At 37.0% G+C, this 70,400-nt stretch overlaps 3 protein-coding genes across 3 annotated transcripts; all 3 read left to right on the plus strand.

The window, feature by feature from the left end:
• Positions 8,046-11,108, plus strand: LOC109228917. Its single transcript, XM_019394178.1, has 2 exons — positions 8,046-8,276; positions 10,059-11,108. The coding sequence occupies exons 1-2, from the start codon at positions 8,183-8,185 to the stop codon at positions 10,802-10,804; spliced, it is 840 nt and encodes a 279-aa protein (XP_019249723.1). The 5' UTR covers positions 8,046-8,182; the 3' UTR covers positions 10,805-11,108.
• On the plus strand, positions 16,989-18,798 carry LOC109229949. Its single transcript, XM_019395492.1, has 6 exons — positions 16,989-17,075; positions 17,184-17,388; positions 17,479-17,605; positions 17,660-17,843; positions 18,068-18,178; positions 18,262-18,798. The coding sequence occupies exons 1-6, from the start codon at positions 16,989-16,991 to the stop codon at positions 18,796-18,798; spliced, it is 1,251 nt and encodes a 416-aa protein (XP_019251037.1).
• On the plus strand, positions 27,876-35,394 carry LOC109228918 (uncharacterized protein C119.09c-like). Its single transcript, XM_019394179.1, has 3 exons — positions 27,876-28,317; positions 31,956-32,104; positions 34,922-35,394. The coding sequence occupies exons 1-3, from the start codon at positions 28,132-28,134 to the stop codon at positions 35,058-35,060; spliced, it is 474 nt and encodes a 157-aa protein (XP_019249724.1). The 5' UTR covers positions 27,876-28,131; the 3' UTR covers positions 35,061-35,394.

The following is a 70,400-nucleotide window of genomic DNA, read 5'->3' on the forward strand; positions in this document are numbered from 1 at the left end:
TGCCTTTTGCTTTAATCATTTAAAAAAATCTCTTTAAATGTCCAAGCACTTTTTTTTCTCTCCCAAATTGTCGCCCCATTTCATCCCTTTGTCTGATTATTTGTATCAATTATTTGACTCCCATTCTTCTGCACTCGTATATTCTTTAAATAAATTATGAAATTGCCTAGTCCCAAATTTCAGCTCGTTTATTTAACTTTTATACTTCCCTACTTGCAATCGTATGTGAGAATTGTCTCGTATGTTTATTTGTTGTTCACATTTAAAGTCATAATTGTAGCATGGCCGGGAACCACGCTAGTGGATCTTGGGGGGTGCCTAACACCTTCCCCCCGAGATAATTTCAAGCCCTTACCCATTCTCTGGTTCTTCTTCTCTTCATTTCTTTCTTAGTGTCCTAATGCACTTAATCATTAGGTGGCGACTCTTCTAAATCTCAAAACCCAAATTCCCAAAAGGAATAGAGTTGTCCGCCCAAATGTCATAAACCCGATTTCGCCTTTAGAAAAAGGGGGCATCGACAAGGACAACATAGTCTGAAAACAAATGCTAATACAAAGCTGAATAACATAGGAAGGAGAAGCACTGGGCTGCAAACGCCAAGCAGCTACCTAGTCAACTCCGGAGACCCGTTGGAAGGCTAATCAGCATTCGCTATCGCGACTCGAGACTCCTGGATCTGTACACAAGGTGCAGGGAGTAATGTGAGTACGCCAACTCAGTAAGTAATAAAAGTAAAGGCAGCTGAGCAGTAAGAAAACACGTAAACCACGTCATAACGTTACAGCAAAACAGTATAAGTCCAGAACAATACAGTAAAGCAATAAAACTCATAAAAATAACTCAGTTCAGTAAAACCTTTTAAAACATCTTTCAATAGTTCCAAACGAGTGATGAAATCAGTGAGTAAAAGGATAGGAACGTAAACAGCCCCTTGGGCAAAAACAAGTACCATAAACCGTCCCTTGGGCAAAATATCAGCAGATCCAGCCCTTCGGGCTACCTCACAATCACTCGTAGTCAGCCCCTCGGGCAACAACATGAAACAGCAACAGCCCCTCGGGCAATATCACATCACACACACTGGGTACTCGCGCTCACTGGGGGTGTACAGACTCCGGAGGGGCTCCTACAGCCCAAGCGCTAACATAAGCCATCTCGTGGCATAACAAATCAGGCCCTCGACCTCTCATATATAACAAATCAGGCCCTCGGCCTCTCATATATCACAAATCAGTACAACCTGTTGCGGCGCGCAGCCCGATCCCATGATATCCTCACAACACAGGCCCTCAGCCTCACTTAGTCATAACTCACTCAAGCCCCTCAGGCTAACAGTAAAATAGGTACTCAGCTCAAAATATCATTTATAAAATCAAAGGAGTAAATAAAATCTGAATATGAAATCAGTGAAAGCATAGCATGACTGAGTGTAAATATTATCAAAACAGTGAGGAAACAATAGTAAAAAGCCCTTAAGGGTCCAAATAGTCGGCACAAGGCCCAAACACGGTATTCAGCCCCAAACATAGTAATATTTTCCAAAACACAATAATATTAAACAGTGTTGAATCAAATACGCGACTTAACAGTCGTACGGAACGGACCAAGTCACAATCCTCAACGGTTCACGACCCCACGCTCGTCATCCAGCGTGTGCGTCACCTCAAAATAGCACAACAATGTAAAATCCGGGGTTTCTTACCCTCAGGACAACATTTACAATCATTACTTACCTTGATCCGGTCCAAACTCTAGCCCGCGATGCCTTTGCCTCTCAAATCGGCCTCAACTCGCCCCGAATCTATCCAAAATCAGAATCATAACATCAAAATAGGCTAAAGGAACAAAGCCCACGCAAAAATAACCAAATTTACTCAAAAATCCCGAAATTGGCCAAACCCGACCCCCGGGCCCACATCTCGGATTCCGATAAAAATCACAAAACTAGAATATTTACACTCTCACGAGTTCATACATATCAAATGCATCAAAATCCGACCACGAATGACCCCTCAACTCCTTAATTCAAAGTCTCTAATTTTAAAGCCTTAATCCCCTAATTTTAACCACTAATTTTCATAAATTCCATGTCTAATCAGTAAAATATCACCATAGAAACGAGGTTTAGTTCCAAGAGTCTACGAAGTTCCCTTGAATTCCCCTCTTCAAAATCTCCCAAAAAGCTTCAATCCCGGATAAAAATGGTGGAAAACAACCCAAATTTTGCGAAGGGGAACTTATATACTTTCTGGCCCAGGGATTCCGCACATGCGGCCCTTTTTCCGCCTCTGCGGTACCGCTTCTACGGTCTAACCAACCGCATATGCGGTTTCCACTTAAAGTCCTGGGGCTGCACCTGCGCCTCACTTACCGCACCTGCGGGGCCGCAGGTGCGTTCAACCTTCTGCACCTGCGACTTCTGGTCCTCTAGCTCATGGCCACATCTGCGGCTGCTCTAACACTTCGGCGTTCTCGCACCTGCGGTCTCCAATCCGCAAGTGCGGATATGACAGGACTCAGCAGCTTCAGCTGCAAATTCTAACTTCCAACTTTCCGATAACCATCCAAAATCACCCCGAGGCCCCCAGGACCTCAACCAAAAGTACGAACAAGTCATATACCACTATTCAAACTTATACCAATCTTCGAAACACTTAAAAAAATATCAAATCATCAAAACACTCTCGGATTCAAGCCTAAGGTTTACAAAACTTCCGAATTCCGCGTTTGGTCAAAAAGTCTATCAAACCTCGTCCGAATGACCTAAAATTTTGCACACACGTCCCAAATGACACAACGGACATACTCCAATTTCTGAAATTCCATTCCGACCCTTATATCAAAATCTCCACTACCAACCGGAAAACGCAAAAATTTCAATTTCGCCAATTCAAGCCTAAATCTACCACTAACCTCCAAAATACATTCCGATCACTCTCCTAAGTCCCAAATCAACCTCACGAAGCTATCTGAATCATAAAAACCAAATTCTGAGATCGTTTTCACACAAGTCAACTTCCGATTGACTTTTCCAACTAAAAGGCCAACTTAAGAGACTAAGTGTCTCATAACACTTCAAAACTACTCCAAACCCGAACCTACCGACATGATACGATGAAATGAAGCTGAACAACACATAAAGAAGCAGAAATGTGAGAAAACGGAGCGGTAACTCATGAAACGACCGGATGGGTCGTTACAGTGTTAAATTTAGTTTTGAGGGGTAAAAAAGGCGAATGACATTTCGCTAAAGGCTTTCGTGCTTTTAATATAGGATAGATTAAAAGCACGAAGGTCCTTAGTGAAATGTCGTTCGCCTTTTTTATCCTTCAAAAATAGAGTTCACACTAGATAAAATAGTCATTTATTTATTCTTTTAATATTTAAATTTAACTAAAATTTGAGTTTTTAAAATTTTCCTTATTAGAAATTGGTAATATACCAGATTTGTAAAAGGAAAAAAGTAACATGTTGGTTTTCCTTATTAGAGTAAATCACATTACTTTACCTGTTAGGAAACTTTGGAGCACTTTGAGCTCCTTTTAGGTTTAGGAGTTTTTTGTTTGTTATTAAATTTTAATCAATTAATTATTTATAAATATTTTAGTTAAAACTTTCAACCACCTTTAACTCAAATTATCATTTTTGGTTTAGAATTCTAATTAATGTAACAATGTCGTTGGATAAAAAAAAAGTAGAAAATTAAGATTTTATAGGTTTAGGATTCGAAAATTAATGTAGTACTTTAAAACTAAAATAATTTAGAATTAGGAGTTGAATACTTCTATTTAAGAGCGAGCATTTATTATTCTTATCATAAACTTTTAATAATGTCATTATTTGTGGAGGTGAACTTGCTTGTGATTTGAGGTAAATTTTCTAACCTTTAATTTTTTTCTTGAAGTTATATAATAACATACATATGTTCTTGATAGGCAATTGTGAATTAAAAAGTTGTCAATTGTGGTTTTTGTTTATCATATCTCATATACTATTGTCAGTTTAAAGGTTGGGGTATTTATAAATTTTACATAGATTGTTAGAGTAATTGTATTATGTAATAGAAAATTGATTAGGCCTTCTAACTCTCAATTAAAAATCTTATTAATAATTGTGTTAATTAAAGAATAGAGATTGGCGATTGACGTCCTTGCATCTAGCCAGATTTTTGACAATTCCATCCGTTTAGGCAAATAATTTTCATTATCTCATGAAAAATGATTATTCCCGTTTGGACTATTTCCCATTCATCATCATAAGTATTTCACGAAATATTAATTTTAAGGTATGGTGCAAGATTTTTCTCTCACTTTTAATATAAATTTGTTAATTATTATAATTACCTTGCGCACGAAAATATTTTACAATATTGTGTTTAGAAAGTTATATCCAATTTATTGAATTTTGATAAACTACTCATAAAAAATTTTGTGTATACCGTGCCGTTAGGAAATAAATTTTCTAATATGCTCAATCCATATTTTTAGTTCAGGTTTTTCTTTTGAATCTAAATTTGATATTAATATGTAAATATGAAAATAAACTTTTGTTTGGTATTACAAAAAAATTGTAAATAAACTGCACTTAAATATTGGGTAATCTTTGAAAAATAATGGGTTATGTTGTACAATTCATATGAACTAATTACAGTATATTGAAATGTTGATGCATAAACTAATAAATTTTCCTAAATGTTCAATCCTTATTATGAGGTGAAAAAAATAACTTATTATGAGTTCAAGTCTATATTAAAAATTTGTTTTTTTTTTAATTTCTATGCACTTTTATTGATAGACCCAAAATTCACGTGCAACGCACGTATACTAAAACTAGTAAAATAAAATGAGAAGATGACACATACAAGGCCGGCTCAAGTATAAGCGGCGCCTAAAGCAAAAGTTCAATATGAGGCCTAAATTTTTTTTAAAAAAGTTATAAGATATATTTTTATTTGAAGTTTATTCTTCTAGCTTTTTGAGATACAAAGTTGTTAGTAATCTTTTTTATAATCGATTTTCTCTAATAATTCCTTTTCAATTGAAAATATAGCCAACTTATTTAATATTTTTTGAGATATTGTTGATCTTAGATAAAAAAAAAAATTAGAAATATAAAATTATTGGAAGCTTAAAAGTATTGTTGAACGCTTGAAATCTTGGAGAAAGAAGGTGAGTAAAGAAATCTTGAACAAAGAAGGTGAATAAGAATATTAAAGAGGAAGATAGAAAATCTATAGGGGTTTCTAAAATATGAAGAGTTTGGAGAAAAGAAAGATTGACTTGGACAAATTAAGAAAGGAAGAGTAAAATTTTATACGTTTATCTAATTAAGGAGTAAGAAGTGAAAAAATGAAACGTTGGAAAATTATTCATTTACCCATTTTTAAGTAAGACAAATTATTACTTTATTTATATATTTTAAAAGCTTTTTTTTTTAATATTAAAAACTCTACTTTTGTATTAAATGTATTAAATATTATTTTTAAATACCTATAACAACTTGTTTGGATAGTTGTTACCCATTGTATCGTATTGTTACGTTAAATACAATGTTTGTTTTGATTGTTACTTAAATTTTATTGTATCGTATCGTTAAATCCATCGTTACGTAACGACGAAATGTGCCACTTTATGTAACAACCGATATGGTGTGGTCGCGTCGTTACCTTGTCTTTTTCTCTCAATCTCACCCTTCATTATTATTAAATAATTTTATTTTATCATTTACCCTACCTTTTTATATAATAATCTTACCCTGTATCATAATTTTTCTTTATAATATTGCAAGCTTATTCTTCATATTTGCTGGTGTGTGATATCATGAAACGATGGCGAACGACACAATCTATCCAAGTATTGTATTTATAACGATAAAATACAATACAATACGATACATTATGAAACGATACGTAACAACCATCCGAACAAGTTGTAAATTTATTATTTGGAAAAGGGTTCAAAATGCGCCTAAACTATTGAAAAAGGTTTAAAAATACCCTTCATTCACTTATTGGGCTAAAAATACCCCTCCATCCACTTTTTTGGTTCACTTATGCCATTTGACCGTTAGGTCAATGCTAAATTAAAAATAATTTTTTTTTTGTAAAGCTTAAAAAAAATTATTTTGCAAAATATTTCTGTTTTTTTAAACTAATGCACCAATATTCACTAATTTAGTAAAGTCTTCTTATTTTTTTTTTCAGTTTTTACAAAAAAAATTCAGTTTTAACAAAAAAAATATTTTTTTCCAGTTAATTTAAAGCATTTTTTTTTGTAAAAACTTAAAATAAAATTGTAAAAGCAGAAAAAAAAATTTCATAAAATAATTTCGCTTTTTAAAAACTGAAAAAAATTATTTTCAACAAAATATTTTTGTTTTTGAAAAATATTTTTCTTTTCAGTTTTTTCAAAACATTGTGTTTTATTTTCGTTTTTCAGTTTTTTTTAAAAGAAAAAATATTTTCAATTTTTCAAAAAAAATGAAAAGAAATGTTTTTCAAAAATGAAAACATTTTGTTGAAAATATTTTNACTTATTTTTTTCCTTGTTTTTAAACTAAAAAAATTTCTAAGTTTTTAAGAAAAAAATGTAACTTTAAAAAAACTAGAAAAAATAGAAAAAAAATTATTTTTTTGTAAAAACTGAATTGTTTTTTGTAAAAACTGAAAAAAAAAAGAAGAAGAAGACTTTACTAAATTAGTGGACTACTGGTGCATTAGTTTAAAAAAACGAAAATATTTTGTGAATTTTTTTTTTAAGTTTTACAAAAAGAATAATAATTATTTTAAATTCAACATTGACCTAACGGTCAAAGGGCATAAGTGAACCAAAAAGGTGGATGGAGGGGTATTTTTAGCCCAATAGGTGGATGAAGGGTATTTTTAAACCTTTTTCAATAATTTAGGGGCATTTTGAACCCTTTTTCGTTTATTATTTTTAAAAAATAAAGCCCCCAAATTTGGGGCCCAAAGGCACAAGCCTTACTACTCATAGCAGTAGAGCCGGCCTTGGACACATATATCACAAACTGAACTCATAAGTGAGGTTCACATATAGAAAATCAATGCTCCTGCCGCGTAGCGTCGTCGCATTACAACCTATATCTCAAAAGAAAACTGTGATCAAGAGTTCATATCATAGGCATATCAACAATATATATGTATATTTATAATACGATTAACTTCACTTCATAGATATTGTGGCGCATTCAAATAGCAACTCAAGCTAAAATGCAAGCAAATCCAGCTAGATTCTAGGGATGAGCATTGGTCGGTTCGGTTCGGTTGTGAATGTTATTGGTTTGGCATATAGATTATCTGTTTATAAATATGCTAAATCGATAACCGAACCGATAAGATATCGAATATCGGTTATCGACTAACCGATAATCGATCATTATCGGTTCGGTTATTGGTTTACCCGATAAGATAACTCAATATAGATTCTAGAGGGAAGACGTAATGAAGGATAATGTGTATCGTATAAAGAATATGATAAACTTTCTCTAATGTTGTAATCCTCTCAAAAAATATGATAAACCTTACAACATTGTTTCTCTATGTGTTGAATGACAAATTTGGGAGGTTACAACCTTAGATAGAGAATCGGGAGAACTGGAAATTTTATATACCTTAGGGTAAAATTGTATTTTATAAAGTTTATAGGGTTATCGGTTAAACCGTTAATATAATTGGACAAACCGAGACCCGAACTGATAACCCAAGGGTAAAATAACATCAAATCATTACCGAACAGTTAATCCAATAACCCGATACCGATAACTCAATAAACTTTTTCCGGTTCGGACTATCAATTTTAGCCGATATACACGCCCAGCCCTACTTGATCCCCCAAGCCATCTTGACTCTTTGCCAAAGCATAAGTATGAGTATTACGTTGCTGTGATCAATCATTAAAAAGTAGTACTACTAAATAATTGTAAGTAAAATAGAAAATATGTAAAGAACATCATATTTCTCACTATATAGGGAACTAAATGTTACCCCTTTGTTCCACCATGGTGCATAAATAAATGTTTCATTTTTCATCTAAAAATAACCCGTTCTTTTATATTTGAAAATAATATGATTTTAAATTATCAGTTAATCCTTAAACCTTGTGCTCACTGTCACTCTCATTTTAAACCTAGATTGGGAAAAGCTGAAAGGAGAAGGAAATAGATGGGTCTGCTGTCTCACAGAGTAGAAAGGAGTGAGATAGCAGCAGGTGATCATATCTACACTTGGAGAACTGTCTTCACATACTCTCATCACGGTCAGTCTGTAACCCTATTTCACTAATTTTCCAAATCCTAATGTAATATGTTAGGAGTAACTTTTTTCTTCATTTCATGATACTGGAAATGGCCAAAAACTGCAGTTATAGCTAAAATTACTACCGCATATGAACAATCTTGCGTTGTATACAGTAGCATTTGGGCTTTAGATTAGAGAAATGATTGCGCAAACAGCACCAGCTTTCTTTGTCAATTTTGGATAAATTTGGCTGATTGCACAGAATTGAAACCTACGGTTTTTATTTTAGGTGTTTTATTCCTCTTTGTTGCCTTCCACTTCGTGGGTCGTCTTGGTTATCTCGTATAGGTGAAAAAATTGCAACTTTTCCATAAATAATATAGTAGTTCTTATAATATGGGTCTCCTGTCTGTAGCCAGCAATTTTATTTTTTTGTGTCCGTGGAGTGCAAATTAGTATAGGGAATTTTAAAAAGAAAGTGACTGGCTGTTGGCATTTTTATCTTAAGTAATATTTTAAAAGAAAAGGGAAAAAATTAAGTATTGAGATGTTACAGACCTTCACAAATCTAGAGGTCCACAAATTTGTTTTTTGGGGTGGAGGATGTGCATAAATATAAAACTCAACTTGTATTACAGGATGGATGTTTCTTCATTTGGTAATTTTTTTTCTTGGATTTGTGAAAATGATGTATGTTAATCTCTGATTTTTACTCCAGCTTTTACCTAGCACTGACATTACAATGCCTTTGAATTGTTACTTGATTCCAGACAATCTTCATGTGTTAGACTATCCATTTACATTCATTTTCTACCCAGCCAACACTTATGGAACTTGCGAAAGTGTACTACTTTCATCTAGACAAACATATGATTGTCCTATTAGGTGTATGGATAGTATCAGTTACATTACATATGGATCTCCAAATTTGCTGAAAATATGGTTGATGGGCCAAAAGGATAGTGACTTAGAGAGTGTTTGGTGTTGTATGATCTCAGTGGGCTTTAGCTTTTGCTAAATCGTAGTGGATTAAGCATAAGAAAAGGATACAAGCGATGACACAATTCTCTTTAGAAGCATGTCCATTTCAGGTGCTGCTTTTGCAAAATGCTAATGAGTTAATTCTGATAAGATGGTAATTTAGTAGTAGGACTATACCTCTATGTAGTATGTACACTGGAAACCTTGGACAGAAGGATTAGTAGGTTATCGAGGGGAAAAGGGAACATATTGCCCATGTAAAGTTTAGATATCTTAGACATTTCTACTCTTGGTGTAGGAGGAACTATGTTAATAACAAAGAAAACATCCTGGAGCTCATGGACTCTCTTCTATGCATATTTAGTACCTCCTTGGTACATTTATATCAACAATAGAATTATCTGTTAATAAAAGTAGCAGGAAATATCGGATATATGTCATGTTAACATGCATGTCTCCTGAATTTTGGATAACTGATCACCTTTGATATTGATGTGACCAGAAGGTCACGGGTTCGAGCTGTGGAAACAGTCTCTTGCAAAAATGCAGGGTAAGACTGTGTACAATAGACCCTTGTGGTCCGGCCCTTCCCCGGACCCGAGCATAGCGGGAGCTTAGTGCACCGAGCTGCCCTTACCATTATAACACTTTCTATTAATTAGTTAATTAGGCACAACATGCTTCATCTCCTATATTTAATTTCTTGTCACAGTGCCAGTTATTTATACTCCAGTATCGGTTGCGACTGAAAATGAGCTTAATGATATTCTAGTATTGGTTGCTGGTGTCATATTTTCAAATGTGTGAAATTCATGAGCAGGAATCTATGTTGGTGGAAGCAAAGTTGTCCATTTTACGCGTGAGCAAAATATTGTTTCAGGAGACACAATTCTCTTCTCTGTTCCCCCAAAACTCTCGTCAGTTTCGAGTACAAATGTGTCTTCGACCTGTACAAATATTCTTGACTGCGGATTTCAGCACAAGGAAAGTGGGGTGGTTCTATCTTGCTTGGATTGTTTCCTGGGTGATGGACTATTGTACCGCTTTGACTATGGAGCCAGCCCTTCAGTTTTTCTTACTAAACTCCGAGGTGGCACATGCACAACTGCACAATCTGATCCTCCAGAGGCAGTGATCCATAGAGCCATGTACTTGCTTCAAAATGGTTTCGGAAACTATGATGTCTTCAAGAATAACTGTGAAGATTTTGCCTTGTACTGTAAAACTGGTCTTCTTGTTCTTGACCAAGGAGCTCTTGGAAGGAGCGGTCAAGCTGCCTCTGTTATAAATGCTCCTTTGGCAGCTATTGCTTCTTCGCCCCTTAAGTTATTCATGTCAAGTCCGGCTGGCTTAGTCTTAGCAACTGCTGGTATGTATTGTTTGACGAGGTATGTAAGTGACATTGGTGTGAGGAGTGATGTTACTAAGGTGAAAGTAGAGGAACTGACTTCGTTCCATAATTGCAAAAGCTTGAAGAAACCCATCAATGAGGACCATTGTGATACAAGAGAGGTGACTCTTAATCAAACAGATACACCAGCTAAAAAGCGGCGAAGATGTGATTGAAACAAAATTAGCAGTGTGCCGGACTACTCATTTTCCATGTTTTGAGTCAGGGGTCAAGGCTCCAACAGGACCTGAAGCCCGAATAAATCTTCCAATGAGGAATTTGAAGGGCTTGGTTTTTTACTTTTTTGTCTTCACTTTGTTCTCCCTAGCAAGCTGAAAACCTTTTTTGCAGAATATGGATTGGGGGTCTGTAGAAGGTTTGGATTAGTCTTTGTAAATAGCTGGACTAGTCTTTTATTTTTCTCCAGCAAAATGGTATGTGCTGTTTAGTCGGTGATATCTTCAATGATTTTTGTTCTTATTCTTGCTTACAACTAAGCAGGTAACGTTAATTCTGATCAACATAAATAAGTTCCTTTTTTTCTTTCAAATACGTCAAAGAATATATGATTGTCCATTAGTTTTGGTTCCTGTTGATTGAATTTGCTAAACTATGGAAAAATGATCTTGCTATTCTTTTCCTTTGCCTTCATTTGAAGCTGCCCGTGTAAACGAGGGTAAACTGGCAACAAAGTTTGATTGTAGTCATTTTGCTACTCTGAGAATAAGGCAGACATTTTCGCTGAAGAAATAATTTGTAGAGCAAGACTTTCTGATATACACCATCACTCTACATATTGCCATTCATTATCCGAACTATAAAGAAAAAAAAAAAAAAAAAAGGAAGAAGAGATCAATCCGTTGTCATATAGGTGCAGCACGATTAGCAGCATCTTAATTGCTCTCCTCTCAAGTGTAGGCCTTGCCGTCGAGTTGAACCAAGTCGAGCTGAACTCATCAAGCCTAATCCACTATCAAGCTTGGACCGGCTCATCCCATTTTGTTTCCGCACACTAAGTAATACCTTTATGTTTCGGGTTGGAGCCATGGAAGCGGTCACTAATTAGGGTAGATTGTCTACATCACACCTCTTGGGGTGCGACCCTTCTTCGGATCCAGTGTTAATGCGGAATGTTTTGTGCATCCAGTTGCCCTTTATACTAAGTAACACCTTTTGGAGGGTCTCAATTCATAATCTATACTATATTAAAAGCACGAAGGCCCTTAGCGAAATATCGTTCGTCTTTTTTACCCTCTAAAAATAAATTTCACGTTGGACACTATTGTAATTTAAGTTACTTTCCTAATATTTAGAAAATTAAAATCACCTAAAATTTTGGTTATTAAATATTTCCTTATTGAACTAAGAAAGAAAGTCTTAAATTTTAGCTTTCACCGTAACATGTTAATTAAATAAGAAAACGTGTTCATGGGTTACCTTTGTTGAAAATTCTACAACTTACTTTTGTTGATTTAATAGTTATTTAATTATTATTTTAATATTTAAGAGCTTAAAATTAATTAAAATTTTGCGTATCAATTTATTTTCTTATTCGAACCATGTAGAAAGTTATAATATACAAAGATTATTAAAATATCACTTCGTATAGGTCTTGCAAGTAAATTAGATGTAAATAATTTTTAAAAATAGATAAAAGAAGAATAAAAAGATTTGAGAAAGAAGAAGTACAGGTTTTTGGACAATAACGTAGATAGTTTCACTTTATAAATATACAAGACTAATGCACCAATAATTTTATTCAATATTATACTTTAAACTTTCAAAAGTTTTAAATGCACAAATTAACAAGATTTCTTAATTATTAATCCATGATATATTTAGCTAAATATGAGCCGGTTTATTAGCTAGCTTTCAATTGTAGATTCTCTTGCTAGCTTGTTTTTTTTAATGTCTTTTTTTTTTATTATTGCACTTTGATTTTGTGTTATTTAAAGTTCGTAAATTATTAGTTCTCTACTTATATGTTATAAGTTGTATCCTTCAAGATTATTTACATTTCCAAGGTTCTTGGCTGTGAAACTGGAATTATGAAATTACAAACTTGGAACAAATCTTAAGTTGAATTATTGATGATTGAGGACTTCTGAGATAGTTTCTTTAATTATTGAGTTAGTTATATACAACCAATATTCATGATCATTTTTAGGAACTTACACTTTTATTTTATCCAATTTTTTTTTTTTAATTTATACTCATTAAGACAGGATTCACGCGCATCGCGCGTACCCTAAGACTAGTATTTTAAATTAACAAGTAATAATTAAATTAGAAGAAAATCAAATTTGAGTTGTCTCAGTTGGTTGATTACCTAAACTTTCACCTCGTTGGTAAGGGTTTCCCTCCCCATTTTCCCTTCTTCTATCCAGATTTTCTTTTTTAAAATGAAAAAAAAAAACTATAACAAAACGGTGTTAATAGATGTTAAGTCAATGAAAACAGTAATCACATTTTCTTGATTAAATTATGAAAAAGAATATTAAACAATGGTACTTCTGAAAGAAAAATACTAGAAATCAATGAATTAATCGGATGCAGGGTTAAAAATAAAATTAACTACACAATTAGGTAGAAACGACACGAGATAGCTATTTTAGAGGGCTGCTATTTAGAAATTAGTCAGTGTATCTTGAATTTTAATTTTCTAGTTAAGTGTTTCAGGACACAGTGTCCTGAAGTTAAGATTTTTAGTTTAAATTTTCAGGACAAAATAAGTACTGGTTAATCCCCAAATAGTAGTAGTTCAATTGCCGAAACTTAGTGAAGAGTTCGAGGATCGAGCAGCTAAATCAGGCGCTTGCAGAGAAGCTCGAGATTATCAGCAATTGAGATCAAAAGAAGAAGACGAAGAGAGTATAAATAGAGAGAATTGTAATAGCTTTTCTAATATCTTTGTAATGTGTACAATGAGATCATTTATAGAATTGGATTATATTGAATTGTGTAGCCTACTCTAACTGACTCTACTGACTTCCATTTAATCAAATATCGTAATCTTGATGCGTTCTTAATAGATCGATTTCAAAGGAATATAGGCGTTAATCTATTTTGGATAGGCGAGTAGTGCTTCGGAAGAAGGCTATGAGAGCAATTGTTCGATAAATTGGCAACCATGAGTGAATTGTATGAAAGGGAGAGTTAACTAGGACATAATAGGATTGGTGAATCGATCACAACCCTGAAATATTTGTCTCTACTGAATACACAACAATCATTTTACTGCTTGATAATTTAGTTGTAACTTAGAATTATAGTTTAGTATAATCAATTCTTGAACTCGAATTGGCTCGACTGAATAACAATCTTGGTGAACTTAGTGGGTATTTGATATAAGTTTCTGTGGGTTCGACACTCGACTTATCATTTTATTACTTGTACGACCACGTATACTTGCGTGTGCGTTAGGGAACAACAAGTTTTTGGCGTCGTTATCAGGGAATAGGATATTGACTACTTTCTAGTTTTTGCTTTCGTTGTTTATTTCGTCAAGTCTAACATTACTTGATTATTACTCTGATCTCAGGAACTTTGATTGAATGCGCAGGGTCAGAAGTCAGGACAGACATCAAGGTTTTGACCCCGAACCTGAGAGAACATTTTATAGGAGGTTGAGGGAAGCAAGGGACACAAATAATCTTCAGGCACTTGTTCAATTTCCTGTGAATATGGCAGAGGAGCAACATATGGCTGTTTAGGAGGTGGCGATGCTCAGCATTGCTAATGTCGCCTCGAGCATTGTGAAGCCCAGAATCATTGGGCACTTTGAGCTGAAACAAAGCATGATCCAGCTACTACATGCGAATGGGCAGTTTATGGGTCTTCCACACGAGGATCCACAACAACATATCCTGAATTTCTTGGAGATTAGTGATACTTATATAACTAACGGAGTCACTCCAGACTATGTGAGGCTCACACTTTTCCCCTTTTCTTTGTTGGGCGAAGCAAAGCGATGGCTGAAGGCAGAACCAGCTAATTCTATTATATCATAGAATGATCTGGCAAGGAAATATTGGCAAGGTTCTTCCCTTCAGGCAAAACTGCAAAGATCAGAAGTAAAATAGTTGCCTTCAAACAGAAAGCGGGGGAGTCTTTATACTCAGATTGGGAGAGGTTCAAGGGGTTGCCCAGAGACTGTCCTCATCACAATCAGACAAACGAAGTGTTAGCTCACACTTTCATAGAAGGGCTACATCCTGAGATAAAGATTGTGGTAGATGCTGCAGCTGGAGGTCAAGTGTTGGAGAAAAGCTTTGATGAGATATATGCGTTATTGAACAAATTCTCCAAAAGCAATCCTGATTGGCAATGAGAGATGGGCAGCCACACAGTGCAAAAATCTACAGGGGTTCTTGAGTTAGATGTCGTCTCGGCATTATCAGCGCAGATTTCCAAGTTGACCAACCAAGTCAATCAGATGACCTTGGTTATTAACAAGCAACAAGCCCAGCCAGTGCAATAGGTTCAATTGTTTTATGAATTATGTGGAGAGGGTCATACGAGCGACTTATGTCCAACTAATCCAGAGTCTGTCTATTTTGTGGGTAATGCAAATAGGGGCCAGACAAACGTGTATGGGAACTTACAATCCCAACTGGAGGAACCACCCAAACTTCTCTTGGGGTGGAAACCAAGGTGCTCAAAATCAATACAGGCCACAAGCACCTCAACAACAATTTAGGCCACCTCAGGCTGAACAATAAGCAAACTCAACAAGTCACCTTGAGGAGATGATGAATAAATTAATGGATGATCAGTAGGCCCAAGCCGCAACAATGAGAAATTTGGAGCGACAATTGGGACAACTTGCCAGTGCCCAAAATACTCGACAAGTTGGAGCTCTTCCAAGAGACACTAAGGCTAATCCTAAGGCATCTATTAATGCTGTGTCATTGAGGAATGGGAGACAGTTAGAAGAAGTCCAGTCAAAAAAGAGAAAATAGGTGACATTTAATGAGAAGCCGGCCAGTATAGAGTCAGAATTAGAAAAATCAAAGGAGTAAGAGAAGCCAACTGAAGAGGCGGTGGCTAAGCAATCCCCCATCATTAGTTGCGAGTCCACCACCCCCATTCCCTCAAAGATTGCAAAAAGTGAAGGATAATGTCGCGTATAAAAAGTTTCTTGATATTTTGAAACAGGTGCAGATTAATATTCCACCGGTAGACATCCTGCAAGAAGTGCCCAAATATGCAAAATACATCAAGGACATAGTAGCAAATAAAAGGAGGTTGACCAAATTCGAGACTGTGGCACTCACTGAGGAGTGTAGCTCAAGAATCCAAAGCAAGCTACCTCAGAATTTGAAGGATAGAGGTAGTTTCACTATCCAAATCTCGATTGGTAAGCATGCAGTCGGGCGAGCTTTGTGTGATCTTGGAGCGAGCATCAATTTGATGCCGCTATCTATTTTCAGACAATTGGGTTTGGGTGAGCCGCGCCCGACGACGGCAATCTTACAGTAGGTTGATCGCTCCCTTGCTCACCCTGAAGGAGTGATTGAAGATGTGTTAGTTCAAGTGGGTTCTTTCATATTCCCTACTGATTTCATTATCTTGGACTATGAGCCTGACCAGGAAGTCCCATTTATTTTGGGGTGTCCATTCTTAGCCACAGGCTGAGCTGTTATTAATGTATGCGAAGGAAAGATGACGATGAAAGTAGGCGATAGAGTGGGTATTCAATGTTCATAAAGCACTCAGATTGCCAGCCAACTATGAAGAGCTATCCATGATTTATGTGGTGGAAAGTGATGCTACGTCATTGGTGCCTTATATGAGGCCCATAGATCCTCTTGAACGAGTTTTGATTGGGGATGAAGAAAATAATGAAGATGAGATGATGGGAGAAATTAAGCAATTACTTGACATATCTTGCAGTTATGTCCATGGGTTTGGGAGATTTGAGGAGTTGGACAGGCTTGTCACTCTGACCCCTCTTAAGCCATCTATTGAAGAAGTTCCAAAGCTAGAACTAAAGCCCCTTTCCAGCGCACATGCGCTATGCTTATTTGGGGAACTCTGAGACATTGCTAGTGATTATCTCATCCATCTTGACTATGCACCAGAAGACAAATTGCTCAGAGTACTTCGCGAGCATAAAAAGGCTATCGGGCGGACAATTACTGACATCAAGGGAATTAGTCCATCATTTTGCATGCATAAAATCTTTCTGGAAGATGGACACTGCCCCAGTGTTGAGCAGTAAAGGAGATTAAATCCCATTATGAAAGAGGTTGTGAAGAAGGAGGTAATTAAGTGGCTCGATGCAAGTATTATCTTTCCTATTTCTAACAGCAACTAGGTAAGCCCAATGCAATGTGTGCCCAAAAAGGGGGGATGACTATGGTAGAGAATGAGAGAAATGAGCTAATTCCTACTCGCACTCTGATGGGGTGGAGAGTTTCCATTGATTATAGAAGGCTCAACAAAGTAACCCGCAAAGACCACTTTCCACTTCCATTCATTGACTAAATGTTGGACAGGTTGGCGGGGCATGAATATTATTGCTTTCTTGATGGTTATTCGGGGTACAACCAGATTGTCATATATCTAGAGGATCAGGAGAAGACCACTTTTACTTGTCCTTATGTCACTTTCGCTTTCAAGCGTATGCCATTTTGTCTTTTTAATGCACTAGCCACTTTCCAGAGATGCATGATGGCTATTTTCACCGATATGGTGGGAAAATTTGTGGAAGTAGTTATGGATGATTTTTCAGTCTTTGGGTCTTCTTATGATGATTGTTTGAAGAATTTGAGCAAGGTGTTATCCCGTCGTGAAGAAACAAATCTAGGGTTGAATTGAGAAAAGTGCCATTTTGTGGTGCATGAAGGCATCATGTTGGGTCACAGAGTGTCTAGAAGCGGCATTGAAGTTGATAAGGCGAAGGTGGAGGCAGTTGAAAAATTACCTCCACCCATTTCTGTGAAGGGTGTTCGGAGTTTCTTGGGACACGCGGGGTTCTATCGGCACTTTATAAAGGATTTTTCAAAAATTTCTACTCCTTTGTGCAGGTTGCTTGAAAAAGATGTAACTTTCAATTTTGATGACGCCTGCCTGAAGGCATTTGAAGAGCTCAAAAAGAAGTTGGTGGCTGCTCCCATTATTGTGGCACCAGATTGGTCCCTACCATTTGAACTTATGTGTGATGGAAGTGACCATGCTATCGGGGCACTGTTAGGCCAGAGGAAGGACAAGGTGTTTTATTCCATCTACTATGTGAGTAAGACTCTTGATATGCACAGCTGAACTAAACCACCACTGAAAAGGAGTTGTTAGCCGTTGTGTGGGCCTTTGAGAAATTTTGGGCATACTTGGTGAGAACAAAAGTTATAGTCCATACTGATCCTGCAGCAATCAGGTATCCATGTATAAAAAAAGAATCTAAGGCTAGATTGATGCGCTGGGTTTTGTTGTTGCAGGAATTTGATGTAAAAATACGAGATCGAAAGGGCACAAAGAACCAAGTAGCTGACCATCTATCAAGGCTGGAAAATCATGACCACGTGGAGGAGGGTGGAGATATTAAAGAGGTATTCCTGATGTGCAACTTTTTGGTATCACCCAAGACCTGCCCCCATGGTACACAAACTATGTGAAATATCTTGTGAGTGAGCTACTTCCTCCTGAAATTGAATCTGAAGCTAAAAAGAGGTTTCTACATGATGTGAACTTCTACTACTGGGATGAGCCATACTTGTTCAAGCGGTGTGCTGATAAGTTGATGAGGAGATACATTCCAAAAAAGGAGGTGGAATTAGTGTTGTATGATTGTCATGCATTACCTTATGGGGGCCATCATGGAAGCGATAGAACAGCTGCAAAGATATTACAATCCGGTTTCTTTTGGCCAACATTATTCAAGGATGCCCATGCACTTGTTAAAAAGTGTGACCAGTGTCACAGAACAGGAACAATCACAAAGAGGCATTTGAATAACATCCTGGAGGTCGAGATTTTTTATGCGTGGGGGATAGATTTTATGGGACCATTCCCATTGTCCAGAGAAAACAAATACATCTTGCTAGCAGTTGACTACGTGTTAAAATGGGTAGAGGCGATCACATTGCCAACAAATGATGCCATGGTGGTAGCTTCTTTTGTGAAAAAGAACATATTTCTCGAGGTTTGGGACTCCACATGCCTTGATTAGTGATGAAGGGGCACATTTTTGCAATCGGTTGTTGAATAACCTTCTAGCTGAAATAGAGTCCGCCGTAGAGTTACTACGGCATATCATCCTCAAATAAGTGGACAAGCTGAGGTGTCTAACAAAGAAATAAAGCAAATCTTAGAGAAGACAGTGAGTGTGAATAGGAAGGATTGGGCTGCAAAGTTAGATGATGCCTTGTGGGCATATAGAACTACATATAAAATGCCAATTGGGGCGTGGCCGTATAAGCTTGTTTATAGGATGGCATGTCACTTGCCTGTTGAAATTAAACACAAAACGTACTGGCTATTGAAAAGTTGAATATTGACCTTGATGTCGCAGGTGAGAAGAGACTCTTGCAGTTGAATGAGTTAGATGAGTTCAGACTGCACTCTTATTAAAATGCTAAGCTTTACAAGGAGAAAATGAAAAGATGGCATGACAAGCGTATCAAGACACATCACTTCGAGCCAGGCCAACAGGTATTATTGTTCAATTCTAGGCTCAAGATGTTTCCTGGAAAGTTAAAATCGAGATGGTCAGGCCCGTTTGAGGTGGTGAGAGTCACTCCTTATGGTGCAATTGAACCGCGTGCTTTAAATGGTGAAAGGAAATTTTTGGTGAATGGACAAAGAGTCAAGCACTATTAGGGAGGAATAATTGATCGTGAGAAGACCAATGTTGCACTCGTTGATGAGTGAGCGAGGCCCTGCATCGTGCCGTGACGTTAAATCGGGCGCTTGTTGGGAGGCAACCCAGCTTTACTACTTTCTTTTATTTTTATTTTTATTATATTATGTTGTAGTGTTTGTTTTGATTTTTTTAGGACGATAAGCATAGGAAACAAAGCCATTGGAAGAGTACAAAAGCGAGCTTGATGGTGAGAAGTAAGTGTGGGGTGCCCTTAAAAAGGACCATACCTGGGAGAAGTCTGAGTATCCCGTGAGCTGCGAATTCTTAGGACTTTGGCCTACCAGGGAGTCTCTTTTACCCTCTTGTTATTTATAGTGTGCATTAAGGACATTGCACAATTTTAAGTGTGGGATGAGGATATTGACTGGGTGATTTTCTGTGCTATCTTAGCTTAGTTGTAGTACTCGTTCTTAGTATAGTTGTTTTTGTTTAAAAAAAAAGTAGAAAAATTGGACTTTTCCCTACGATGGATCTCATTCGACAGTTTTCTTGAGGGATTTAAGTCAAAAGAAAAAGGACAAAAAGATTTTCTTTTGTTAGGTAGTGTAATAATTTCCCCTTGTTTTTTCTTTGTACCGCGGTTCTTTCGAAGGATTTTTTTTGAACTAGGTGTAGTTATTTTTTTTAGGAGTAGGAATCACTGTGCCGTGAATTAAATTGAAGCAAATCTCTTAGCTTTGTTAAGCCTTGAGAATAGTGAGTACTTTGGTTGTGACGCTTAGACTCAGTTTTTGACTCTTATATAAGTACCTTAAATTGTATGATCTTAACTTTTAACTGCTTTGACTAGAGTGTCTTGATGAGTCCAATCCTGAGTGAGTTATGTGCCAAGTGTGTGTGAGGTTTGTTTGTTATTCTATGTATTGCATTTGATGTCTAGAACTTGCCCCGTGTGTTTACAAAGCGAAATAGTAGTTTTGTTCAGTCTTGGAAGTGATAGAGGCGTTTCTTTGTTGAACCAGTTAAATATTTTACCCGCCTAATTGTTATGTATTGTAGTTAACCCCTTTGAGCCTGTAATCCTGTTTCTTTGGCAACCATATTACAAGCCTTACCTATTTGTTTGAATTAACTATCTATTTGAACCTTTTCACCTATCATGAGCACTTGAATTATAATGAACTTTGTAAAAGTTAAAGTGTGGGGTGGTTGGTTTGGCTTTTGAGTGGAACTAATGAAATAAGGAGAAAGGTGCACTATTTTGAAAAAGTAAGAGCCACTTGAATTGAAAAAGAAAGGAGATAATAGTTGTATTGTTGTGAAAAATAGTCCTTGATAGTGGTGACTCTTGATGTAATTGTGCTTAAAGTAGTATGGAGTTAATGTATATGAATATGAAGGTGGAGATATGGTTTGACATAAGTATGGGGTTTTAAAAGGTAAAGTGTATGTATTAAAGTGCTTAGGGAGGAGTAATCACTCTTATATCGAAATGTATCCTACCCGTACCGCAGCCTACATTACAACCAATTAAAGTCCTACTTGATCCTAGACTGAATGAGCTCGATTAGTAGAGTAGTACACTACGAGAAAGCCTATGGTGCATTTTGTGTGGCATATGAATGTTATTTCTAAGAGTGAGTGAATTCTTTCTATCTTGAGTTCCTAATTATTCTTAAATTTTATTATGTGTGGAACTACTCTCTTTTGTCGTGTGAAGGCACTTGATTCATGAAGGAAAGGTAATGTCATTGACCTCTATGTTAGAGTAAGTGAGTGAGTTTTGAATAATGCGTGGTACTTGTGATTCAAATTTTGAGGTGAAGATGTTACACTCTTGTGCTTAGTCTATTTTAAATGGTCTTAGCGTGATGAGTTAGGAGAATTGTTTAGAAAGGTCGTGTCTATATAAAGTGTAGTTTGATTGGTCGAGGACGAGCAATGGTTTAAGTGTGGGGTGTTGATAGTAGGCTATAATTATATATTTTAGTCGATTATTACACTCTTATTTACTGCACTTTAATTGAGTTTGAGCTTTAATCGCTAGTATTTTTCACTAAATGTGTGTTTTATGCCTTGTAGGAGTGATTCCGATCTATGTAGATGTTATGGAATGAATTCAGGCTATTCTGTAACTTTGAAGTTTGAGTAAAATCCCAAGGATTAAGTTGGGATCGTGTTCGGGGATCAACGGATGATAGTGTACTTTAGGAACGAAACAAAGAATCGAGCAGGCATAATGTACATTGTCTAGTAAAATTCACATAATTTTTTGCTCAGAAATCCGTTTAGGCTCCACAATATATCGCTGGAAAGATATTTAAAGGGGCTACGACTTTCATGTTTTATATTTTCCCAAATTCCCACAACTGCAGAGCGTGGCGCGCCATGACTGCCTATTTCGCTCCTGCCTCGAAATTGCAAGGTTCCTGATAAAGTCCACTATCATCCCGCGTGGCGCGTTGCCCCATGCGGCGCGCCTGTGCAATTTTTACAGAGTAACAATCCTATTTCGTGTAGGAGAAGGTGGTTTCAGTTGGAACCGACCCTACATGGTATAAATACATGTAAAACGTTATTTTGAGGGACTTTTGACATACTTTTGACCTAGCAAGGGAGCATTCAGGAGCAAGGCTATCTCAGATTTCTTCATCGGTTCTTAGTATTTTCAATTATGCAACACTTATGACTTTGTTTGACACTATCATGAGTGGCTAAAACCCATAGTTCTGGAGTTTTGATTTAGCCATGAATATTGTTGTTTAACATTGACTTAACCTTGATTATAATTCACTAATATATGGTTGTTTCTTCAATTCTGTGATTAATTGCTTAATTGTCTTGCCAACCGTTAGGTTCTATTTACTATCTATGCTATGCTTAGGAAAGCCATGTTTGGATTATAGAAGAATTGAAGAGAGCACGATCTTAACTCTGAAGGGGGACAGATTTGTGATTAGGGTAGGAATATACCTAGTCACCGTGCTTAATTAAATATCGTAATCTTAATGCTTTCTTAATAGGTTGATTTCATAGGAATATAGGCGTTAATATATTTTTTATAGGCGAATAGTCTTCGGGAGAAGGCTATGAGAGCAATTATTCGATAAATTAGCAACCATGAGTGAATTGTATGAAAGGGAGAGTTAACTAGGACACAATAGGGCTGGTGAATCGATCACAACCCTGGAATATTTGCCTCTACTGAATACACAACAATCATTTTACTGATTGATAATTTAGTTGTAACTTAGAATTATAGTTTAGTATAATCAACTTTTGAACTCGAATTGGCTCGACTGAATAAAAATCTTGGTGAACTTAGTGGGTAGTTGATACAAGTCTCTCTGGGTTCGACATTCGACTTATCATTTTATTACTTGTACGACCACGTATACTTGCGTGTGCGTTAGGGAGCAACACTATTCAGAACTTCAGTCTGGCCATCACTTTGTGGGTGGTAAGCTGAAGAGGTGTTCAATTTTACTCCTTGGATATAAAACAACTCCTGCCAAAAGAACTCAGAAAAACTGCATCACTGTCACTAACTATTGAGTCTGGAGGTCCATATAGTCTGAGAACCACATCCATAAATATCTTAGCTACAAACTGAGCAGTATAGAGATGTTTTAGAGGGATGAAGTGGCCATACTTACTGTGCCTATCCACAATAACGAAGATTACTTCATGACCATTGGATTTGGGAAGAACATCTATGATTCCATATTAGTTTGAGACCCACCATCTCAGGTATGTGTAGAGGTTGTAAGAGTTCCGGATAAGCTGCTAAGTCAGCTTTATTTCTCTAGCAGATGTCACACCCTTGTATAAAAACCTTCACATCTTTCCTTATATCCTTCCAATAAAACAGTGTTGTTACCCTTTTAAGTGTTGCTTCAATACCCTAATGGCCACATTGAGGTGTGGAATGCCATAAAGCAATAATATCCTTCCTTAGCTGTTGGACCTTACCCACTACTAGTTTTTTCTTTCTCCTCAATTAATTATGGTACCAAGTGAATCGAGGGTGAGTAGCTGGATTTGCTTGAAGCTGCTCAATGAGAACTTTTAGTTCCAGGTCTGTATCCCAACTATGAGCTATAGCCTGCATTAGCTAAGAGTTGGTAGTAGAAATGACTAAAGAAAATACCTCATCCATAGATACTGTTGAAAGTGCATCAATCACGTTATTTTCAGCTCCTCTATTGTATTCAATAACATTGTCAAAAGGCATTAGTTTAGTCAGCCACATTAGTTGAGAGTTTGTATGCAACTTCTATTCCATCAGAAACTTTAAAGCTCTCTGATATGTCCTGATGATGAATCTTTTGACCAAGTAAGTATTGAGACCACTTAGTCACTGCATAAACAATAGCCAAGAGTTCCCTATCATACATTGAGAAGTGTAGCATGTCTGGGAGATAATGCTCTACTAATAAAGGCAACCTTGCTGCATTAAGACATCACCTATCTCCTACCCACTTGCATCAGTTTCCATAATGAAGGTCTTATTAGGATCAGATAGTGCCAATACTGGGGCCTGAGTCAGCACAATCTTCAATTGTTCAAAAGCCTTAGATGCAGTAAGAGACCATTTGAAGCTATCCTTTTTGAGGAGGTCAGTTAAAGGCTTGCTGATAACTCCAATGCCTCTGATGAATTTTCTATAGTATCCAGCAAGACCAAGGACTCCTCTCAGTTGTTTAATTGTGTTTGGCCAATTCTTCACAGCTTCCACCTTTTAAGGGTCTTTTGACACACCTTCTGTAGTAATAAAGTGACCCAAATACTTTATCCTTGGCACCCCAAATAAGAATTTATATTGCTTTGTAAACATCTGGAGTTTCCTCATTTCTAAAAAGACAGATTTGAGGTACAACAAATGTGCCTTTATATCCCTACTGTAAACTAGTATGTCATCAAAGAACACCAAGACATACTTCCTAAGAAAGGTTTGAAATACCGAATTCATTAATTTTTGGAATGTGGCTGGGGCATTTAAAAACCTAAAAGGTATCACCGGGTATTCATAGTGACATGCATGAGTTCTAAAAGTAGTTTTTGGCACATCTTCCACTTTCATTCTCAGTTGATGATAACCATACTTGAAGTCTATTTTTGAAAAAACCTTAGCCCCTCTCAACTTATCCAATAAGTCCTCTACAATTGGAATTGAAAACTTATCTTCATAGTGTTCTTATTCAAATCTCTATAGTCAACACATAGCCTCCATGACCCATCTTGTTTCCCAAATAGCACTACAGGAGCAACAAAAGAGTTGCTGTTTGGTTGGATAATCCCCTGGTCTAGCATTTGTTTGACTAGTGACTTATTGGAATCCTTTTTGACAGATGCATACCTATAAGGTCTTTTTATTTATAGGTTCAGTTCTAGCTTGCAAGATAATTTTATGATCAAATATCCCCCTGGATGGTGGTAGATGTGTGGGTTCAACAAACAAATTTTTAAATTCTTCTAACAATTTCACCAACCTAGGGTGTGTGTTAACTTTTTCTTTAGACTCTAACGAATACCATTGAAGTTCATTACACATTACAGGTAAAACTTGAATCATGCAAAGTTGTAATTGCTCACCTGACATTCTGGCCAATTTCCCTGCTCCAGAAGTTAGGATTTGTGTCCCAGCTCCCCTCAAGACATGCTTTCTTCCTTGATAATAAAACACCATAGTGAGTGTCCTGAAGTTCACTTTGATGACCCCTAGTGTCAATCCACTGGACTCCTAGAACTACACCATCGGACCCCAGAGCAAACAACTCAGAATCCTGCACACCTTGTCAACCCTCATCATATTTCCATTGGTTGTTGCTACTAGCTGAGGTGTAGTCGACATAACTGGATAATTTAATTTTTCACCAATTCTGGATCTATAAAACTATTAGAACTCCTTGTATCTACCAATATGTGCAGTGGTTTCTTTGAATGGTACCCAATTACCTTTAATGTTCTATACCCCAATGAGGCATTTAGAGCATGAATGGAGATTTCAATCTGTTCCATTGGTTAAGTTAATTCTAGTCCTTGCTCTTCTAGTTCAATATGTTCCTCCTCTTTCACACACTGTTGTTCTACCATTTCTTCCAATTCAAGCAAATATAACTGCTTCAAATTTCTACACTTGTGTCCCACCACATATTTCTCATTATGGAAGTAACATAAATCATTGGCCCTTCTTTCATTCATTTCATCCAAACTGAGTGTCCTTCTATTGAATCCTTTAGGAGCTACATAATTTCCATAATTGGGAGTTGGTAGTAGAGGTTTGCCACCAGTTCTTTGCTCCATGTACCTCTTGGAAGGCACTTGTTGAGAAGTAGTTGCAGAAGTTTGTCTAATGGCAGCAATATAGGACTTTTTGCATTCTAGCTGTCCTATAGACTTGGGACAATGTAGAAGGATTGGTTAACTTCACAATCATATTCAGTTCATGCTTCAACCCTCCAATGAAACAACTAATAGCATTCTCCTGTGACAGATTTACCTTGTTCAAGTTCTTCTTAAATGTAGCTTGGTAGTCCTTCACACTACCTGTTTGCTTGATCTTTTGATTCTTCCATAACATCTTCGAAGTCAACCCCAAATCTCTCTACCAGTGCTATGACATACTCAGTCTAGGTTGCAGGTTGTAGATACCGCCTGTATCTCATGAATGATAGATGCCACTGAATGGCTTCCCCTTCTCACAGGGACAGATTTGTGTGGTTGAGGGTGGGGTACATGCACCCATGCTCTCCTCCCTAGACCATGTATTAACTTTTTCAATTAGTTCATAAATATATTTGTGGTCACCCATGCTCAAGAGATTGGTTTGGTGTACTGCGATTAAGTTCCCCTTTTGTCTCCTTTTTGTCCACCAGGTTAGGGGTTCGATCCCCATACAATTCTTTTAATTAATTCTTTCTATAATTAATAAATAAATTTTCAATTACCAATGCGCTTTTTATTTAACAATAGCTCCTACGCCCTTTCCTTCTTCTCGATTAATAAACAAACACATTTTTTTTACTTTAAAAAAAAAAAATCCCCTTTGCCTACATCTTTTTTATTTTTCTTCTTTTAATAATTCTTTTGGGTACAAATATGTTGAAATCCCTAAAAATAAAGTAATCGTGACTCGCCTCTGTCGGCTCTAAGGCTCACTGTGGGTTCAAAGCAGCAAAACCTGCTCAATATTAAGTGCCACTTTTAAAAATTTTTTTGAATGATTGTTTAGTTTGTTGTATATAGAGCGTTAGGTATTTAAAACTGTAAGCAATGATGCTATTATTGATCGTTTCGAAAGTATGAAAACTCATCAAAGACAATTGTAAAATGAATGATGCTTTTTGCGAATATAGTATTAGTGTAGTTTGCTCTTCAACTTGTTGTCACTATAAAATTTTATATAATGGAACCAAACTTCTATCTTAAAGATTGTGCACCCATATTCTTAAAATCCTGGATATGCCTCTGCCTTCTATACTGCATAGCGGCGACCTCCACCATCTCATTTGCATGAATGTTCTCCATGGAAAAAACGACTCAATTTTGAATATCCAAGATCGTAAGTCATCACCTGCAAATCTAAGAAACTCCATTCTTGACCACCATGAGAAGTTGGAGTTGTTGTTGCTATAACTATTGGGGCTCCTTTCCCTATTTGATCTTTCTTCTATTGGTTCCACTTCATCTTCATGATTCACTTGATATTTGCCTTTTTCGATTTTTCCCAGAATCCCCAATTATTCTTTAACTCCATCACAGGTTGATCTAATTATTTCAATCTTGAGACTTCTCCAGTCAAAGCCCCAATATCAACATCATCTCACGTAGCTCTCCCACTTCATTTGCGGGACTGTCATTTGATCGAACACCTTTTGTCATAGTTCCAAGGACGCGGATGCTCTGATACCACTAATAGTTCAATTGCAGGAACTCAGTGAAGAGTTCGAGGATCGAGCAGCTAAGTCAGGAGCTTGTCGAGAAGCTCGAGATTATAAGCAATGGAGATCGAAAAGAAGAAGACGAAGAGAGTAGAAACAGAGAGAAATGTAATAGCTTTTCTAATATCTTTGTAATGTGTACAATGACATCATTTATAGAATTAGGTTAATTGAATTGTGCAGCCTATTCTAACTGACTGAACAGACTTCCATTTCAACTAATTAACTAACTTTTAACTGCTTCCGCCGACGTGGCTTCACTATTTAACTAACTCGCATCTCCAGCTCCATTTTGCATATCAAATATAGTAGCTCTAAAAAATGTTACTTGTGTACTTCCCCCCACAATTAGTTGGACCTAGTTTATTGCTATTTGCTGAAATAAAAAAGAATAACCAAAAAAAAGGAAAAAGAAGTTAAAGGACTAAAAATATCTATCTATCATTTTTTGAGAAAAAAAAAAAGGGGAAAGAATTTCTTTCATCTGTTTAAAAGAAGCAGAGATGAAGGCCCCTTAGCGGTCCCACCACCCCCTACCAATCGCAGCCAGCCTCCTTTCCTTGAACAGTTGTACCCATTCCCATTCCCTTATACTTGACTTTGTGCGAGAATTATCGCCATTTCCATCTGACTTTGGCGATTGCTTATATAAAAAGGTTTCTTCTTCAAATTCATATTTGTCTTTGCTTATTCATATATACACACTAACGTTTAACTACAGACGGTGGGGATAGAAAGTATTTTTCGATCCATTTGGATGGCGAATTATTATGTGCGGGCTGCTCCTACGACGGATCTGAATCGGAACACTGAGTGGTTCACCTACCCTGGGGTCTGGACCATTTACATATTCATTCTTTTCTTCTCGTGGATGGCTGTGCTTTCTGTCTTTGGCGTCTCACCCGGCATAGCTTGGACCATCGTCAATCTCTCTCATTTCCTTGTACGACCTTTTATCTATGCCTGTTTTTTCCTAATATGTGGATGCTTTTATGATTCCAATTCGCTAATATTTGTGATCTGATTTAGGACTATCCGTTCATGATTATGTTATTAAGTATCATTTTGGAAATCTGGAATTTTGGGAGGGACTCGTTCTTAGATGGGCTTTCTGTTGGAAGAGCTGTGTGATAACCCACCTATGCCTACTTAAATCCCGGCTTCTAGTTTGATTGAATTTGCAGGTCATTCAGGTCCATACCTACGGTCCTTGTGATTCTCAAATGTCACCGGTCCGTGGCATAAGGAGTATATAGTGAATCAGTACCTTTATTCTGTTGGAATGTTTTCAGAGATTATAATATTAAGAAGAACATTTAATCAACAAACAAGACAATGGTTAAAAATAGAAGAATAGATAGAGTTTTGGACTTGAAGATCGATTCAAGTCATGCTATGGAATGCGTTGTCTTCAGAGTAGGTGCAAATAGCAAAGTGACGTCTTACTCCCAAATATACAGCAAAATCACTCCGGAATCTTCTAATGTGCACTCAAAAAAGAAGTTTCAACTGTTAATTCTCTCAACTGTTTTTGTAGGAGTTGATAAATACACTTTGGATGATCACATATCCGAATATGTATAATATTTCACTTAAAGGGGTAGGAAGAGTTTAATGAGACCATCACATTTAGGGTAGGGGACAGGAGGAGGATTAGTTTTTGGGAGCATAGGTGGTGCAGGAACAATGCTTTGAGAATCACATATTCGAATATGTACAATAGTTCAAGTCAAAAGAAGATGTCTGTCTAAAGGACGTGGAGTCTACAAGGGGAAGAAGTGCAATGGAGTGTGAGGTTTAGAAGGAATTTGCATATCTGTGAGGTAGAAGAATTTCAAAACTTGCTTGGACTCCTTCAGAATCAACAAGTTTCGCAAGATAGACAATGTTGCGCGGAGATGGAGTGCCGGGGAAAATGACGTTTTCTTTGAGTCATATTATGAGAAGCTTCTACGTGGGATTACACCGTGTTTGTTGTTGTTATTATGAGAAGCTTCTAACTAGGGAGGAGCCGGTCTTTCCACATAATACAGTATGGAATCCCAGGTTATAAAGAAAGGTGTATTTTTTACTTGACTAGCTACAAGACGGGTAATTTTGACGGTGAAGAATTTTAGGAAGAGGAAGACTACTCGTGTTAGTTGGTGCTTCATGGGGAATAAAATATGAATCACCTCCTTTTACATTGTCGGACAGCTTCTTTTTTTTGGGGGGGAGGGGGAGGGGGGATTTTTAGTTGGTTTGGTATCGATTGGGTGATGTCGGGCATGGTGAAAGAAGCTATATTGGGTCTTCAAAAGACAGAAGAGAAGATGTAGAGCTTGGGGTATTGCTCCTCTAGCACTCATGTGGGTTGTTTGGAGTGAGGAATATGAGAGCTTTTGATGGAGTAGAGAAAGATCTTGTACACTTGAGGAATAGCCTCTTTTCCCTTATCTATTTTTGGTACACCCATGAGGTTCCTATTTGTATAGATGATTGAGTGTTATCCGTAGAAAACCATGTCTTTTTATAAGGTTTTTTACTTTTCGGTATACTCCTTGTATACAAGCATGTACTTGCCCTTCTTTTATAAAATTTATTACCTTGTCAAAAAAGGAAAATCAAGTTTAGATTTTTCGGTGCGGTAGGTATTTCTAGAGATTCAACATGGTAACGAACATACCTTTGCAAGAACAGATGTACCCTTTAAGATTGGATGACACCTTTTCATAAAAAATAACTTTACTTTAAAGAATGGGTAACATCTTTGCACAAAACATTGTCTCTTGTTCAGAAGTATATTTTAATTTTGAATGACTTCTAAACAAATACCACCATATTCTAGGGAACCTTTTCCCAGAAGAGAATTGTTTTGGCTAACTTAAAAGTTAAAACCTTGAGTCTTATCCCTTCGATCCTATATGATCCCATTTCTTTTTTACCCATAAAGAAAAGCTAAAACCGTGAGTCTATGAAATTTATCATCATCCATTATGGTGTTAGTACCTTCCCTTATAGTGGCTAAAGCTTTTCTTACTACCATTTTGTGGAAATATATTTGACTTGTGTGCTCTGTTATATTCCATGAAAAATATTAAGATACTTCATACCTAAGAAATTTAGTAGGTGTGGTAACGTCCAAATCCACTCCTCAAAGAGTAAGTATACACGGTCGCATGCAATATAATTTTCCCAACTATGAGTCAGTGTCGAATACCACAGGGAACAATCTGTAGGCGATTAGGCAAGTAAGAGAGTTATTGCTGTGGCTTTATGCTAAGCCAAACACTAATAAGGGTTTAGGGAAAATATTATGACTAATGCGGAAATGTAAACTAACCTAGAAAGCAAGTAAAATGATCAATGGCTACAAGCATTGATACAAGGGGAATCACACTCAAAGCTCACGTAACGATCCAATATATTTCACGATTTTATAAATACGAGCGAGTTTAAGTTAATTAGCCTCGGATTATAATTCTACATTAGCTTCTTCCGAAAACTAACAAGACATGAATTATCTCTAAAATAATTAAGAGAATTAAGTACATCCGAATGTGGTTACAAGTAGTTCAATCCTATCCCTAGGTAGAATCTATAAAATAAGGGTTAACACCTCAAGTTCTTGTTAATTAATCTTTCCCAACCCCGAATTTGCCTTTTTCAAGATTTAAACCAAAGTTAATGGGCAAGTCGTAGGGTTAGCTAATCACTTTGGAAACAATAAAAAAAAATAATTAAAGAAATAATCAACTCACTTCAGAATTAATAAAAATCATTCAATTCATAAGCATAATAAGAGCTTTAATCCAAACTTGAATAATGAGTATTTCCATAAACAAGAATCAAATAATGGAATGAAATACTAACACTTAGATATTCAATACAAAGCAAGAAATTAAAGAAATGGGCTAAAGATTAAGAATTTATCATCGAAGGACTTTAAATCTGCAATCCCCAAGTCTGGTGTAGAACCCTAGCTCTCCAAAACTTGTATTTTCTGCCCCAGATATCTTGCAAAACGAGCTAGGCCGAGTTTTATGTGTTTTGGGATAAAAAATGTGAAATTTCATTTCTGCCCAGAAAACCTTCTTCGCGCTCGCAAAGTGTTCTGCCCAGTTCTGCCAGAAAACCTTCTTCATGTCCGCGGCCGGTCCTTCGCGTTTGCGAAGGGTTGTTGACTGGTTGACCTTTGCGTTCGCGGCCAGACTTCGTATTTGCGAAGGGTACTCTGTTGGTCGGATTTCCAGTTCTTCATTTGAGCTCCTTTTTGACTTGTTTTCACTTGATTTCTTTCCCAATTACTTCTAAATCACATAGACCTGTGAGATGGGAGTAAACCACAGTAAATGCACTATTTTATCGATTAAACCTAGCAAAAGTCTAAGATTAAAGAAGAGATAAATGGGTAACATACTAGCTTATCAAGGCGATAATTTGTTTTTTCTGTTCTGGTACTAAATTTTGTTATTCCTCTGAAATCTGAATTATAGAAAAGATTGTGAAATTAACCAGTGATATAACAGGGTTGGGAAGCTTGTTGTGCACCTAGCTGCCTTCTCTATCTCATTTGTGCATAATCTTGTCTTTTCCCTTTAGGTCACGTATCACTTTTTTCACTGGAAGAAGGGAACACCATTTGCTGAAGACCAGGGTATCTACAACAGGTTGACTTGGTGGGAGCAAATGGATAATGGAAAGCAGCTTACTCCCAATAGGAAGTTTCTGACAGTTGTCCCTGTGGTGCTGTAAGTATTCATTTTTTAAGTGTAAATCATTTGTTGGGCTTTTTGGCTATGAAATCATTGATGCTGTGGATTACTAATAGGGCACATATCTACCGTGTGTGGAATTTATAATCTCTCTATAAGTAATCAACAAACTAACCGACCCCTTAATTCTGTGGATTAATAATAGGGCACATATTTACAATCTTAGTGAACTAAGCATATATTACATATAATTTGTGTATGGAGGTTGTAGCAGGATGCAATTATGAGCATCAGCTAGAAGACTGATGTGCTAATTAACATAGCTTTTAACAGCAAATTGGTAGTTTGGGGCTTAAGTTAGTTTGGGGATTTGAGGCGCACGTCACGAGTTAAATTCTACTGTGAACCAAGTCTGATATATAAGTGGAGAAGAGTAGGACGATGGACCATTATCCACCGAGTATCGAAGTAGGAAACAATGGATTTCTTGGTTATAGAAAAAGTTAGTTGGAGTCTTTGAGTTAAAGAAGTGAACTGATGAGCATTGGTTCAGCTATATGAAAGGCAGATCTCTTTTTCTTTTTCCTTTGTTATTTCATTCTCCAATTCCGGGTGAGTTTGAGGCCTCCGGTACCTTTACCCTTTAATTTGATATTGACCTGTATGTAAGTATGTAAGGCAGATATTGGAAAAGAAATCCCCAATAATATAAAGCATGAAAGAGTTATATGTAAAGCTTCATCTATTGTGGCCAAGCGAGATGCTGTACTTGAAACAGCATAATGTATAATGGTTAGTTGCTGTAGCAGTGTGTTCTACTTTAAAAGGAAGGGAACTAAAAATGAAACAACATTTGATATTCAGTGAGATCTGCATAAAAGAACAAAAGGACCTAGAAAATCTGCAATCGTGTACTGTAAGAGTGAAATCTTCAGACCATTATTGCCTTGGTTTGTCACATAACATTGTTCATGCTAAACTTTTCTTTTGATCTGGGACTGGATATTGAACTAGAAAAGCTATTGTTTTCTGGTTTTTGTGGTGTGATTGGTTAAACTATCAGTCCAACTGGTCCTTTATGCATTGCAGGAATAATTTGATGTGGAACTAGTAATTATATAAGCTTGTATATCTTCCGCGTACACACAATAAGTGTATGCAATATAATTGTGCTGAAATCGTAGCTTCTCCAACAAAATATCACTTTAATCTGAGGTAATTCTCTAGATCTAATGCTATAAACAGTTTCTGGTGGAAGCCGTATTAGAAACCATAACCTAAAATCATGTATTCCCGATAGCCTATCAATTTGAATAATATAAGTATTTGATTTGGTTATTATGGAATCTTTTTGACTTGAGTTTTTATGACTTTATTTGATTATCCAGATATGTTACTTTTGTGGCTTTTTTGATTTATTCATATGTTAGGAAACATAGATGTAGTTCCAATCAACTTTGTTGCAGTGTGCAATAGGTACTTATCTTAGTGGAGGTGTCAAAATGAAAACTGGAGCCAACTTTGAGGGGCTGTTTATCTATTTTGCCTAGTTTCTTTTCTCTGAACATACATGTATGTATATCCATAAAGACATGCTGTTGCTTTTCCTCTTCCTTTCTCCTCTTTAGGTGAGTCACTAAGGAACATAACTTAGAAAATCCTAAGTCTCATTTTACTTTATGCCAATTAAATGATGATGTTGAACATTCTCTTTATTATTGCAATACTTCTTAAAAAGACTATCGACCTGTTTAGTCAAGGTCAACTTCTTATTTGTTTAGAATGATATGATTTTCTTCTTGAATGGAACAGAAAGAGATACAAAAAGATGGATAGTCCCATAAGTTTTAGGTCTTCTAGCATTTTCCTGAGTAAACAGTTAGCATACCCATAGTTCAGTTTCTGCAATGGTTTGCAAATCAGAATACTCCACAACAGCCTCTCTGAACTTACACCCTCTGCAACCGAAAAGGAAAAATAAAGAAAAGAAAAGAAAGGTAAGCTGGAAGGTGAAAGTGGAGTAAACTTGACCAAAAAAGGATCAGTTTCTTTTTCTTTTTCAGTTTCTTTTGAGTGATGGAAAAATCCTTGAGATGATGTCTATTGTCTGCTAGTTCTTGAGCTGAGGGTCTTTCGGAAACAGCCTCTCTACCTTCATAAGGTAGGGGCAAGGTCTGCGTACACACTACCCTTCCCAGACACCACTTGTGGGAAATCACTGGGTTAAATGTTGTTGTATGTCTATTGTCTGCTGATAGAAGTTTTGGTCTCAAAGGCTTATTAATGCTACTTTTGCTTCTCAATTGACTTTTACTTGTACTACTACCATCTTGTGAACAAACCAATATATATTTCTGTTACTCAATTGCCTTAATCTATTTAATTGAAAGTTGAGTTCTGCTACACCAGGGTTGACATCTTAAATGCGAGACTCTTAAGGATGTGAATTTGAAGCATATGTTTGGTACTAATTGAATGGTATTCTGTCTTGTAAATGATACTTCCACATATGCATGATCTTGCTGCACTTAAGGTGTATATACAAATGCTTGGCAAGTTTAAAGAAAGCTGAGATGATAAAAAGGAAGGGGAGATGGCCCCTGTCCTCATCTATTATACTCCCAAGTAACAATGAATGCAGCCTTTGTTCTAATGTTATTGATAGGACTTGATTTATTGGCCATTTGTTTGGTCTCTGCTACAGAGTACAGACACACAGTGGACTCTCTTCTTTCTTTCCTCGAGAAAATTTGTTCTTTGTTTTAAATGATCTTTCGTGCTTGTTTAAGACGATCTCACCTTTTCGATGAGGTGCATTTACTGATATGTTCAAATACTTGCTTCATTCAATAGGTACTTGATCGCTTCACATACAACTGACTATCAGCACCCGATGCTGTTCTTCAACACATTCGCAGTTTTTATACTGGTGGTTGCCAAATTTCCAAACATGCACAAGGTTCGAATTTTTGGGATAAATGCAGATCAATGAGCTATATTCAATTCAAAGCATACACTTCAACTTTACTCTCATCTATTATTTGAAGCTTTAGCGTTTTTTAGTAAACTGGGAACCCCTGTACAAATGCAAGAACTGTAAAGGGTAAAATTATATAGTACAAGGTCAAGAGCCTCTGTTTAGTATGCAATTTTCTATTAACCTGTTGAAGGCAAGATGCTGCAACTTTGCCTCTGTATTCCTTTGAATTATGTCTTTCTATGCTTGATTACCAGCTAAAGATGAGTCTTTGTTACCCTCAAATTTTGAAAAGTGAAAGCAAAAGTTGCAGCTGGAAGTTGCAAAGACCCTAGGTCATTGCTGTAAATTCTGTTCCTGTGTTGTTTCTTCTGGTTTTTGGCGGTTTGCTGAGAATGAGAATAGTTTTGTTAGAGTGCGTTGAAAATCAAATTGGAAGTTTTGGTAAGCCAATTGATAGTTTCCAATGTTTTGTTTTATCAATACCCAAACCAATTTTGGAGTTCCATACACTAAGCTTTAAGAATTGGTTGATCATCTTTTTCAAAATTAGACTAGTAGCCCGAAATTTAACTTGGATTTAGCTGCTCTTGAAATTAGATCTTGCAATTTAGGTTTCAGATCTACGCTTTTTTCATTATTCAACTGTACTTTAGACCCAGAACAGACAAACTATTGTTGTTTACATGTGTTGGGTGTGCGAACAAAGTCCCACATTGGTAGCTGAAAAGATTGAGAGTCTACATATAAGGTGTAGGGATCTCTTAATGGTGTGAGGCCTTTTGGGAAAAACCGTGCGGGCTTGGCCCAAAGCGGACAATATCACACCATGTTAAGAGTGTCATTGGGCCGTTTAAGCCCAACAACTGATATCAGCGGAACGAGTATGGAGATGGCGGAGTGATGGTGCAGGGCGGTGCACACACAAGAAGAAGCTAGTTGCGGGCTTCGGTTGCCATAATACTCTAACGATGTGGGTGGCACACAGTGAATCTCGAAAATTGACCCGTGGATCGTGGTAGTGGGCCACGCGGAACTTAGTTCGAGGGGGAGATTGTTGGAAGTGCGAACAAAGTCCCACATTGGTAGCTGAAAAGATTGAGAGTCTACATATAAGGTGTAGGGATCTCTTAATGGTGTGAAGCCTTTTCGGAAAAATCGTGTGGGCTTGGCCCAAAGCGGACAATATCACACCATGTTAAGAGTGTCATTGGGTCGTTCAAGCCCAACAACATGCTATTACCCTCGAAGAAAGGAAGCAACAGGAAAGTCAAGGACAACTTTATGAATCCGTAAGTTTTTTTTAGGAGTGGCAAACGGGCGGGTCAGGCCGGATATGGTTCGGATCGAAAACGGGTAATGAAAAAATGGATCAATTATCCAAACCGACCCATATTTAATACAAATAAAAAACGGGTTAACCGGCGGATAATATGGGTTATTCATGACTTCTTGTATATGATTACTTTTGAGAGAATTCTTAGTCTCCCTAACTTGAGGAATCTCCAATTTGAGGCTTTACAAATGTAAAAGTTAGACCTATTGGTTATCCGTTGGTTACTAATTGGTTATCTATTTTCAAAATGGATAATATGGTTCTTATCCATATTTGGCCGTTTTTAAAAAGTTCATTATCTAACCCATTTTTTAGTGGATAATATGAATGGTTAACTGTTTTCTTTTAACCATTTTGCCATCCCTAATTTTTTTCTATTCAGATTGTAAGTGGGCGTAGTAGACATTTCCTCTCAGATTAGCTGCTCTGCCTATTCTTTATCATGATTGTACTGCATGTATTTGATTGCAAATCAAGGATATCAAAATACGCTACAGAAACCGAATATAACTACGGACATCAATCCTCTCCCTCAATCTCTTATCTTCCTCGGCAAACTCTGTAAGAAAAATGAGTAGATAATATTGACTAAGAACAAGAAGGAAAGAAGAACAATATATCAAAAATACTGTGTCGTGGCAAGCCACTGCCTTGAAAGCGATTTCGGTCCGACTAGGTGCAAATCGTTAAGGCCGGCCGCTCCCCAAGGTTCCACGGCACCTCCAAACACGTGTACTCGTGGCGGAAGTTTAGAATTTGCACAAAACAGTTGCCCAGAAAGAAAAGAAGATGAAGGTATTTTCTGTAATTGTTACAGAAATCAAAGAATGTTGTAGGAAGAAAAGTAATGATTAGCAAGATGGATTCTTGGTTAAGATTGAGTGATTATGATGCCTAATCCATAACCTATTTATAGGCAATTAAGGAGGTTGCATGTATGACAAGTGTCGAAAGTCTTTTGACACTTGTCCCATTATATTAGTCCACTTGGCTCCAATATTGACAAGTGTATCTTGTCTTCCATGCATAAAGACATATGGTAGATTTGCATAGCCATTTGTCAAGGCCATTCAACACTTGGCTTTAAGGCTTCATGCAAGAGGCCAATTGGAAATAGATAGGACATTTGAAAAATAAATAAAAAACTCATGGCTATTGGTTGTAAATATTATATTAGTTAATGTTTTGATGGGAGTATTTGAGAAGAGGTTGCTTTGTCCCTCATTGGAAAAAGAAAGAAAGGAAGAAGTGTTTAAAAGCACTTCTTTGTCTTACATGATTTGAATAATTTAAAGATGTTTTGGAGGGAACTAGAATTTGGCTATATTATTAATAGTCAAGATTGGGCACTTGGGGCTTTGGGTCAATTAAATAGCCCGAAATTTATTTCTTTTAGTCATCTATTAATTTATTAATTATAAAAAACGTTTAAATATAAACGTTTATTTAAAAAAGTGAACTTTTTTTAAAGTACCTATTGCAAAGGTTGAGTCTGTTAGTCCTAACAGACACCTAAAGGGTTTGAAAAGAGGTGACTTTTGGTATTAAAAGGTGCCTATTGGCAAAGGTTGAGTCTGTTAGTCCTAACATACACCTAAAGGTTATAATAACCCTTTCTTACTCCTAAAACAAAAATACATACAGAAAAACGTCAACAAAAGTATACTTCTCTTTCTGCTATCTTCAATTACACCTAAAATTGTTACAAGTGGAAAATTCGAGTTAATTGCTGGTGCTCGAGTTTCAGAGGCTTTGTAAAATCCTAAGAGGTAATCTGCCATAATCCCTGTAAGCAACGAAATTGGGAGGCTTAAATTCCTTAAGGACAGTGACTACACTATCAAAGCCTAATTATTTCGTCCCTATATTCTGTTATATTTTCTAACAATCTTAAGGAATTTAACAACACTGCAATGGAGGCTTCTGGTAGTGATTCTGGTTTCAACAAGATGTTCGAAGTGTTCAAACTGGATCGATTTGATGGCTCAAATTTCACCCGTTGGAAAGACAAATTGTTGTTCTTTCTCACGGAGTTGGGAATAGCATATCTGCTGAGTTCTGATCTTACTGCAATGCCAGAACCTACTGCTGAAGACTCTGACGAAATTAAGGCGGCACGCAAAAAAACGTGAAGATGATGAGGTGCGCTGTAGAGGTTTTATTTTAAACTCACTTTCTGATCGTTTATATAATTTGTTCCGTCCTCACAAATCACCACAAGAAATCTAGAAAGCCTTGGAACAGAAATATACTGCTGTGAAGCAAGGAACGGACAGATTCCTTGGAATGAAATTTTTTGAATTTCAAATGATAGATGGGAAATCTGTCATGGAACAGATTGATGAGTTGCTGGTTTTGATATCTAGACTCAAAGATTTTAAAGTCAATGTTTCTGAATCTCTTCAAGTGGCTGCTATACTTGCAAAATTACCAGCCACTTGGAATGACTATAGGAAGAAATTATTATATTCTTCCGAAGACTTTAATGTGGACCAGTTGACAAAGCATATTCGGATTGAAGAAGAGTCACGAAAACGTGAAAATAAATATCCTGCGGAAACTAGTTCAAAGGTGAATTATGTTGAGTCTAGTAAGGCAAACAACTCAGGAAAATCTGGAAACAAGGCTGGAAAGAAGAGAAAGTTTGAGGCTGCTCCAAAGGAAAATTCTTCTAACATTAGGAAAGGTCCATGTTATACTTGCAGAAAAATGGATCATTTTAAGAGAGATTGCAGGTTTCGTAAGAGACAGAAAAATGAAGAAAATGCTGGACAGAAGAGGGTAAATAATGTTGAACAACAACAAGCTTCTTCTTCGGATATTGTTGCTATGATTTCTGCTTTTACCAACTTGAATCTGAGTATGGTAACTGAATGCAACATGGCAGCNCAAAGGCACGTCTGCCAATAAGTTTCTCAACCACTCGGCTTCTTACCCTGCCAACTCAAGAGCAATGAATTCAGACTCTATAGTAGATCGTGCTATACAAGTCTGTTTTGAAGACTTCCATGAAATAGCACCTGCACCCAAAGTGAACACATAGCCACTAGTGGAGCTAACTTCATCATTGTAGTAACCCAGTTTGCATCACAAAATCCTTCTAAAACAGCAGAAAATTTATTAAAATGCAAACACCAATCCATAGTACCTCTCAAATATCTTAGCAAACGTTGAAGAGAATTCCAGTGTTCACTGCTAGGGTTGTGAGTATATCTACTCAATGTACTAACAGCATAAGCAATATCAGGTCGTGTATAATTCATGAGAAATATTACACTACCAATTATCTTAGCATACTCAGTTTGAGAAATACTAGATTCCTTATTCTTTTTCAAGTGTATGCTAGGATCATAAGGAGTTCTCACAAGTGCTACATCAAAACAATTAAACCTTTTCAACATTTTCTCAATATAATGAGACTGAGACAATGAAAAACCATTAGAAGTTCTTTTGATTTTAACCCCTAAAAATCACATCTACTTCTCCAAGATCTTTCATTTCAAATTTAGAAGACAAAAAATTCTTAGTCTCATTAACAACATTCACATTAGGGCCAAAGATTAACATGTCATCCACATACAAACATATAATAACACAATCTGATCCTATCATCTTGGAATAAACACAAGTATTAGATGCATTAACAACAAAAACTATTATCCACTAATGTGCTATTAAACTTTTCATACCATTGCTTAGGTGCCTGCTTTAGACCATACAAAGACTTTCTCAATTTGCATACTTTATTCTCCTGTCCTTGGATCATAAATCCCTCAGGTTGAGACATATAGATCTCACCATTTAGGAAAGCCGTTTTAACATCCATTTGATGTATTACTAAATTATGAATAGCGGCTACAATAACAAGAGTTCTAATAGTCGCTATCTTAGTCACATGAGAATATGTATCAAAGTAATCAATGTCTTTCTTTTGATTAAAACCCCTAATAACAAGTTTAGCCTTATATTTCTCAATTGTACCGTCAGGTCTCAATTTCTTTTTTAAATATCCACTTGCTACTTATGGGTTTACAACCTTTAGGCAAATCAGACAAGTCCCAAGTATGATTAGAAACTATAGAGTCTAATTCACTTTTAATGGCCTCTTTCCAAAAACTAGCATCTATTGACCTCATTGCTTCATTGTATGTCTTAGGGTCTTCTTATATTAAATATATTGACACTAATTCATCACTCAAAATATCAAGATCAATATTTTCAGTCGAGAAAGTAGTAATAAAGTCAGGACCAAAGCTAGCTTCAATTCTACGCCTCTTGCTTCTTCTAAGGTTATTTTCATGCTCATTAGCAGTAACACTAGAAGAAGGCACAATATGAGAATTAACAGGCATAAATGTAGAAGCATTATTAGTCACATCACTAGGCACATTATTTTTCAATGGAAAAACATGCTCAAAAAATTCTACATCTCTAGATTCACTAATAGAACTATCATTCAAAGACATATATCTATATGCAGCACTATTTTGAGCATAACCAATGAAAATAGCATTAAAAGTCTTGGGTCCAAGAGTTACTTGTTTAAAATCAGGTAGACCAACCTTAGCCAAACACCCCCACGCTTTCAAAAATTTTAAGTTAGGGGCAAACCCTTTCCGTAACTCATATGGAGTTTTATCTAACTTCTTATGAACATAGCATGCAGATAAAACAGCTTCCCCCCCCACACATATTATCAGATAAACCCGAACTCAAAAGCATAGAATTCATCATTTTCTTAAGGGTTCTATTTTTCCGTTCGGCTACACCATTTTGTTGGGGGAGTATAGGGAGCACTAATCTCATGTATAATACTATTTTCCTCACAAAAGGCTTCTAGAGTATTAGTACTATATTCACCACCCTTGTCAGACCTAAGTCTCTTGATTTTTCTATCTAATTGATTCTCTACTTCGGCCTTGTATTATAAAAACATGCTTTCAGCCTCATCTTTTGATTTAAGAAGATATACCTTAGTGTATCTAGAAAAGTCATCTACAAAGGTGATGTAGTATTTCTTTCCACCTTTACTAACAGTGTTCTTGAAATCTGCTAAGTCTGAATGTACTAGTTCAAGCAATTCTATTTTCCTACTAGTTACATTCTTAAAAGGCTTTTTTGGTATGTTTTGCTTCTACACAAACAGGACACTTAGAAAAATAATCAACATTAACTACAGAAATTAATTCCATTTTTTCTAAGTCTTTTAATAGAAGTAATATTAACATGACCTAGTCTACCATGCCACAAATCAATAGACTCAGCAATATAAGTAGAATTGAAAGTACTAGCATCATTAGCAATCTCTTGAGCGATATTCAGTACAAATAAACCCCCACTAAGGTAACCCTTCCCAACAAAGTCTCCCCCACGAGAAATAACAACTTTATCAGATTCAAAGACAAGTTTAAGACCTACCTTGTTGAGAAGCGCACCAAAAACTAAGTTTCTACGAAGGGAGGGTACATACAGAACATTGTTCAAAGCTAAAGTTTTTCCAGAAGTTAATTTAAGAAGAGTTTTTCCTTTACCCATAACTCCAGCTGTAGTGGAGTTACCCATGTAGACACACTCGCCATCACCAGATTCCTCAATGTCGTGAAACAGCTCTTTGTTGGCGCAAAGATGCCTTGAAGCGCCTGTTTCCAGTATCCAGTCAGTCTTGCTAGCCACCATGTTTGCCTCAACAACCACAATAACAATGACATTACCACCCTCAGTAAGGTTGGCTTGGACTGGAGCTTTTCCTCCATTCTTTGAGCTTTGTCCTTGTTTCTGGTTGCATTGAAAAGCCTTGTGACCAATTTTGCCGCAGACATAGCAAGGTCCTTTCGACTTTTGAATATGACCCTCCGGCTTATTGAAGTAATTCTTCTTCTTCACATGTCCTTTTTTCTGGCCTTTCTTCTGTTTTCCTTTAAACTTGTCTTTCACAAAAGTACTAGAAGATTCCATAAGGTTAGCTTTAGAACAATTAAGAGAGAGAGATTTCATATTATCCTTTAGCCGTTCAGACTCCTCATCTTTGAGACGGTTTGCTTCCTCAATCTTTATGTGACTGATTAGTTCTTGAAGAGTTAAGTTTTTCTTCTTTTGTTTTAGTTGATTCCTGTAATCACTCCAGGAAGGTGGAAATTTTTCAAGCAAAACATTAGCCTGAAGAATCTCACACATTTCCATTCCCTCGTTCAAAACATCAGCAGTTAAGTTCTCATACTCGTGAACCTGTTCCATGATTGGCTTATCATCGACCATTTGAAACTTGATCCACTTTCCAACGACATACTTCTTTTTTCCCGCGTCATCAGTACCATATTTCTTCTCCAAACTGTCCCATATGACTTTAGCAGATTTATAATTAATAAACAAATCAAATAGAGAGTTAGTCATATGGTTGAGCAGATGCCCTCTCACTGTTTTATTATCCTTTTTCAAATTTATTCTTAGCAGCATCATCAGCAACAATAATATTAGCAGCATTTGAACTGTCAACAACAATATCAGTAGGAGGTCCGTTAAACAAAACATAATCAACTTCTAATTTTTCAAAGAAAATTAAAAGTTTCTGGGACCAACGCTTATAATTATTTCCATCTAAAGGCTCAAGTTTTGACAGATCAGGAAATATTTTGTTCAAAGTGGTGGACATTAGTCAATATTATATCTGAAATCGCTTTCAATTGTAAGAAAAATGAGTAGATAATATTGACTAAGAACAAGAAGGAAAGAAGAAGAATTTATCAAAAATACTGTGTCGTGGCAAGCCACTGCCTTGAAGCGATTTCGGCCCGACTAGGTGCAAATCGTTAAGGCCGGCCGGTCGCTCCCCAAGGTTCCACAGCACCTCCAAGCACGTGCACTCATGGCTGGAAGTTTAGAATTTGCACAAAACAGTTGCCCAGAAAGAAGAGAAGATGAAGGTATTTTCTGTAATTGTTACAGAAATTAAAGAATGTTGTAGGAAGAAAAGTAGTGATTAGCAAGATGGATTCTTGGTTAAGATTGAGTGATTATGATGCCTAATCCATAACCTATTTATAGGCAATTAAGGAGGTTGCATGCATGACAAGTGTCGAGAGTCTTTTGACACTTGTCCCGTTATATTAGTCCACTTGGCTCCAATATTGACAAGTGTATCTTGTCTTCCATGCATAAAGACATATGGTAGATTTGCATAGCCATTTGTCAAGGCCATTCAACACTTGGCTTTAAGGCTTCATGCAAAAGGCCTCTTGGAAATAGATAGAACATTTGAAAAATAAATAAAAAACTCATAGCTATTGATTGTAAATGAAATTTCAAATTGACTTTGCATTAGGAATAATTCCAACAAAACTCTTCTGCCACATGTTATAAATGCTATTGTTAAGGCCCTGAGAGTCACGTAATAAATGGTATTGTTGAGGCCATGAGTGCCATGTCACAAATAAAATTGTTGCCATGATCAGTGGCTAGCTCCAAGGAGTGTCAATTAACTTTGGTTTTCAAATGCACCGCCAAATTAAAACTGTCATGACTTGGGTGCAAAAAAATGACGTGCAGAAGCTAGCCCGGAGGATATGAACAAATGGCCATGTCTAAAAATACAAATATTGTGGTATACAAAAGTCCGAACGGGTACACATCTAAAAATTAATATGTATGACATAATAAGGTTTTCGGGAGCCTGGGCGAGCACAAAATCTAGAAGTTGATTGTATGAATATGATTGTATTTATAATTATTGGCGATTAAAAGCCAACAACAACAACAACAACAACAAGAAGTCCAGTAATTTTCTACAAGTGGGGTCTAGGGAGGGTAAAATGTACGCAGCCTTACCACTATCCTGGAAGGGCATAGAGGCTGTTTCCAATAGACCCTTGGCTGGAGAACGGATAAAAAAAGCTATGGCAACAAGTAGGAATAATAACAAGATAAAATAAATCCGAAGCCAAGAAAGCAGTTAAACTCTAGATAGTAATAGCAATCTAGGAATAAAAGGATATCATACCACCACTAATGCTAGCGAACTATGTAAGACAAAAGATCGACTATCTACTAGCCTTTTAGCCTAATCTTCTACCTCCACACCCTCCTATCTAGGGCCGTGTGCTCGGTCAGCTCCAGTTGTGCCATGTCCCGCCTAATCAGCTCTCCCCAAGACTTCTTAGGCCTACCTCTACCCTCCTGATACCCACTGAAGCTAACCTCTTGCACCTTCTTACTGAAGCTTCCAAACTTCTCCTCTTAACATGTCCGAACCATCTCAAATGCGATTAAAAGAATGTTTTAATTGCAATAATTGAGGTTGGCATGAAAGCTATGATGGCAGATAAATACGAAATGGAAAATGATTTGAGATGGTGAAATCATGTAAAAGGCAATATAATTCGGCAGTGGGCGACATTTATGTTTATTCTTTTGCATAGTCAGGTTACTTCCCGAGCACAATACAACCTTTTGTATATCCTTAGAGGCTACATAAATATTGAAATACACTGTAAAGAGCATAAATAGAAGTAATGTTGGTACTTATAAAGTTTAATCCATTGTCAGGGCATGTTTTTATGATGAGGCCTATGAGCCTAAATGTTTGGGCTTTTTTTATTTTAGCGCGCGTTAGAAACTATTTATAGTCGGTAGTCGAAAAGTGTATAAAATTTGCATAATTTTTGTATATAACATACAGAATGTATATACTGTATTGAGTATAGTTATTGTTATTAATTTATGTAACACAACTAATAGTTAGTTTAGTTAGCTTGAAGTCAGTGTATTAGTCAGTTAGTATAGTAACAGTTATAGCTTAGCTTAGTCAAAACTTTCTTTTAGTCAATGTATATATACACATATACGTGTACTGTTGAACAATACATAGAATAAAGAAAATATTCTCTGAAAATATCTTTATCTCTCCACTCTCTCTTCTCCTCTCTGTTCTCTCAGAACATTCTAGAGAACTCCATGGGAGCTTCATCCAAGCTCACTTGCAATTCTGTTATGGTATCAGAGCGAGGACGTTAGCTCGGATTCCTTCAACGTCTTTCAAATATCGATCGAAATTTCATTTTCTCGTTCAGTCAATTTCTAGGGCTTCGGTAGCTGTCGCCCAAATCTACCGTCAATTTTAGGACTTTGGTAATTGTCACCCAAATTTTGGAGGCGTTCCTCTTACAGATCGAAATCTCAAGTCTAGTCAAGATCTATTGGGTTCGTTAGATTGAAGCTTTGAATATGGCTGTCGATCAACTCGGAGAGACAACTCCTGGCTCAAGCAGGAATGATCAATTGACCGTCGATACAGGTAATCCCCTCTACATTCACCCTTCAGATAGTCCTGGCATGATTTTAGTACCAGTTCCATTCGATGGAACTGGATATCGCTCCTGGAGAAGAAGCGCTTTGCGAGCCTTATCGGTTAAGAATAAATTGGGGTTTATTACCGGAGAACTTAGGAAACCTAGTTCTGATTCGCCTCAGTTTCGACTATGGGAGAGGTGCGATAACATGGTAACCTCGTGGATCCTCAACTCCCTTGCCAAGGAAATATCTGACAACGTAGAGTATGTGAATGACTCAGTGGAGCTGTGGAGAGAATTAGAGGATCGATATGACCAGGCGAATGGGGCAAAATTGTATCAGATTCAGAAAGAGATCAACGATCTTATGCAAGGTTCCCTAGACATCACTACATATTATACAAGGATGAAGAAATTATGGGAAGAATTGAACACCTTAAGTGCCAAATCTCAGTGCACTTGCAATTGCACTTGTGGAGCAAAAGAAACCATGCACAAAGCAGAACAGGATCGACGACTCATCCAGTTTCTAATGGGATTGAACGAGGTCTACACAATAGTGCGAGGAAGTATTCTCATGATGAAGCCACTGCCCTCTATGGCACAGGCTTTCTCACTACTGATTCAAGAGGAGAAACAAAGGGAATTCAAGCCTACTAGTCAGCTAACCCTGGATTCCACTTCATTAAATGTGAGTGCAAGCTCACAAAATCCAAATCCATTTGGGGCTAGAAATTTCAAAACACACTACACACCTAATAACAACAACAGGGGTCGACCATTCTGTGATTATTGCAAAAGACCAGGGCATACAAAGGAGAAGTGCTACAAGTTACATGGGTATCCTCAAGGGAATTCTTATAGTAATCAAAATCCCAATCGCAACAACACCAGTGCTCAATCATATAACCAAGGAAACAATCAGAACTGCAGGTTCAACAAAGGAAAAGGGTCTGTGGCTAATATGCATGGAGCCCCAGCTGACATGATTCATGAGAATGTGAATGAACAAGAACCACAAGATGGCAATCAGAATATCAACCTCACAAAGGAGCAGTATGGGCAGATAATGAATTTGCTGCAGCACTTCCAAATAGGACATGCAGGAGGCTCTTCCAGCAACTTGGATGTCACAAGTGACAATGCCAACTTTGCAGGTATTGTTGTTTGTACTTCCTCCATTGATTTTGACAAACCTTCATGTAAATGTTTTGAATTAAAAGCTGATCTTTGGATTATAGACTCAGGAGCATCCAATCATATGACCTTTAACAGATATGCACTTAGTAATGTCACCAAATTACCCTATCCTTTATTAATAAGCCTACCTAATGGATATAGAGTAAAGGTTCTTGAATTTGGAGATGTGATACTTTCTTTAGAAACTATGCTACATAGGGTCCTTTATGTCCCATCTTTCAAGTACAACTTGATTTCTGTTCATTCTCTTACAGTACACCTTAGATGTATTGTGTTCTTCAGTAATACACTTTGTCTGATGCAGGCCCCTTCAGTGAAGAGGCCTCAGGTGATTGGTAGTAGCAAAGAAGGTCTGTATTACCTCTGTTCCAGATGTTTGAAGGGTAAAGGAATTGTCTTACCTTCTGTTGTTTCATCCTCCTATTGCAAATGCATTCCTGTTTCTCAACTTCTAAATAGTCATGAGTCTGTAAATCATACTCATTCATGTCACACCTCTCAAGATGTAAATACTTCCACTTCAATCAATAAGAATGAGTCTTCTTGTATGTCTGATAAATATGATGTAAATTCTCTATGGCATAATAGGCTTGGCCATGTTCCTTTTATTAAAATGAAAGGGATATCCTCAATCCCAGTGAAATTTGCACCTAGACAACCCTTTATCTGCCCTGTATGCCCCATGGCAAGGCAAACCAGACTACCTTTTCCCCAAAGAACCAGCACTACCTCCAAGTTATTTGAATTAGTTCACATGGATATATGGGTCCCTTACCATGTCACAACCCATGATAATTACAAATATTTTCTTACATTAGTGGATGACTTCAGTAGGTCCACCTGGACACACCTGTTAAGCTGCAAAAGCAATGCCCTTCAAGCCTTAAAAGCCTTTGTAACCATGATTGAAAATCAATTCAATACCTCCATAAAGGCCATCGGATCTGATAATGGCCTGGAATTCACTAGCCATGAAGCTCTTTCATTCTACCAATCTAAAGGGATCATACATCAGAAAACATGTCCCTACACACCACAACAAAATGGTGTGGTAGAAAGAAAACATAAATACCTACTTGAAACTGCCGGGCTCTCATGTTTCAATCCAAACTCCCAACCAAATATTGGGGAGAATGCATCCTAACAGCAACTTTTTTGATAAATAGGCTGCCTACCACTTACCTCAATAACAAATGCCCTTTTGAGCTATTATACAAAAAGAAACCCCTTTACTCCCACTTGAGAAGCTTTGGTTGTTTATGTTACCCCACTTTACCCAAAGTACATAGAGACAAACTTGAACCAAGAACCACCCCTCACATCTTTATAGGTTATCCCTTTGGAACAAAAGGATACAAGGTACTGAGCCTAGTTACCAAGAGAATTCACATTTCTAGAGATGTAGTCTTCCATGAAAATATTTTTCCATTTTCCCTAAATTCTGAAAATGCTTCTTTTCCTGCTGTTCTTAGAAGAGTCTCTTTTCCTAATTACATTGAAGACAACAGTCAGGTTCTACTTATGGATTCAGGACAAAGATCTGTTGGTATCACATCTCCAGAAACAGAACATCAATCTGAAATATCCTCTCATGATGGTCATGATACACCATCTCCAAACACCACTGAACCTCCCTTCATCAATGAGATCAACCTACAGCTTTCACCTTCTAATGACACACACACTCACATAGAAACACCACCTCTTAGGAAATCAAGCAGAAGTCACCAAATCCCCACTTATCTACAAGACTATGTTTACCAGTTACCTAATAATAATTCTGCTCAACTTTCCAGTTCTTCCTCTTCACTAAAGGCCCTATTTTCCAATCATCACCACATTACTCCTGCTGCTCTATCTACTGAAAGTCAGCTCTTGATACAAAATGTATGTCATGATAGTGAGCCATCTTCATATGAGGAGGCAGCCCTCAATCCTGCTTGGCAGACAGCAATGACACTAGAATTTGAGGCCCTTCATGCTAACCACACATGGGATTTAGTCCCTCTGCCAATTGACAAGCAAGCAATAGGTTGCAAATGGGTGTATAAAATAAAACATAGAGCTGATGGAAGTGTTGAGAGATTCAAAGCTAGGTTAGTGGTAAAGGGTTATACTCAACAGGCTGGGATTGACTATACAGAAACTTTCTCCCCCGTGGTGAAAATGACAACTGTTAGAGCTTTAATTACAGTAGTTGTTAAGAAGGGGTGGAATATATTTCAACTAGATGTGAACAATGCATTCCTCCATGGAGACTTAAATGAGGAAGTCTATATGGAACCCCCTCCTGGGCTGGTAGTGAATCAGCAGGGTTCAAGAAAAATTGTGTGCAGATTAAATAAGTCCCTCTATGGACTTAAACAGGCCAGTAGACAATGGTACGCTAAATTGATTGAAGCACTGTCCACGAGAGGGTACCAACATTCTGAAAATGACCATTCCTTGTTTTGCAAGAAAACTCCTACCTCTGTTATTTTTGTGGGTGTGTATGTTGATGATATTATAATCACTGGGACTGATCCAATAGAGATTGCAGACTTAAAGACTTTTCTAGATCAACAGTTCAAAATAAAGGACCTGGGAAGACTGCATTATTTCTTGGGATTAGAGATCCTATACAAACCAGATGGGATTCTCATTTCTCAAAGGAAGTTTGCCCTAGACTTGTTGAAGGAGTATCAAGTATATGACTACAGTAGTGTCTCTTCACCCCTTGATCCTACCATAAAGTTGAAAGCACAAGAAGGAAACCTCCTGCCAGATCCTCAATATTACAGGAAGTTAGTGGGAAAATCAATTTCCTCACTAACACCAGGCTGGATATAGCTTATAGTGTGCAACTCCTGAGTCAATTCATGCAAGCACCAAGAGATACTCACTTAACAGCTGCATTTCACCTCCTAAGATACTTAAAGAAGGAACCCACTCTAGGTGTTTTCTTTTCAAATAATCCTGACTGTACAATCAAGGCATTTTGTGATTCAGACTGGGCAGCCTGCCCAGACTCCAGGAGATCTGTCACTGGTTACATAGTTCTGGTGGGAGATAGCTCTATTAGTTGGAAGTCCAAGAAGCAAGAGACTGTCTTTCTTGTTCTCATCTGAGGCTGAGTATAGATCCCTCAGAAAGGTAGTTGGTGAATTGGTCTGGCTAAACAGGTTATTTGTTGAACTCACTGTTATCCAGTCATGTCCTATGCAGGTGTTTTGTGATAGTCAGTCGGCTATACACATTGCTCACAATCCAGTGTTTCATGAAAGGACGAAGCACATTGAAGTTGACTGCCATTTTGTTAGGAACAAATTGCAAGAAGGCCTAATTTCTCTACATCATGTACCTACTCACCATCAGTTGGCTGACATTCTCACAAAGGCTCTCACAGGGGTCAAGCACTCAGCTGTCCTCAGCAAGTTGGCTGTGAAGACCTCACTTCCAACTTGAGGGGGTTATTGAGTATAGTTATTGTTATTGATTTATGCAACACAATTAATATTTAGTTTAGTTAGCTTGAAGTCAGTGTATTAGTCAGTTAGTATAGTAACAGTTATAACTTAGCTTAGTCAAAAGTTTCTTTTAGTCAATGTATATATACACATATATGTGTACTGTTGAACAATACATAGAATAAAGAAAATATTCTCTGAAAATATCTTTATCTCTCCACTCTCTCTTCTCCTCTCTGTTCTTTCAGAACATTCTAGAGAACTCCATGGGAGCTTCATCCAAGCTCACTTGCAATTCTGTTATACTGTATAAAAAATGTACAAAAAATATATATTTTCGACTATTATTTTGAGATCCCCTGTACAATGTCTTTTTCCCTAAATGTTAGGAAATTTTCATAACTACAAGGCCTATAAGAATATATAACATTTTATTACAATCATTCGCAAATTTATATGCAGCAAAAGATTTTCTCCGATCTCGATCAAGTTGGTAAAATCAATCGAAATGACTGAATAATCTCTTATATTAAGCCTAAAAGAATGAAAAACTTTTCAAAACAAATAATTTCCTAATAATCTTGTTTACCTCGAAAATACGAGTAACAATTAAATTTGATTTGTGGTTTTAAAGATACGTGATTTAATTCAATACCAATTAATAATCAAGAAGTATAAAGTAAAAATGATAGAAATAGGTGAATCAAACCAGTGTTGTTTAGTAGTACCGACCTCGAGCTCAGTGACCTCGAGATGGACCAAGAACAATAATATAAGAACAGTAAAGAGAAAGAAAGTTTTGATGAACAATAAGCCAGAAAAAGTAAGATAGTATATTCTTTGCCAATGATTGGAAGATCATTACAAATGATTGGAGTCCCCTTTATATAACGGGGGAGCTCTAAATAAACGCATTTCTATTTACAGTAAGGAATCTTATTGGTACAGTTGTCTAACCGCCTAGTACGAATTCGTTTCGGATTTTATGCCATGATCCCAGGGTCACTGTGGGAATCTTGTTCTTTCTGTTATGGGATCATAACGATATTATCTCGAGGTCGGTTCGGTCATGCTTGGCCTCGGTGTCCATTGAGTACTTCAATCTTCGAAGCCTCCCATCGGGCTCACTCATGGTCTATTTCGATTTCTCTCCTGAAGTAATCCTCGAGTCCACGAAATCGGGTAGCCCTGATTTCTACGTATACAAATCTCTCATCATCTTTTCTAGTATTTCTTTTATTCCCTCTCATCATATAATATATATTACGAATAATATTTGAATATATCATAGTAATATATAAGCATATACTCATCTTCAAGTTATGTCAAACTCCTCAACAGTTTTTCCCCTGTTTTGTCAAAGACAATAACATAAGGGTTGAGTGCACGATTATTACCAAAAAAAGAGAATAATTTAGAATTTCTAAAATTTTATAGACAAGTACAAGTTTTCAAGATGAATTTACGATACTACATATCAGTAAATAATATTCAAATTGTATTGTTTAATAGCAAGGATCATAGGTTAATAACATAACAATATCTGTGAGGGCAAAATTTCAACACTTTGCCGTTTCAGATCCATGGCTATAAAAAAATTTGTGAGTGATTTCCTTTGGGATAGAAGACAATGACAACTAGAAGAGCGAGAAAGGGAATATTTTTAAAAATTAAAAGGATATGTAGTTGGGGTATGACACGCAACATATATATATATATATATATATATGATGCACGAAATATTTTGTGTCAAACATTAAAAAATGTGTATCAAAAGTAATGAATTTTCACTTGCATATATATATTCTAAAACTATTTGTTATTAAATATGTGTAATCTCATAATCGATTAAAAAATATATATATTCATAAAAGTGATTCAATATTTGAATTAGAAGGATACGCCTTTGGGGAAAAGGAACTAATGGCCTAATCATAATCATTTACTCGTATTTTTGTTTAATCCTACATAAATTTATAGACTATTTGTTATAAAAAATAGAAAATAAAATTATAATTTAAGACTAACTCTTGATTTTGAAGCCATACGTCTGGGAAAAAAGGAACTAATGGCCTAAACATAATAATTTACTCATATTCTTGTGTAATCCTACATAAGTATATAGATTATTTTGGTATTAAATAATAGAAAATAGAATTATAATTAAAGATTACCTCTTGATTTTGAAGCCGAACAAAATAGGCTGCTAATTATGTATTCTCCGCTTTTAAACTTACTCGAATTTTTTGTTTCTTTTAGATACTGTTAGGATGGCATAGGAATAATATGTTATATTATGGCTTAAGAAATTCTTTTTCTTTTCCAATGACATTTAAGAAGTTCTATTATTAGTTGGTAACAAACTCCTATATTTTAGGCCCTATAACTTAAATTCACGCTATTTTATGTTTTTTGTTATAAAACAATAAAAGAACAAGAATAGTATTGCAGAGAAAGAGAGAGAGGAAATTCTTATTGAATTTGGGATGAATTACAATGGAATAGAACCCTCTATTTATAGGGAGATGGTGACTTAGCTACCAAGTAATAAACCGTAGAATCTCTCTAAATATGGACATTCACCATAAATAGAATTCTATTTATAACACTCCCCCTGAATGTCTATTCAACAGATAATGTGCCTCGTTAAAACCTTAACTAAAAGAAAACTCAATGGGAAAAAATTCTAGAAAAGGAAAAAGAGTACACATGTTTAGAAATGCGCCTATTGGTTGCCTCGTTAAAAACCTTGCAAGGAAAACTCAGTGGGACAAAACCTTGTAAGGGAAAAAGAGTGCAACGCGCATTAACTCCCCCTGATGAGAGCATCAATTCACATCCTTGAGCCTTCGCATCCCGATCTTGTAAACTAGCTTCTTGAAGGTTGACGTTGGTAGAGATTTTGTGAACAAATCAGCCATATTATCACTTGAACGAATCTGTTGCACATTAATATCACCATTCTTTTGAAGATCATGTGTGAAAAATAACTTTGGTGAAATATGCTTTGTCTTGTCTCCTTTTATGAATCCTCCCTTCAATTGAGCTATGCATGCTGCATTATCTTCATACAAAATTGTGGGTAACTTGTCACATTTCACACCACATTTGTCTCGAATAAGATGTATTATAGACCTCAACCACACACATTCTCGACTTGCTTCATGAATAGCAATTATCTCAGCATGATTAGATGAAGTAGCCACAATTGATTGCTTAGTCGATCGCCAAGATATGGCAGTGCCTCCATAGGTAAATACATAACCTGTTTGAGATCGAGCCTTGTAGTGGGTCAGATAAAATCCCGAGCATCAGCATAACCAATAAGATCGGTACTGCAATTGTTGCCATAAAATAAGCCCATATCGGTAGTCCCTTTTAGATACCGCAATATGTGTTTGATTCCATTCCAATGTCTCCTTGTGGGAGCAGAGTTATATCTTGCTAAGACATTAACTGAAAAAGTTATGTCAGGCCTTGTAGTATTGGCAAGATACATTAGTGCACCAATTGCACTAAGATATGGTACTTCAGGACCAAGTAGCTCTTCATTCTCTTCTTGAGGTCGGAATGGATCCTTATTCACATCAAGTGATCGAACAACCATCGGAGTACTTAATGGATGTGCTCCATCCATGTAAAACCGTTTCAATACCTTTTCTATGTAGGTAGATTGATGAACAAAAATTCCGTTTGCCAAATGTTCAATTTGCAAACCAAGACATAATTTTGTCTTTCCGAGATCTTTCATCTCGAATTCCTTCTTTAAATAATCAATTGCCTTTTGGAGTTCTATAGGAGTTCCAATAAGGTTTATGTCATCAACATATACGGCAAGTACAACAAATTCCGATGTTGTTTTCTTTATAAAAACACATGGGCAAATGGCATCATTTATATAGCTTTCCTTTAATAAATACTCACTAAGACGATTATACCACATTCGTCCTGATTGCTTTAGACCATACAAAGATCTTTGCAATTTGATTGAAAACATTTCCCGAGACTTTGAATTATGTGCATTTGGCATTTTAAATCCATCGGGAATTTTCATGTATATCTCATTATCAAGTGAGCCATAAAGGTAGGCGGTAACCACATCCATTAAATGCATGTCAAGCTTTTCATTGACAGCAAAACTAATGAGATAACGGAACGTTATAACATCCATAACGGGTGAATATGTCTCTTCATAATCGACACCAGGCCTTTGTGAAAATCCTTGTGCAACAAGGCGTGCCTTATATCTTTGTACCACATTTTTCTCATTTCTCTTGCGTACAAAGACCCATTTATAGCCAACAGGCTTAACACCATTAGGTGTTTGGACTACATGCCCAAAAACTTCACGTTTTGCAAGTGAGTTCAACTCTGATTGGATTGCTTCTTGCCATTTTGGCCAATCAAGTCTTTGTCGACATTCTCCAACAGATTGAGGTTCAAGATCCTCACTTTCTTGCATAATGCTAGATGCAACATTATACGCAAAGACATAATCCACCACTATATCCACTCGATTCAAATTTTTCTCAATATCGATTGAATTTATTAATAGTTCCTTATTTTCTTGAGTCTCGAGCTCAGTGGATTCCTCATGAATCTCAGAATTTATTAAATCGTAGATTTCTTCATGAGATTCTTTCGTAGTGTCATTTTGATCGTTTGTTTTCCTTTTTCTAGGATTTCGATCTTTGGAACCTAATGGTCTGCCACGTTTAAGGCGTGCTTTTGACTCATTAGCTATGACACTAGAAGATTGTCCAATAGGGACATCAATACGGATTGGAACATTCTCCGCAGGGATATGTGATTTTGTTATCCTTTTCATATCCGTAAATGCATCTGGCATTTGATTTGCTATTTTCTGCAAATGAATAATCTTTTGCACCTCTTTTTCACAAATTGAGGCGCGTGGATCAAGATGAGATAATGATGGATTTTTCCACAAAATTTCCCGTTTGGTTTCACCAACTTCTCCCCCTAATTTTGGGAAAAGTGTCTCATCGAATCGACAGTCTGCAAATCGTGCAGTAAACAAATCCCCCGTTAATGTTTCGAGGTAGCGAATAATCGAGGGCGATTCAAACCCAACATATATTCCTAACCTTCTTTGGGGACCCATTTTGGTGCGATATGGCGGTGCTACAGGCACATATACTGCGCATCCAAAAATTCTTAAATGGGATATATTAGGTTCATGACCCAAAACTAATTGCAACGGGGAATATTTATGATAATTTGTCGGTCTGAGACGAACTAGCATTGTTGCATGTAAAATGGCGTGACCCCAAACAGAAGTGGGCAGTCTCGTTTTCATGAGTAACGGTCTTGCTATCAATTGCAGACGTTTAATTAAAGACTCTGCAAGACCATTTTGAGCGTGAACATGAGCTACAGGATGTTCCACTTTTATCCCAATTGATAAGCAATAATCATTAAATGCTTGGGATGAAAACTCAGTAGCATTATCAAGTCTAATAGACTTAATTGGATTATCGGGAAATTGTGCTCGTAATCGAATTATTTGTGCCATTAATTTTGCAAATGCAAGGTTGCGAGATGACAATAGGCACACATGGGACCATCTAAAAGATGCGTCTATTAAGACCATAAAATATCTAAACGACCCACTAGGTGGGTGAATAGGTCCACAAATGTCCCCTTGTATACGTTCCAGAAACGCAGGGGACTCAATTCCAACCTTTGTTGGTGATGGTATAATAATTAACTTGCCTTGATAACAAGAAGTGCAAGAAAATTCATTATTTAAAAGAATATTTAAATTCTTTAATGGATGCCCATTTGAGTTTTCTATAATCCGTCTCATCATAATTGATCCAGGATGTCCCAATCGATCATGCCAAAGTACAAAAGTATTGGAATCAGTAACCTTTTGGTTTACAATAGAATGTGCCTCAATTGCACTAATTCTTGTCCAATACAGGCCACAAGACAAAGATGAGAACTTCTCAATAGCCCTTTTCTGGCCAGAGACATTTTTTGGTAATGATGAGATATTCAAGATTATTCTCATCTATTGTCTCAATATGATATCCATTTCGGCGGATATCTTTAAAACTCAACAAGTTCCTCTTGGACTTGGAGGAGAACATTGCATTCTCTATGATAAGTATTGTTCCCTTAGACAGAGTTATAGTAGCTCTTCCAGAGCCTTCAATTAATTTACTACTACCATGTAAAGAACTATGATTACATGATGTTTATTCACTAACTACAATGAATAGCCAAAACAAAAATAAAAAATTGAACTACTCAATCATCTTTAACCACGGATCCATCACCGATCAAGTGGTCTATTTTTCCATCAGGGCGCTCAAAGAAGTCTGCCACATCCAAGTGGGTGATGTCAAAATCATTGTCAGAGACAAAATTGGCTTCAGGGCCTTTATTCTTTAGAGATGCTTGATAAAGCTCAACCAAATGTCTTGGTACACGACAAATATTTGCCCAATGCCCTTTTCCAACGCAACGATAACATTAAGTTTCTGAACCATTTGCCTTTGACTTCTCATCTTTCCCTTTCCACTTTTGGTGGTTATTTCTCTTTGGGGGATGATTAACACCAGAAAATTTTCTTTCTTGTCGACGGCCACGACCACGACCACGAATAGAGTCACGGTCTTTTTCACGCTTAGCATAATGGGATACACCTCATCCGCTTCAGGCAATGGTTTAGACCCAGTGGGTAGATTTTCGTGATTTCTCATGAGCAAGCCTAGAACAGGGGGTACCTCTAATATCCCCATCAGCCACCCGAATACCCCATTGGGACAGCCCACCATGTCGGCTCATTTTGTGGAAACACCTTCTGAGGTCTGCCCCCAGGTGTTCACATCAGGAGTAGCCCCCAATATCTTTACCGTTCCACCATGCTCGGCCACCACACAGCCTTCACTGCCTAGGCCTACCTTTGATCCTTCGGCCTTTACTTTTCAGAATCCTACTTACCAAGTGGAGCCTCCTCAGTACCCCACCTATACTTACTTCCAACCACCTCCATATGAGTTCACAACGGGACAGGAAAAGACTCCCAAAGCTCCCGAACAGGATGAAATGGAAAAAAGGATGAGAATCCTGGAACAGAGCCTCAAAAACATGCAGGGTTTAAGTGGGCAAAAGAGTGTGTCATATACTGATTTGTGCATGTTCCCTCACGTGCACCTGCCCATGGGGTTTAAAATGCCGAAGTTCGAGAAGTATGATGGGCATGGCGATCCCATTGCTCACCTTAAGAAGTATTGCAACTAATTGCGCGGGGCTGGAGGAAAAGAGGAGTTGTTAATGGCTTACTTTGGAGAAAGTTTGGTAGGCATCGCCTCGGAATGGTATATGGATCAAGACGTCTCCCGATGGCACATTTGGGATGACCTTGCCAGAGACTTTGTGAGACAGTTTCAATACAACATCGACATTGCGCCAGACAGGAACTCTTTGGCGAATTTGAAAAAGAAGCCCTCAGAAAGTTTCAGGGAATATGCTATTAAGTGGCGTGAGCAAGCGTCGAGGGTGAAACCTCCAATGGATGAAGTGAAAATGGTCACCGTATTTCTTCAGGCCCAGGAAGCGGATTATTTCCAGAACATGATGTCAGCCATGGGCAAACCTTTCGCAGAGGCTATTAAAATCGGTGAGATGGTGGAGAATGGTCTGAAGACAGGAAGAATCTTGAGTCATTCAGCCATTAGGGCAACCTCCCAAGCCATCCAAGGCGGGTCTGGAGGAATGGCCAAGGGTAAAAAGAAAGAAGAAACGGTTATGGCAGCCTCAGGGGCAAGGAGACACCGTGTTCCCAGACCCATGTTTTCCGAGAGAATCCCTCAACATTACTACCCTCATCATGACATGGCTTATGTTCCACAACCATATGCGGTCATGAATGCTCAACCCTTTGCACGACCGCAGCCACATGCCAAAAGAAATCCAGCTCCATTCCCAAGAAATCAGCCTCCCCACCAAAACCACTATAATCCTCATCCTCCACAGAATAACTTTCCTCCCCGTGAGCAGCCCAGGAGGCAAAATTTTACCCCAATTGGCGAATCTTACTCTAATCTGTTTCCAAAACTTGTACAAATGGGTCTACTGTAGCCGGTCCCTCAGAACAAACAAAACCCGGCATCGCCTGCCTACAGAGCCGGTATGAGGTGTGCTTATCATTCAGGGGCAGAAGGCCATGATACAAATGACTGTTGGACACTGAAACGAGCAGTGGAACATCTAATGTGACCAACAATCCATTGCCGGCCCACTATAATGGGCCAGTGATCGGGATGATCTGTAAGGACAGAGAATTTGATCCGGCATTAAAAGCTATAATTGCTATCTTTGATGCGGAAAGAAAGCCAAAGGTGGCCCTGAAGCAAGAGAAAGGGGAAAAGAAGAGCAAAGTCACCGAGACAGAACCAGAAAAGAAAGCTGAAACAAGAACAGAGGCAATGCCTCCCGAGAATGGGATCCTCTATGTCCCGCGAGGCCGCCAAGAAAAGCAACTGATTGTGAACACTCCAAAGAAATTTGAGTTGAAAAAGGGAATGCAAGTGTACGTACCGAAGGGAGCCTATGTGGTACGGGGGACAATTAAACCACCTCGGCTGAATGGGCCAGTGGTTATTGGACGCGTGCCACAGAAGCCTATGACGAACCCTGCTGCAGTGCCTTGGAATTATCATCAGACGGTGGTTACGTATAAAGGAAAAGAGATCTTGGGAGAGCTTCCAGAAAATACCTCTGTTGAAAAATATTCAAACATAGAAGAAGTAAACAATGCCACCAGAAGGCGTTTCCCGCCTAAGAAACCTGTGAGTGCTGAAGAAGCAGAAGCCTTCTTTCAGAAGATGAAGATGGCCGACTATGAGGTGGTCGATCAATTGTGAAAGCATCCTGAACAAGTGTCGTTGCTGTCATTGCTGATGAAATCCTCTGAGCATCAAAAGGTTTTAATGAAAACTTTGAATGAAGCGTACGTGGCAGTTGAAACCTCGGTGGAACAGCTTGAAAGAATGGCGGAAAGGTTCTTTGCTGTCAATCAAATCTCATTCAGCAAAAATGACTTGCCTCCAGAAGGAGCTGCTCACAACAAGGCCTTGCACTTAACCGTCAAATGTGAAGGTTACTATGTCAAGCGAGTCATGGTGGATGGAGGCTCGGGTGTTGACATCTGCCCACTCTCCACACTGCAAAGAATGGAAATCGGGACTGGAAGGATTCATCCCAACAACGTCTGCGTAAGAGCCTTTGACGGTATCAAAAGAGACACCATTGGAGAAATTGACCTAATCTTGACCATTGGCCCGGTGGACTTCGAGGTGACTTTCAAGTGCTAGACATGGACACGTCCTACAATTTTCTATATGGGAAGGCCTTGGATCCATGCTGCAGGAGCTGTACCCTCTACCCTCCATCAAATGGTAAAATTTGAACACGAGGATCAGGAGATCGTGGTTCATGGAGAGGATGAACAGTCAATCTATCGGGACCCATCTGTCCCATGCCTAGAAGTGAGGGAAGGCAGTGAACACATAGTTTACCAAGCATTTGAAATTGTGGTGGCAGACCAGCATGAAGAAGGAAACCCGTGTCCCCAACCCTTCCTATCTAATGCCTCGATTATGGTGGCCAAAGAAATGATCAGACATGGTTTCAAGCCAGGGAAGGGACTTGGAAAAGCTCTGCAAGGAATATCCGAACCGGTGACCCTGCCAACAACTGAAAAATTCTTCGGGATAGGTTTTCACCCCACGCCAGATGATGTAGAGTGGGCGGATGAGAGAAAGAAGGATGGATTGGTCTTGTTCAACACTGCCACATTTGTATGAGACCTTTGTCAAGTCGAAGTACTGTGAGGAGGAAGATGATGAGGCCTTTACGGCCGAAGAGATTGAGGAGATATGTGGGGCAATGAGGAAGATATTCTACGAAACCCACATGGTTCAGCCGGGAGAGGGCTCTAGCACCGCTGAGGTGCTGTATATGGGCCCAAGCGCCAAGCTTCAGAATTGGAAGGCTACGCCATTCCCAATCAGGCGGGAGTCCCGGTAGACCTGTCCTGTCACTTTTTCTGCATCGCGAGTTATTCCATGGTGTAACTCGGGTTTTTTTTTTAGTTTCTTGTCTTTTAATTTCCCGATGTAAACCCTGTTATCTTTCAATTCCAAGAAATCAATATTTCATCGTTCATTTTTTTTCTTTTTGCTTTTATTTTTTCTTTCAGTTCTAATAATGCGGCCTTAAATAACATGACATGCTTGCGGACTTCATGCCCAGATCCAAACATGCTGTCTAATTGTACCAGAATATGATGAAGGAGAGGTTTTTAGGGAAATAAGTCGAGAATTGGAACAATTTTGGAATAAACCTAAAGCCAATGGTGCTGTTGAAGCAGCAAACAAGAACATCAAAAAGATTTTGCGAAGGATGATTCAGAGCTCCAGACAATGGCATGAAAAGTTGCCTTTTGCATTACTGGGATATCGCACCACAGTGCGCACATCGGTAGGAGCAACCCCATACCTTTTGGTCCATGGAACTGAGGCCATAATACCTGCAGAGGTAGAAATCCCTTCTCTCCGGACCATTGTTGAAGCAGAGATTGAGGACAGTGAATGGGTCAAAACTCGTCTGGAACAGTTGTCTTTAATTGATGAAAAACAGATGGCCGCGGTCTGTCACGGGCAGTTGTACCAACAAAAAGAATGGCCCGCGCTTATAACAAGAAAGTACGACCCAGGAACTTTGAAGTGGGACAACTTGTGTTAAGGCGCATTCTTCCACATCATCAGGAAGCAAAAGGAAAATTTGCTCCTAATTGGAAAGGTCCATACATCATCAGAAAGATATTGCCGAGAGGAGCATTGTATCTGGGAGACATCGAAGGCAATGATCCCGAAGCAGCTGTGAATGCAGATGCAGTAAAAAGGTACTATGTCTAGATTCTCTGCGGTGAAGACTTTGTTCAATTGAGATAACGAAGGCTTTCATTCCCGCTATCCAAACACTATCAATATTTCGCAAACCCTTTGAGTCAGTTACCCTTCCTTGGTTACCCTCTTTGGAACCCGAAAGTACTATTGAAAAAAAAATGAAAAAAAAGAAAAAAAAAAGAAGAAGAAAAAAGAAAAAAACAAAAGAAAGAACAAAAATCAAGAAAAGAAAAGAAAAATAAATGAAAAAAAACAAAACAAAACAAAAACAACCAAAAACAAATGTTTCCCTGAACTACGTCTGACTTGATTCCGAAAGGATACGTAGGCAGCCTCTCTCTGGGGTTCAGTCACANTGTGAGATATTCAATTTTCAACCCTTCATCAAGGTGATAGCGCAAGAAAATCAAGGCCTTAGCACAGTCTTGGGTGGATGCTTTATTTCTGTCTTTAATGGCGTCTCCAAGACCCATTGCATCTAAATGGATTTCAGCATCCAACACCCATGTCATATAGTTCTTGCCCGAAATTTCAAGGGCAACGAACTTTCTTTTCATAATGTCAGTCATAATTAAAAAGAGGAGAAAAATTACCTTAATCTTCTCAAAGAGCTTCTTGAGACGGTAGAGTCTCGTGCTGATAACGTGTTATAAAATAATAAATGAAGAAGAAGAGAATTGCAGAGAAAAGTAGAGGGAGAGAATTCTTATTGATTTGGGATGAATTACAATGGAATAGAACCCTCTATTTATAGGGAGAGGTTGACTTAGACACCAAGTAATAAACCCTAGAATCTCTTTAAATATGGACATTCACCATAAATAGAATTCTATTTATAACATACTTCATTTTTTGGGGGGGTTAGGCCAAAGAATATTTATTCAGAATTTAGAATCAATAAATTACTAGTACATGTTAAATAATAGAGTAAAATAGAACAATATAGTAATGGAGACAAAAGAGAATGTAGAAGTTATCTTATTCAAGTGTGTTTCTTGTATATCTTCCAAAGGAGAATAACATACTATTTATAGGTTACAAAATCTCTTCTCTATTTACATGTATTAATGAACTCATTCATCTGGCGTTGAATTTTCAAAGACAGTTACGAAGAGAACATCTACATACATTGGAAGTGGCATCCACATATATTGGAATTATAACACTCCCACTTGGATGTTCATAGATAATATACCTCGTTAAAGCCTTACTAGGAAAAACCCAATGCAAAAAGGTTTGGTGAAGGAAAAAGAGTACACATATCTTATAATACGCATCGAGTGTTGCGTCATTAAAAATCTTGCCAGAAAAACCCGGTGGGATAAAACCTTAGCTAAGGGAAAAGAGTACAGCGCGTATTTGCCTGCCCCTGATGAAAACATCACTTTATTTCTCGGAGACGATGCATTTCAGTCTTGCAGTTCAACTTCTCAAACGTTGTGGTTGGCACTGCCTTAGTGAACAGACCAGCCAAATTAGCACTTGAGCAAATTTGTTGAATATTAATTTCACCATTCTATTGAAGACCATACGCCTGGAAAATAACTTTGATAAAATATTTTTTATTTTGTCTCCTTTCATATATCATTCTTTCAATTTAGCCAAGAAAGCAACATTGTCTTCCATACTATCGGAATCTTCTTTTCACAAAAAAATCACACGTCTCCTTCGTGTTGAGCACTTAATTTATAAGCTGCTATTATCTTGGTATGACTTGGATAAGTATCAATAATTGGATGCCTTATAGAATGTCATAATGTGACAGTACCCTTATATGTAATAGACTGTTTGAAGAACAAACTTCATGTAATGCCCTGCATTTGCATAACCACAAAACCTTGATAATATTTGTTAGAATAAGTAAATCTATATCAAGCTGGATTTCTTTTGTAATATAATACTAGTCGTATTCTAATATCTCCATATAGGAGTAAAATTGTATCTTGCTAGCATATGTTATACTCATGGTTCTAGCAAGATACATTAGTGCATCAATTTTGTACTAGACACAAAAATAAATCATGTACGTCATGATTAGTTTAACCCGTCATAGAATTTGTTGAAGCTTTATTTAATTAATTTCTTAGGAACCTTTATATGCTTCAAAACAATTTAAGCCTTCAAGGATTTTCATTAGACGCATATCAAACTTTTCAGTGTATTGCCAGACTAAAATCTGAAAATAATTTTATCTACCACAGGAGAACAATCTCCATATAACTAATGCCAGGATATATACAAAAAATCTTGTGTCATAAGTCACCTTTATATCTATCGACTTGATTTTTCAATCTACTTTTTGTACAAGAACATATTTGTACCTCCACTGCTTTATACTTTAAGGTACTGGGACTATTCGTCCAACTTCACATTTTTCACGTGAAGTCAAACTTAATTACATATTTTTTATTTGGTCAATCATTTATCTGTCCAAGTGGTAGAAAACGCACATATGACTATACCATATATGCATCTATTAAAATCATATAATAGTAAATAGTCCACATGGCAGGTGAATGGACCCATATGTATATCACCTTTGATACATTTCAAATATACATGGATACAACCTCAACCTTAGTTGGTATAATAACCAATTTATCATGAGAATAAGTAGCACAAGAGAATTCTTGAAGAATCTTCTATTTCTTCAATATATGCCAATGTGAAATCTCAATCATTTTGTGCATCTTATTTGAACCGGGATGGCCGAATGGGTAATGCCAACATATATTATTACAGTAAACCTCTAGTTTACTGTGGCATGTGATTTCATCATCATGTTTATAGTTGTGTAGTACAAATAGGAGGAAAGTCAAACAGCCTTTCATATTTACCCAGTATGATTATAGTAATACGAAGATATACAATTTTCGAATTATTTATGGTCTCAATAGGCCACCACTTCGGCTAATATCTTTGAAACTCGATAAGTTTCTTTGAGACTTACCATAGTATATTATTTTATTCATAATGTCACAACCCATTTCCAAAAATAGATCGTGATGGCGCCCAACACCACTGCCAGGCAGGCCAACGTGGAAAAAGGTAATTAAATTCTCTTTTTTTTTACTTTTACCAAAATAAGTACAACAATTCATAAAGTTCAAGTCAAATCAGAGAGGAGCAATAGTGTGCCAAAATAGTTATACAACCCCAAAATAATAGTCTACTAACGTGTGTGCCAAGACCTGGTGTCACAAGTAATGGGCAACTAGTAGAATGTACAAAAGAAATAAACTATCCTACTGTCCGAGATAGAATAGACAGCAAAAGTAAAGAAAGACTCCATCAAGCTGCTGAACGGCACAGGAAGGGAGCAGCTCACCGTGGAAGTCTCAAGCTATGAATCAGGGGCGCGCACCCAACTGATAGCCAGATGTACCTGCCTCAGATCCTGTACAATTAAGTACAGAAGTGTAGTATGAGCATATAAACAACATGTACCCAGTAAGTATCCCGTCTAATCTCGAAGAAGTAGAGACGAGAGCTCGACTTGATACCACTAGGGTCAAATAATATAATAAGGTCTTATGCTAAGCATGGGAGTCATAGATAATCAATAGTTTGTAGCAAGGGATAATAAGTCATGTTCTGAACAATTTTGCAGTCAACCAATAACATTTCAAGTATTTAGCAGGACAAATCATAGATAAGGCTTCACATAGATATCATGCGCACATTATGCCGAGGTCGACAGCCCGATCCAATAGAAAATAAACTGTGCACTGCCATAGGGTCGAATGGCGCGAACCATAGATGCATCTATTTCTACCAAGGCGATCGGCCCGATCCACAAATATAAATTTATATCAAGAAAACACATGAATGTGCATTTATTTCCAAATAAATTCATACAAGTATCCACAAGTGTATACATTCGCCTATTTTCCTTTCCAAGTCTCTAGCATATCCTAAGTGGTCACGTTAGCAAGAAAATATAGAGACATTCACCAATAAAGCATGATACGAGTCCTAGACCACCCGGATAATTAACATAATAGTAGCTACGCACGAACTCTCGTCACCTAGTGCCTACGTAGCCTCCGCATTTAGTAGCAATTACTCAATTATTATACCTATGGGGACAATTTCCTCTTACAAGGTTAGAAAAGGAGACTCACCTCGCTCCAAGTGCACTTCCAATACCAAGAACGAGCCCAAACCCTCAATTTGGAGCCGAACGATCCCAAACTAGTTAAATGAGGTAGGAACTAATCAATATAAGCTCACAAAATTGAATTCTAACTATTTAAGCAATTTACAAACCATTAACACAAGTTTCCTAAAATCCGACCCCGGGCCCACGTGCCCGGATTCCAAAATTTTTCGAAGGAAGTTGTCCTTTATAACCTAAGGATCAACAATATACAATTTCTAATCCATTTCATGATAAATTTCGTAGTTAAATCTAACTTTTGTTAAAACACTAGGTTTGGCTCTAACCCCTTGATGTTACCTAAATTTTAGTGTTTAATCTACCTAAGACACAAGTATTAAGCTAAGAATAGGTGGGATAAACTTACCTCAAGATGCTAGGTGGAAGTCTTCTCTCAAAAGCTCCCAAAATCGCCAATGGAAGAGTGAAAAGTGGCAAAAATGGTTTGGAACCCGTATTAAATGAAGCTCACTGCTTCAGCGATTTCCGCATCTGCGGTCAGGGGACCGCATCTGCGATCCCGCTTCTGCGAGAAATCGTCCGCACCTGCTGAACCGGCCAAAAGGGCTGGGACTGCTTCTACGGTCCTGGAGCCGCTTCTGCGGTTTGAGAGCCGCTTCTGCGATTTTGGCCTGGCCTTCCCTGGGCCGCATCTGCGATAGATGGACCGCATTTGCGGTCTCGCACCTGCGGTCCACCAACCGCAGGTGCGGTTATGACAGAAGTAGATGCTTCAGCAGTTTCTCAAAAATTTCAACTTCACTCGAGCCTCGTCCGATTGAGGCTCGGGGCTCCCGAGCCCCGCCCGAACATACCGACAAGTCTGAAGTCACGAAACGGACCTACTCGAACCTTTGGAACACCCGAAATGACGCTAAATCTAAGAATCACCCCCTAAAACCAATTGAATCAAACTTATGAACTTCAAATTCTTAATTTTCCTCTACCGGGCCAAAACACCCTTAAACTACTCGGATTGACACCAAATTTTGCAGGCAAGTCTTAAATGTTATATTGGACCTGTACTGGGCTTCGGAACCAACTTACGAGCCCAATACTAACGTGATCAATCATTAATTAGTTTCTTTAAATCCTTAGAAATTTTAGTTTAACAATTTCAAATAAAAATTCATTACTCGGGCTAGGGACCTCGGAATTCGATTCCGGGCATACGCCCAGGTCCCATATTTTCTTGTGGACCCTCCGAAACCGTCAAAATACGAATCCGGGTCCGTTTGCTCAAAATGTTGACCAAAGTCAAACTTAGCTTTTTAAGAAAATCCTAAGGAGTCAAATGAGCATAATTCAATCAAAACTCTCCAGAATCCCGAACCAACCATCCCCGCGGGTCGTAAACTAGTTAAAGCAAGCACGGAGAGTTTTATTTGGGGGAATGGAGTTCTAAAAAGCAAAACGACCGGTCGGGTCGTTACATCCTCCACCTCTTAAAAAAATGTTCGTCCTCGAACGCCCACACCGAGACCGATCCTTGCTATCAACTCTTTGATCAACGAAACCCGCAAACAAATTGAACAAAAAACTTGCGCTGAAACTTTTTTCGAAAATCTCAAGTCAAGTTAAAGGAAAAAGAAACACTTTTCTTATAATTGTATTTTCTTTCTTGACTTTGTATGGCACTCTCACGTTCACAAAGTGATTTTTCTTCTTAAGAATTCGTGTGACTAGGAATATGTTTTCTTTCCCAGAAAATAATTCTTGTCTCTCTCACTTCTGCGGCAGCCTAGCACCCTTTTTATATCATCAATAGGAACGTTTCCTATTTGGTTAAGTAATGGTTAAGGTATTGATTTTCTTTTGGAGTAAAAGTTTAATTTCTAAAATTAAACTATATATAATTTTCCTTCTTCAAAATCGAATACCTTCCAAAAGAGAATTGCCGACACGTCCTGGACTAACGTTAGTCCAACTCTAAATTGGATCTAACAAATTAGTCACCGTTAATATTTATATAAATATCTTATATAAACAAATATTAATTACATGCGCTAAATATATATCACATATATATTTTCAAGAGATATAATTTAATTTTCTATTTCAAATAGAAAACTTCAATTTGTTCACAATATTAATTATATCATTTGCGCTAGCAAAGAATATAATAATATTTCATTTGGACTAATAATTTAATTTATTAGACTAATTAAATTCTTTAATTTAATTATCAAATAATTTAATTAATCCTTTAGCAAAGATCAGAACACTCGTTAGTGTGCGACCCCATAGGTTCAATACTAAGCCGCTAGTAAATTGATCATATCAATATAATAATCAAGGGTGACGTCTAGCAACACTCCTTAACGACCGGATAGAATGAAGTATACAATTTACTCTCAAGAACCAGTAGAAGAATAATGTAGTAATTCCTTCTGTCCTTATAGCTCTGGGTCACCCTAGGATATGGTTCAACTGTCAAATCCTAATAGGCGACCTACTATGTGTTCATGTCTAATATAATCGACCATTGAATGACCTAAGAAACTCTTTTCTTTCTTTCATTCAATTTTCCTGGCCAAGGTCTTAATTTGGTTGTTTATAATTCATGACAACATGGAGCTTAAACTTATTACCAAGAGTTGACAGATTCCATCTTGATCAATCACTAATTCTACAAGTATTTAATCGTACCCAATATCCTTTCAACTATCGCCCTAGGGCCATAGGTGTCTAGTATCAAAACACAATAAATAACTTGTCAATTACTATGATGATCTTAGGCCAAAGGAAGCTCTTACATCACATTCTTTAAGAGAATATCCTATTGACAGCTTATGGTAATTCTAACCATTAGAAATTATCCAATGAGTCCGTTCAATGATCATATCTCTATATGCATCATCTATCTATGTGATTTAGTAAATGAGATCAATTAATATTTATCTCATAAAGACGATCACATAAATATTGATCTAACCGGATTACTAATGTCTAAATTAATAATCCTACGATCAAGAACAAAATTTGGATTAAATTATAAGAAACTTTACTCTCATTATCATGATCTCCATCACGATGACAAGTCTCAAAATTTAATCAAGGACCTTATCAAATTAATCAAGCAATTAATAATAACTATGATAAAAGAATATCGAATGCCATATATTTTTATATCAAATAATCTTCACAAAAATATGTTCAAATCATCAAATATGAGATTGGATCTAAGGCATATATACTATATTCCTAACAGTGTATACGCATACCTTACCCTACCTTGTGATGATAGAGATGATGCTTCCAAACTTGTTAGCATTTCTATATATTCTTGTTGTGTGAGTTTATTTGATCTAATTTAGTTTAAGATATTAGTTAAATTGACTATCAAAAAACAAAAAGTGCCTCATAAATTAGGATAGAAAAAAAATAGTTCTTTCGCACCTACCATCAAATCGTTTTCCGCAAACACATACCTAAAAAATGTTGAATCTAGCTGAAGAAAATGCATACCGAATTTAGCATATACCGTAAAATCTTACTATTGCTTGGTACCTAATAGATATCAATTGTTTTTATTGGAATTGTTTTTTTTTTTAATGGTAATAAATATATGTTGCAGGTAAATAGCGGGAATACTACTTCTATCTCCACAACAAACGTAACATATTGCAAAGTTGATGAAAAGACCAGTCCAATCCAAAATCCAAAAAGGAACTTTTGCAATAGAACTTGCATGTTTTCTTCTTTTTCTTTTTTTTTTTTTTTTTTTGTAGATAGCGCTAAAGGAATGCTCATCAACACTTCCCACTATACATTCTCGAAAAGCAAAAATTGTCACAAAGGGAATAATGAACGCTCATGGCTTTAAACGAGTCAATTACTCAAATGGTCACTCAACTATCTCAAATTATCTCCTAAAGTCACTTTTCTTTCGTTTATAACAACAAAGTCACCGAACTATACCTATTGCACTCAAAAGGCCACTCAACTAGATTTTCCAAATTTTGGATTGCCAAATACCTATTTTACCCTCTAAATTATAAATATTTATCTTCTTTTATTTTTTTTAACTTTTTAATATCAATATTTTTCCTTGTTAATTTTATCATGGACTTACCTATAGAATAAACAAATATTATTTATAAATTAAAAAAATAAAAGTATTTAAGCATCTATAATGCTAGAATAACAAAATAATGAGCATAGTAAAAAATTAATTATAATAATTTGTTAGTAATAATAATTTTATATTAACAGCTAAACTTCAAAAATTTATGTACACAATTCAGAATGAAAGAAAATAATGGTTGTAAAATATATATTTCATGCACGTAATATAAAAATAATTATTTAAATAAAAGTATTTTTATAATATAAATATATATTCTTGAAATATGCTCCATTATATTATATATATTCCGTGCACGACTTAGCATAGCATATTTTGCCCTATACAGATAGTCCCCCTGCTTTCCAGTTGTTGATATCCAATTTTTCCCTAAATATTTTTAATATGCAAAATACATTCAAAATAGCATATGTATGAATATATAGGTATGTCAAAATGTTTTATTATTTTTTCTTAATTTTTAAAGATTTTTAAAATCAATTTATTGCCCTATCTTATCCAGAAAACCCCAATAATTATTCCCAAAATTACCATTTTGGTGATTAATTTATTGGACTCTCATATTTATGCTAAAAATATAGCTAATGTAATTTTTGCATATTTTTACAAATTTATTTAGTATTTTTAAACAACTAAATTGCATACAATTGCAACATTAGCCTCTTTTAGATTTAATTACGTTTATATCTATAAAAATTAGGTCCAATATTTTTAATTTGATAATTATGTATTATTAATCATTTTAGTATCTTTAACTTATTTTCAGAAATTATTCTACTATTTTTTATAAAATAAATAAGGAAAAAGTGGCTATTTAAAATATAGCCCAATTGTGTTTCAATTGTAGCCTGAATTGACCCCCAATTTTAAACCCAATTACCCAGCCCAAATCCTAGTCATACCCGA

The sequence above is a fragment of the Nicotiana attenuata genome, chromosome 7, assembly GCF_001879085.1.
Source record: "Nicotiana attenuata strain UT chromosome 7, NIATTr2, whole genome shotgun sequence".
NCBI classification, from domain to species: domain Eukaryota; kingdom Viridiplantae; phylum Streptophyta; class Magnoliopsida; order Solanales; family Solanaceae; genus Nicotiana; species Nicotiana attenuata.

What these genes read in the sequence shown, in the direction of transcription:
- LOC109228918 (XM_019394179.1), top strand. Translation starts at nt 28,132, where the DNA reads ATGGCGAATTATTATGTGCGGGCTGCTCCTACGACGGATCTGAATCGG. An exon ending in TCAATCTCTCTCATTTCCTT is followed by an intron (nt 28,318 to 31,955) that starts GTACGACCTTTT and finishes TTTTCCCTTTAG; the next exon opens with GTCACGTATCACTTTTTTCA. An exon ending in ACAGTTGTCCCTGTGGTGCT is followed by an intron (nt 32,105 to 34,921) that starts GTAAGTATTCAT and finishes TTCATTCAATAG; the next exon opens with GTACTTGATCGCTTCACATA.
- LOC109228917 (XM_019394178.1), top strand. Translation starts at nt 8,183, where the DNA reads ATGGGTCTGCTGTCTCACAGAGTAGAAAGGAGTGAGATAGCAGCAGGT. An exon ending in CTTCACATACTCTCATCACG is followed by an intron (nt 8,277 to 10,058) that starts GTCAGTCTGTAA and finishes ATTCATGAGCAG; the next exon opens with GAATCTATGTTGGTGGAAGC.
- LOC109229949 (XM_019395492.1), top strand. Translation starts at nt 16,989, where the DNA reads ATGGTAGAGAATGAGAGAAATGAGCTAATTCCTACTCGCACTCTGATG. An exon ending in TGGGTCTTCTTATGATGATT is followed by an intron (nt 17,389 to 17,478) that starts GTTTGAAGAATT and finishes TGGTGCATGAAG; the next exon opens with GCATCATGTTGGGTCACAGA. An exon ending in TAGGCCAGAGGAAGGACAAG is followed by an intron (nt 17,844 to 18,067) that starts GTGTTTTATTCC and finishes TTGTTGTTGCAG; the next exon opens with GAATTTGATGTAAAAATACG.